Raw genomic sequence first — 72089 nt, 5'->3', positions numbered from 1 at the left:
CGCAGGACCGCAACAACGAACCTCCCAAGGGTGATCTGGCCTGGTGGCCCACCCCCTATACAGGGAGCATCAGGGGCAGGCCCAAGGGAGACTATTGCCACGGAAGCTGATACCTGGGGACAGAAGGTAGGAGTCACAGGAATAGGCGGACGAGGAAAAGAGTAGCAGAAACTGGGGACTACAGGAAAGGGCTACTAATGGTCCAACAAGGGAAGAGGGTAGTAGGACATGCAGGGGACACAAGACTGATAAGGAGCTGACGGAGACGAAAGAATGGTGCTAAGAGGGCAAACAGGGAGGTAACGGGGTAGATGTCACAAGAAACAAAGCAGGACAAGGTACAGGACTAACTAGCAGGTAGACAGAGAAACGCAGGAAAGCGAGGGACCTGAATCAAGCGAGAAACACAATTGACAATCAGGCAAGGAACAGGGGGAGAGTAAACCTGATATAGGAGGAGTACCACAGGACTTCCGGGTCAGGAACCTCCAGGATCAAGGAAAGGAGGAACGGAGCGACCGAGAACCAGCCTGTGGAGGTGCACATGTGCCACAGAAGCCAGAAGGCGAAGTGCGCATGTGCAACTGACGGGATTCAGGAGACGGCAAAGAGACCGGAAAAGAGGAGGACGGGCGATGCGCACACACGCTGGGTGCACGCAGGGAGGAATGCCAGGAGCCGGAGGAAGACCCGGAAGACGCGGCAGCAGCAGCAGGAGCATGCAAGGCCGAGTAAGTATGTCGGCGGTCAGGAGGAGAAACAACAGGCGCGACACTCTGCATCGGACTCCTCAGTGTCGCTATCTTCTGGCTCTCTGCACTGTGACTGTTCAGAGCTGAGAGTGTGCTACAGTGCACCCTCTGACCTCAAACGTCACAGTCAGAAGCCGGAAGACACCGCAGCTGAGGAACGCTGAAAGGTAAGTATTGCAAGTACCGGGGACCAGAGCATGGTGCTGACACCGGGCCCTCATAGCACACCGATGTCCGCGACAGCGAGTGGGCCCCACCCCGCCTGCTCAGGGCCCCAGCACTTGCCCAGGTGCGCTGGGTGCTGACACCGGCCCTGCACCCACCATTAATATAAATTAGCCATTGTGCAACCCACCTACCAAAATATTAATTGATAAGTCACCATTGTGCCTCCCATTAGCTATAATTAGCCACTTTTTCCTCTGCCAATAAATATGTAAATTAAGTAATAAACCTCTGTACTCTACCCCAGTTCATTACCAGTCACTCTCCTGTGTCCTCATTGCCCCACCACTGTGCTCCTCCCACTCACCCTATTCACTATACTTACATGTTCTCCCTCCAATTCATTATACAATGTACTCTTTAACACCCCCAGTCCCAATTGATTACAATACTCTGTACTCTTTCTCCCACTCACCTACCTTATATCCCCAATTCCTTATCATACTCTGTGCTCTTTCTCTAACCCCCCAATTCATTATCATGCTCTGTGTTCTTTCACCCACCACCCCTCCCCAATTCAGTATCATGCTATTTGCTCTCTCCCCCACTATGTATTTCTCCACCACCATTCATTCACTCATTAAAAAAAAAAAAAACCTTATCTATCCTGGTGTTTAACTGTGGCTCTGCATCCTTCCTCTTCTTGCCCGTATGTAGATGCTGAACAATGTACCAACGTGATTATGTCATTGCACCAACTATGTCATAGAGAAAGCGACAGACAGGAAGCCAACAGCTTGCCTTCCTGCATGCAATTAAACTCTGCATCTATTGCTGGCAGTGGAGCAACAGGAACAATCCCTTTCAGCGAATGGTAGCGCAAACAATATTATGATTATTTGAACAAAGAAGACCCAGGAAAACATACTCAGAAGGGAGGTAAGAACATTTCTAAAACAATCCACAGCGAGGAGATTGGAAAAAACAAAATCCTCTAAACTGCATGCTCGCAAACGCCAGAAGCCTGACAAACAAGATGGAAGAACTAGAAGCAGAAATATCTACAGGTAACTTTGACATAGTGGGAATAACCGAGACATGGTTAGATGAAAGCTATGTCTGGGCAGTTAACTTACAGGGTTACAGTCTGTTTAGAAAGGATCATAAAAATCGGAGAGGAGGAGGGGTTTGTCTCTATGTAAAGTCTTGTCTAAAGTCCACTTTAAGGGAGGATATTAGCGAAGGAAATGAGGATGTCGAGTCCATATGGGTCGAAATTCATGGAGGGAAAAATGGTAACAAAATTCTCATTGGGGTCTGTTACAAACCCCCAAATATAACAGAAACCATGGAAAGTCTACTTCTAAAGCAGATAGATGAAGCTGCAACCCATAATGAGGTCCTGGTTATGGGGGACTTTAACTACCCGGATATTAACTGGGAAACAGAAACCTGTGAAACCCATAAAGGCAACAGGTTTCTGCTAATAACCAAGAAAAATTATCTTTCACAATTGGTGCAGACTCCAACCAGAGGAGCAGCACTTTTAGACCTAATACTATCTAATAGACCTGACAGAATAACAAATCTACAGGTGGTCGGGCATCTAGGAAATAGCGACCACAATATTGTACAGTTTCACCTGTCTTTCACTAGGGGGACTTGTCAGGGAGTCACAAAAACACTGAACTTTAGGAAGGCAAAGTTTGACCAGCTTAGAGATGCCCTTAATCTGGTAGACTGGGACAATATCCTCAGAAATAAGAATACAGATAATAAATGGGAAATGTTTAAGAACATCCTAAATAGGCAGTGTAAGCGGTTTATACCTTGTGGGAATAAAAGGACTAGAAATAGGAAAAACCCAATGTGGCTAAACAAAGACAGGCAATTAACAGTAAAAAGAAAGCATTTGCACTCCTAAAGCAGGATGGCACCATTGAAGCTCTAAAAAACTATAGGGAGAAAAATACTTTATCTAAAAAACTAATTAAAGCTGCCAAAAAGGAAACAGAGAAGCACATTGCTAAGGAGAGTAAAACTAATCCCAAACTGTTCTTCAACTATATCAATAGTAAAAGAATAAAAACTGAAAATGTAGGCCCCTTAAAAAATAGTGAGGAAAGAATGGTTGTAGATGACGAGGAAAAAGCTAACATATTAAACACCTTCTTCTCCACGGTATTCACGGTGGAAAATGAAATGCTAGGTGAAATCCCAAGAAACAATGAAAACCCTATATTAAGGGTCACCAATCTAACCCAAGAAGAGGTGCGAAACCGGCTAAATAAGATTAAAATAGATAAATCTCCGGGTCCGGAAGGCATATACCCACGAGTACTAAGAGAACTAAGTAATGTAATAGATAAACCATTATTTCTTATTTTTAGGGACTCTATAGCAACAGGGTCTGTTCCGCAGGACTGGCGCATAGCAAATGTGGTGCCAATATTCAAAAAGGGCTCTAAAAGTGAACCTGGAAATTATAGGCCAGTAAGTCTAACCTCTATTGTTGGTAAAATATTTGAAGGGTTTCTGAGGGATGTTATTCTGGATTATCTCAATGAGAATAACTGTTTAACTCCATATCAGCATGGGTTTATGAGAAATCGCTCCTGTCAAACCAATCTAATCAGTTTTTATGAAGAGGTAAGCTATAGGCTGGACCACGGTGAGTCATTGGACGTGGTATATCTCGATTTTTCCAAAGCGTTTGATACCGTGCCGCACAAGAGGTTGGTACACAAAATGAGAATGCTTGGTCTGGGGGAAAATGTGTGTAAATGGGTTAGTAACTGGCTTAGTGATAGGAAGCAGAGGGTGGTTATAAATGGTATAGTCTCTAACTGGATCGCTGTGACCAGTGGGGTACCGCTGGGGTCAGTATTGGGACCTGTTCTCTTCAACATATTCATTAATGATCTGGTAGAAGGTTTACACAGTAAAATATCGATATTTGCAGATGATACAAAACTATGTAAAGCAGTTAATACAAGAGAAGATAGTATTCTGCTACAGATGGATCTGGATAAGTTGGAAACTTGGGCTGAAAGGTGGCAGATGAGGTTTAACAATGATAAATGTAAGGTTATACACATGGGAAGAAGGAATCAATATCACCATTACCCACTGAATGGGAAACCACTGGGTAAATCTGACAGGGAGAAGGACTTGGGGATCCTAGTTAATGATAAACTTACCTGGAGCAGCCAGTGCCAGGCAGCAGCTGCCAAGGCAAACAGGATCATGGGGTGCATTAAAAGAGGTCTGGATACACATGATGAGAGCATTATACTGCCTCTGTACAAATCCCTAGTTAGACCGCACATGGAGTACTGTGTCCAGTTTTGGGCACCGGTGCTCAGGAAGGATATAATGGAACTAGAGAGAGTACAAAGGAGGGCAACAAAATTAATAAAGGGGATGGGAGAACTACAATACCCAGATAGATTAGCGAAATTAGGATTATTTAGTCTAGAAAAAAGACGACTGAGGGGCGATCTAATAACCATGTATAAGTATATAAGGGGACAATACAAATATCTCGCTGAGGATCTGTTTATACCAAGGAAGGTGACGGGCACAAGGGGGCATTCTTTGCGTCTGGAGGAGAGAAGGTTTTTCCACCAACATAGAAGAGGATTCTTTACTGTTAGGGCAGTGAGAATCTGGAATTGCTTGCCTGAGGAGGTGGTGATGGCGAACTCAGTCGAGGGGTTCAAGAGAGGCCTGGATGTCTTCCTGGAGCAGAACAATATTGTATCATACAATTATTAGGTTCTGTAGAAGGACGTAGATCTGGGGATTTATTATGATGGAATATAGGCTGAACTGGATGGACAAATGTCTTTTTTCGGCCTTACTAACTATGTTACTATGTTACTATGTTATGTATGATGAGGGCTGTCAGGCCATGGGCCCCTCCGGTGGCTTGGACCCCAGGTAGGAGCCCAGTTTGCCTTCATTTTAATTCACTTATTTTCAAAATTACACTTCAAAATTATGGATGAGGGGGCAGGAGCTTTTTGTCTAGACTTGATGGCCAATCCTTATCTCCAGTTAGTGAATGCTCAACTCCAGACAATGAGATGAACTAAACAGACATAAATGGGACTGAAGTGCAGAAAAGATGATGTTTGGGGAGATGAGAGTCAGTTTGAATTCCGATTCCTGAACCTTTTATTCTCCCAGGAGATGAGTGGTTGCCATATGTTGGTAGGACAGCTTTAAAGGCTACCAACATCCATCTGGCATAGGCTCATCTGGTACTTGAATAGTGATGGCCTTTTCCGTAGTATAGGTCATGAATATCAGATTGATGGGGCGTGGGGAGATTTGGAGCGCCCCCAAGGGCAGTGGGGTACTCGGTACCGGGTCCTTCAGTTCTCAAGGGGGATGTCACAGTGGCTGACCCGGTCCATGGCCCTCGGGACGTCCGTTGTAAAAGGGGAAAGGTCTTTAAAGGGATAATGTTTGTGATGCCACTTGTGGTATTCGGTCAGTGTGACCGCCGCTGCTTTAAGGGGTCCACTGGGGTGATGTTATGGCAGCTAGATGGTATACCTTCCCACAGGTGAAGTTTGTCCCCAGGGCTTCCCAGTGTGTAAGATGGTGGATGGTGTGAGGCGCAGTGAAGAACGAGGAGACAAGGTTGCAGTCTCTTTACCTTTTACTGAAGGCTCCAGCATCCACATTTCAGAGCATCAGATCACAGGGCAGGCAGAGTCCGGCCGGTTTGGAGGCAAATCCAGAGTCCCCTTATCCAGGTGGAAATCAGTAGCCTTCCTCTAGCGCCTGGGTGTTGTAGTACCTTATTGCTGAGCCTCTCATAAGGTCCTCACAACTGTTGTAGATGTTCTTGATGTTATGTCTCTCTCTGTCCCCTAGATGGATAGGACAACCCATATGACCGGTGGCCTGAGGCTTTTTACAGGGACTCTAGCACGCCCCGGCCTCTCGTGGGTGCCACCTTGCCTCCTGGGTATGGGACGGATCAGTGACTTGCAATTAGCTGTCCTGCCGGTCTCTGGAGCAAGACATAAAGGACTGTTGCTCCCTCGGTGATCCGGCTACCGGGATCCTGCGCCTCAGAAGGAGGCAGCCTGTGCAGGGCAGAACTCCTTCAGGTTTCAACTCCTTTTGCTATGACTTCTTTCTCACTCTCTACAATACAGGTCTCTGTTTGTGTCCTTTCTTAGGAACTGCTGCACATTGGGCAGGCGCAGCTCCATGACCTTCTGTCTGGGCCTCTGACAGAATCCCACCTCTGTCAGGGACCAACTACCTGAGCCGAAGCTCAGCCAGCAACTGCCTGAGCGAAGCCCAGCCAGCAACTGCCTGAGCGAAGCCCAGTCAGCATCTGCCTAACTTCCTCTCCAGGCCACCAGTTTTTACCTAAGTGTGAAGAGTGCCCTAATAAATAGGATCATAGCTCTCCCTGGTGGACTGGAGTATGAAATGTGTTGTATGCTTGTGGTACCTGGTAAAAAGATCTCTTTTATTGCCTCCAAATGTAACATCACTCCCCCCTAGAGGAAAATGACATTACTGCAACGACCAGGACCCTGGGGTGGTGCAGGTGCACCCAAAGTGCCCCTGCCTATCAGCTGTTCTTGGATGTGATCAGAAGTGGAGATGCCCAGCAAAGATCTGCCATCTGGATAGTGTTAACAGAGTGGTACTGCAGATTCAGTCCTATTCATTTGAATGGGGCAGATGTGCAATACCACATCGTTGCCACTACACAGTTGATGGAGTTGTTCTGGGCATCTCCACAACTCATCACATCCAACCACTGCTGGTCAGGGGACAGGAGAGATGCTGGGTGTCGCACCACCGATCTGGTATTGATAACCTATCCTAGGGATAGTCCATCAATTTTAAAGTACAAGACAACACATTTAAGCCCCTGATACACATTACATGGCTGTCAGCTGAACAATGCATCCTGTCTCTCCCACATACAGTAACGCTTGTTCGGCCGAGTGCTCCTGTGTTTTGTATGAGAAAGCTGCATATAGACATTTCTGCTAGAATCTTATCTCGGGGAGAAGAAAGAAATAGTCAGCACGAACTCAGGCTTTCCTGAACAACATTTCCCCCGACAATCAGTTGGTCAGCGTTGCCATACGCTTTAGAGTGTTGGCCGAACTCGATATTCGCAGGTTTGGCAGACATTAGTCTAAGGCTAGGTTCCTACGTGCAGTCCGTTCAACATATCCGTTAAACGGACTGCACTAACGCAAGTGCCAACGCTTGCACAGCGCTAGCGCAGATGGAGCTTCTGCTAGCTCCATCTGCGCTAGCAGTGACGGACCCAGAAACGCTGCAGCCCTCGTCTCGGATCCGTCACTCAAATGACGGCACATCGATAGCGCACGCCCAGTGTGGGCGTGCGCTAGAGATGCATCCGAAATTGCAGTCTATGGCGGCGTTAACGGACTATGTTATACCGCGTTATGCCGCTGTGTAACATAGTCCGTTAAACGTAGAGCCATAGCGCAATGTGAACCAAGCCTAATGTGTATGGTGGCTTTACTCTGAAAACACTTGCATGCTGAGCCAAACTGGAGTCAGGAGTGATCACTGTCAGCCAACTGCTATCTGGTGCATAAGCACCTTTGGGTCAATTTCAATATTAACCTATCAGTAAGTTTTTTTTGTCTCTGACCAAATTGGAATACTTGGAGAAAACCTATAAAAACACTCCAAGAACATACAAACAATGCAGATGTTGATCTCTTGATAAAATGTGAAACAAGGACCCCAGCGCTCATAAACAACAAAGTTAACCATTGAGCCATTTTCCAGTTCATTCTGGACACAAGCCCAATATATTGTATATATGTAATATTGTAAATGAAAATAATATACTGTACATGTGTAAAATAGTAAACTAAAATAATATACACATATAACACAGTAAATAATATTAATCTTTATTTTTATATAGCGCTAACATATTCCGCAGCGTTTTACAGTTTGCACACATTATCATTGCTGTCCCCGATGGGGCTCACAATCTAAATTCCCTATCAGTATGTCTTTGGAATGTGGGAGGAAACCGGAGTGCCCGGAGGAAACCCACGCAAACACGGAGAGAACATACAAACTCTTTGCAGATGTTAAGTAATATACAGTGGGGCAAAAAAGTATTTAGTCAGTCAGCAATAGTGCAAGTTCCACCACTTAAAAAGATGAGAGGCGTCTGTAATTTACATCATAGGTAGACCTCAGCTATGGGAGACAAACTGAGAAAAAAAAATCCAGAAAATCACATTGTCTGTTTTTTTTAACAATTTATTTGCATATTATGGTGGAAAATAAGTATTTGGTCAGAAACAAAATTTCATCTCAATACTTTGTAATATATCCTTTGTTGGCAATGACAGAGGTCAAACGTTTTCTGTAAGTCTTCACAAGGTTGCCACACACTGTTGTTGGTATGTTGGCCCATTCCTCCATGCAGATCTCCTCTAGAGCAGTGATGTTTTTGGCTTTTCGCTTGGCAACACGGACTTTCAACTCCCTCCAAAGGTTTTCTATAGGGTTGAGATCTGGAGACTGGCTAGGCCACTCCAGGACCTTGAAATGCTTCTTACGAAGCCACTCCTTCGTTGCCCTGGCGGTGTGCTTTGGATCATTGTTATGTTGAAAGACCCAGCCACGTTTCATCTTCAATGCCCTTGCTGATGGAAGGAGGTTTGCACTCAAAATCTCACGATACATGGCCCCATTCATTCTTTCATGTACCCGGATCAGTCGTCCTGGCCCCTTTGCAGAGAAACAGCCCCAAAGCATGATGTTTCCACCACCATGCTTTACAGTAGGTATGGTGTTTGATGGATGCAACTCAGTATTCTTTTTCCTCCAAACACGACAAGTTGTGTTTCTACCAAACAGTTCCAGTTTGGTTTCAATAGACCATAGGACATTCTCCCAAAACTCCTCTGGATCATCCAAATGCTCTCTAGCAAACTTCAGACGGGCCTGGACATGTACTGGCTTAAGCAGTGGGACACGTCTGGCACTGCAGGATCTGAGTCCATGGTGGCGTAGTGTGTTACTTATGGTAGGCCTTGTTACATTGGTCCCAGCTCTCTGCAGTTCATTCACTAGGTCCCCCCGCGTGGTTCTGGGATTTTTGCTCACCGTTCTTGTGATCATTCTGACCCCACGGGGTGGGATTTTGCGTGGAGCCCCAGATCGAGGGAGATTATCAGTGGTCTTGTATGTCTTCCATTTTCTAATTATTGCTCCCACTGTTGATTTCTTCACTCAAGCTGGTTGGCTATTGCAGATTCAGTCTTCCCAGCCTGGTGCAGGGATACAATTTTGTTTCTGGTGTCCTTTGACAGCTCTTTGGTCTTCACCATAGTGGAGTTTGGAGTCAGACTGTTTGAGGGTGTGCACAGGTGTCTTTTTATACTGATAACAAGTTTAAACAGGTGCCATTACTACAGGTAATGAGTGGAGGAAAGAGGAGACTCTTAAAGAAGAAGTTACAGGTCTGTGAGAGCCAGAAATCTTGATTGTTTGTTTCTGACCAAATACTTATTTTCCACCATAATATGCAAAAAAAATGATAAAAAAACAGACAATGTGATTTTCTGGATTTTTTTTTCTCAGTTTGTCTCCCATAGTTGAGGTCTACCTATGATGTAAATTACAGACGCCTCTCATCTTTTTAAGTGGTGGAACTTGCACTATTGCTGACTGACTAAATACTTTTTTGCCCCACTGTATAACATAGCAAAAGCCAAAACAGAAACACATATAATGAATAAACACAAACACACAAGGAAACAAATTAATTAATACATTTAATACATATTATATACGGTAATTCCTTTTAAAAGATAAGAAAAAGCAGTAAAATATTAATACTATCTATAAGAGAAGCAAATACTTTGAGGAGCGGAAGAAGGAGAGTTGTCAGACTACTTTCATGGAAAGAGTTAAGAACCTGAGACAATAAAAGAGTTAATGGGAGCTCAGTAGGAGACCTGCTGTAATCTCTCACATAAGAGGGATGTGATTGTGTAATTTAGTCACCTCCATCTTGGTTTACTGTACAACAGAGGACCCCTGATTCAGTTCTGGAGAATGGCAAATGTCAGGAAGTATTCATTCCAGTTGTCCCTGTGTAAAATCCATGTACAATGGGGAAATAAGTATTTGATCCCTTGCTGATTTTGTAAGTTTGTCCACTGACAAATACATGAACTGTCTATAATTTTAAACGTAGGTTAATTTTAACATTAAGAGATAGAATATCAAAAATAAAATCCAGAAAATCACATTGTATAAATTATATAAATTTATTTGCATTTTCCCCACTGTAAATCCTATTTGGTGCATCAGGGGACGACATAGACAGAAGAGACCCCACTACAAAAAGAGTATATTGGTCCTACTCCCTTGCAGTTCAAAAATTCATCATAATGCAGTACTTAATGTGTCTTTGACAGAAGCTGCTTGCTGCTTTGCAGGTGGATATGGACCCCCTTATCTCTTGGGCCCCGTTGCACCAATGGTATCATAGAATCATAGAATGTTAGAGTTGGAAGGGGCCTCCTGTGTCATCTGGTCCAACCACCTGCTCAAAGCAGGATTCACTAAACCATCCCAGACAGATGTCTGTCCAGCCTCTATTTGAAGACTTCCATTGGAGGAGAGCTCACCACCTCTCATGGCAGCCTGTTCCACTCATTAATCACCCTGTCAAAAAGTTATTTTATAATATCTAATCTGTGTCTTCCTTTCAGTTTTATCCCATTGCTTCTGTACTGGATATAGTAAATTATGGGTCCGATTCATAAAATTCTGAATTCTGGTATAAAAGCATTGAAAACTCTCAACATTTTGCAACTTCAGGCGTCTTCACACCAGTTTCTCCAAGCTCTGCCCGTGGCATGGGGAGGTGTGGTGTCCGCTGGTCCTCAGATTTATCATACCACAAATGTTACACCAGCTGGGGCTTTAGTAGGATTTGTGGTGAGGCCTACACAAAGGTGCACGCCACTCTTCTGGCGCTCCTGATTCATGAAGAAGCCTACGCATTCATGAATCAGGAGCATCTGACTCCAGGACATCTCCCCATCAAGACTAACGTGCTCAACACTGGACTTTATGAATTGGGCCCATTGGCCAGGTCAGTTTTCCCAGGTCAGTTTTAACATATAGTTAACACGGTAATTAAGAAATCCCCAAACTATTGTGAAATTGCACTTTTTTTTCAATTTCAATTCACTTGACATTTTTTTCTGCTTTCTTGTGCGTCACAAGATAAAAGCAACAGTGTCATTCAAAAGTACAGCTCGTCCCGCAAAAGACAAACTCTCACATGGCTAAGTGGATGGGGAAATAAAAAAGTTATGGCTCTTGGATAGAGGGGAGAAAAAAATATATATTGAAAATCACCCAGTTATGAAAGGGTAATTCTGGGGTCTCATTATGGTTTTTACTGTGTACTCTCTCTTGTCTATATCCATCCCTATTCATGATATTTCCCAATAATTGAGCTGCTTCTATCATGCTTTTGTTTGACAAACCTGTATCTTTTTAGATAACCAGAAGGCATTTACCTCTTTTAGTGAAGACATATATATAGCGGTAGTTCCTAAATGACCATAACACCATAGCCCTCTCTAGTGGGATCCGAGAAATACACGTCTCCCTGAATTACCATATCTACTTGTGAATTCTTTGCATATCTTGACATTTCTTCATTAGGCAAAATATACATATCTAATGAGTGGGAGATTAGGGCAGAAAAGAAATTACCATAATTAACCTTGTGCTGATTGCTTACAAACCTAGTAAAAAGGCTATTAGCGATGCAGCCTGCACCTTAAGATGGGTCATTGAATTATTACAATACACTTGGCTGCATCCAAACAGAAATCTGCCAGTCTGTCAGTCTGTAGGCGTCTCTTCACCCCCTACATAGGAAGAAAATCTGTTACCATCAGCACCGACAGGCCGTGCACATGGAGTAGGATGGGAAGGATCGGCTGCAGTCTGTTAGGATTCACAATGATCCTTCCTAAGGCTTATAATCAATGCCGTAGTAACATACAGGCTTACATTCCTCAATGAGCACTTCAGACAAGGTGACCTTTCCAAATGCAGTTTATCAAATTACAAAAGAAATGAGGTTAAGTTTGAAAACAAAATAAAATCATGTATGTAAAAAGTTGATAGCAAAACTCCTCATTTGGAGCTATCTTACCCCTAAGGCCGGGGTCACACTGCAAGAAAATCAGGCTGATTATGATAATGACACTCAACTCAAGCATCCAAGTGCAATCTGATGTTTTACATGCACCCATAGACTTGTATGGGTGTGCGGGTTCGGAATTGCAAAGCCACTCGCAGCAGGCTGCGATTGTTTCTACAGATCGATTCAGCATAAGGAAAAAAACATTGATCTGCACTGCCCCATGGTATAACATTGATCCGAGCGCTATCTGATCGTCAGAGTTATACGCTCGTCTTATTATTATTATTATTTATTTATATAGCACCATTGATTCCATGGTGCTGTACATGAGAAGGGGTTACATACAAGTTACAAATATCACATACAGTAAACAAACTAACAATGACGGACTGATACAGAGGGGCGAGGACCCTGCCCTTGCGGGCTTACATTCTTCAGGATTATGGGGAAGGAGACAGTAGGTTGAGGGTTGCAGGAGCTCCGGTGTTGGTGAGGCGGTAGCTCCGGTGTTGGTGAGGCGGTAGCTCCGGTGTTGGTGAGGCGGTAGCTTCGATAGTGATGAGGCAGCAGCGGTGTCAGTGCAGGCTGTAGGCTTTCCTGAAGAGATGAGTTTTCAGGTTCCGTCTGAAGGATCCGACTGTGGTTGATAGTCGGACGTGTTGGGGCAGAGAGTTCCAGAGGATGGGGGATATTCGGGAGAAGTCTTGGAGGCGATTGGATGAGGAGCGAATAAGTGTGGAGGAGAGAAGGAGGTCTTGGGAGGACCGGAGATCACGTGAGGGAAGATATCGAGAGATTAGTTCAGAGATATATGGAGGAGACAGGTTGTAGATGGCTTTGTAGGTCAGTATGTAGGTCAGTCTTAAGCTGCTTTCACACATCAGTGTTTTGTCATCAGTCACAATCCGTCGAATGTTGAAAAAAACGGGTTTGTTGCAGATTGTGAAAAACTGATGTGATGGATCCATTTTTTTGACGGATTCAACTAGCTTATCCAGCTAATTGGATCCTAAAAAAATCGGAGCATGCTCAGTTAAAAAAAACGGAATCCATCGCCGGATTCCGTCATTTGATGGATTCGGCGCCATAGGGTTCCATTCTAGCAAACGACGGTCAGCGATGGATCCGTCGCTCTCCGTTTTTTCAACGGACACAAAAAGCATTACTATGTCCATTTTTTCCAGCCGCCAGACAAACTATTTTTTTTACGGATCCGGCAAAAAACAGATGAAACGTGAGGCCATCCGTCACAATCCGTCGCTAATACAAGTCTATGAGAAAAAAAGGATAGGGCGGCAACTTTTGCCGGATCCGTTTTTTCAAAATTTGCTGAATTGTGACTGATGGCCAAAAACTGATGCGTGAAAGCAGCTTTAGTGAGCCTTAAAGGGGGTATCCGGGACTTTACAAAAAACAAAAAATGTACCTAAGCACTAACAGGCAGGTAATTGCAGCTTACAAATTGCAGTTTGTGTCCGACGCCGTTCTTCCCTGGCACAGAGCAGTCACAGACCGCTCCTGCCGGTGATTCAGAAGCCTCTGCTGATGCAGTGGGGTGGGACTTCTGGCGTTATTCTGATTGACTGCTGGCTCCCTCAGCGAAAATCCAACTGTGAATCAGAATGACCTTGGATGTCCTGCTCCATCGAAAGTGAGAGGACCGGAAAGCCTCTGCTCTGTAGACGTGACATCAGCAGAGTCCTCTGAAACCCGAGGAGAAGCGTCTATAACCGCTCTGTGGAGGGGAAGAACGGCGACAGACACAATAGGCAGGTATGTTGCAATTATCTGCCTGTTAGTGCTTAATACATTTAATAATAATAATAATAATCTTTATTTTTTATAGGGCAGCACGGTGGCGCAGTGGTTAGCACTGCAGCCTTGCAGTGCTGGGGTCCTGGGTTCTAATCCCACCCAGGACAACATCTGCAAAGAGTTTGTATGTTCTCTCCGTGTTTGCGTGGGTTTCCTCCAGGCACTCCGGTTTCCTCCCACATTCCAAAGACATACTGATAGGGATTCTAGATTGTGAGCTCCAACGGGGACAGTGATGATAATGTGTGCAAAACTGTAAAGAGCTGCAGAATATGTTAGCGCTATATAAAAATAAAGATTATTTAATACATTTTTTGCTTTTTATAAAGTCCTGGATACCCCATTTAAGGATCAAAATCCTCTTCTTTTTATAGAGGATTTCTGGATATACTGTACGTTAATAATGTTGAAAGAGGACCTTTCACCAAATTTTTCATGTTGAACTGTTGATATGATGTAATAGTGGCTGCTGAACAGAATAAAACATTTTCTTTTTTTCTTTTTAAATTTTGCATCTTTGTTGTGGAGATATTAGCAAAGTATTTGGCACCTAATGAGTTAACTTTTATTAAAGGTAATCTGTCAGAAGGGTGAACCCTCCTAAGCCATCTCTATGGGCATGCAGGTCATAGGAAGTTGAATAAAATGATACCTTGATATCTGTAATCTGATGAATTTTTCCAGAGTAATCCACATTTTCTTAATATGTAAATGAGCTGTTAAAATCTATAGGCCGGACACAGACCTGTTATGTTTGCTAATGACAGGTGTTATGAAGGCAATCCAGAAACACAGTGTGCTTAGCGATCAGAGCGCACACAGTGATCTGACAAATACCCAAAAATACAAGAACGAGCTCTGAGACGTGGAAACTCTGTAGACTGCACACCTGATCCTATCCTAAACACAACTAAAAGCGGCTGTGGATTGCGCCTAACAACTACCTAGGCAACTCGGCACAGCCTAAGAAACTAGCTAGCCTGAAGATAGAAAAATAGGCCTGACTTGCCCCAGAGAAATTCCCCAAAGGAAAAGGCAGCCCCCCACATATAATGACTGTGAGTAAGATGAAAAGACAAAACGTAGGGATGAAATAGATTCAGCAAAGTGGGGCCCGATATTCTAGGACAGAGCGAGGACAGTAAAGCGAACTTTGCAGTCTACAAAAAACCCTAAAGCAAAACCACGCAAAGGGGGCAAAAAAACCCCCACCGTGCCGAACTAACGGCACGGCGGTACACCCTTTGCGTCTCAGAGCTTCCAGCAAAACAAAAGACAAGCTGGACAGAAAAAAAGCAACAAAAAAGCAAAAGGCACTTAGCTATACAGAGCAGCAGGTCACAGGAACAATCAGGAGAAGCTCAGATCCAACACTGAAACATTGACAAGGAGCAAGGATAGCAGCATCAGGCGGAGTTAAGTAATGAAGCAGTTAACGAGCTCACCAGAACACCTGAGGGAGGAAGCTCAGAAGCTGCAGTACCACTTGTGACCACAGGAGTGAATTCAGCCACAGAATTCACAACAGTACCCCCCCCCCTTGAGGAGGGGTCACCGAACCCTCACCAGAGCCCCCAGGCCGACCAGGATGAGCCGCATGAAAGGCACGAACAAGATCGGAAGCATGAACATCAGAGGCAAAAACCCAGGAATTATCTTCCTGAGCATAACCCTTCCATTTAACCAGATACTGGAGTTTCCGTCTAGAAACACGAGAATCCAAAATCTTCTCCACAATATACTCCAATTCCCCCTCCACCAAAACCGGGGCAGGAGGCTCAACAGATGGAACCATAGGTGCCACGTATCTCCGCAACAACGACCTATGGAATACATTATGTATGGAAAAGGAGTCTGGGAGGGTCAAACGAAAAGACACAGGATTGAGAACCTCAGAAATCCTATACGGACCAATAAAATGAGGTTTAAATTTAGGAGAGGAAACCTTCATAGGAATATGACGAGAAGATAACCAAACCAGATCCCCAACACGAAGTCGGGGACCCACACGGCGTCTGCGATTAGCGAAAAGTTGAGCTTTCTCCTGGGACAAGATTAAATTGTCCACTACCTGAGTCCAGATCTGCTGCAACCTATCCACCACAGAATCCACACCAGGACAGTCCGAAGACTCAACCTGTCCTGAAGAGAAACGAGGATGGAACCCAGAATTGCAAAAAAATGGAGAAACCAAGGTAGCCGAGCTGGCCCGATTATTAAGGGCGAACTCAGCCAACGGCAAAAAGGACACCCAATCATCCTGGTCTGCAGAAACAAAACATCTCAGATATGTTTCCAAGGTCTGATTGGTTCGTTCGGTCTGGCCATTAGTCTGAGGATGGAAAGCCGAGGAAAAGGATAGGTCAATGCCCATCCTACCACAAAAGGCTCGCCAGAACCTTGAAACAAACTGGGAACCTCTGTCAGAAACAATATTCTCAGGAATGCCATGCAACCGAACCACATGCTGAAAGAACAAAGGTACCAAATCAGAGGAGGAAGGCAATTTAGCCAAGGGCACCAGATGGACCATTTTAGAAAAGCGATCACAGACCACCCAAATGACTGACATCTTTTGAGAAACGGGAAGGTCAGAAATGAAATCCATCGAAATATGTGTCCAAGGCCTCTTTGGGACCGGCAAGGGCAAAAGCAACCCACTGGCACGAGAACAGCAGGGCTTAGCCCTAGCACAAATCCCACAGGACTGCACAAAAGTACGTACATCCCGTGACAGAGATGGCCACCAGAAGGATCTAGCCACTAACTCTCTGGTACCAAAGATTCCAGGATGACCAGCCAACACCGAACAATGAAGTTCAGAGATAAGTTTATTAGTCCACCTATCAGGGACGAACAGTTTCTCTGCTGGACAACGATCAGGTTTATTCGCCTGAAATTTTTGCAGCACCCGCCGCAAATCAGGGGAGATGGCAGACACAATGACTCCTTCCTTGAGGATACCCGCTGGCTCAGATAAACCCGGAGAGTCGGGCACAAAACTCCTAGACAGAGCATCCGCCTTCACATTTTTAGAGCCCGGAAGGTACGAAATCACAAAGTCGAAGCGGGCAAAAAATAACGACCAACGGGCCTGTCTAGGATTCAAGCGCTTGGCAGACTCGAGATAAGTCAAGTTCTTATGATCAGTCAATACCACCACGCGATGCTTAGCTCCTTCAAGCCAATGACGCCACTCCTCGAATGCCCACTTCATGGCCAGCAACTCTCGATTGCCCACATCATAATTACGCTCAGCGGGCGAAAACTTCCTGGAAAAGAAAGCACATGGTTTCATCACTGAGCAATCAGAACCTCTCTGTGACAAAACCGCCCCTGCTCCAATCTCAGGAGCATCAACCTCGACCTGGAACGGAAGAGAAACATCTGGCTGACACAACACAGGGGCAGAACAAAAACGACGCTTCAACTCCTGAAAAGCTTCCACAGCAGCAGAAGACCAATTAACCAAATCAGCACCCTTCTTGGTCAAATCGGTCAATGGTTTGGCAATGCTAGAAAAATTACAGATGAAGCGACGATAAAAATTAGCAAAGCCCAGGAACTTTTGCAGACTTTTCAGAGATGTCGGCTGAATCCAATCCTGGATGGCTTGGACCTTAACTGGATCCATCTCGATAGTAGAAGGGGTAAAGATAAACCCCAAAAATGAAACTTTCTGCACACCGAAGAGACACTTTGATCCCTTCACAAACAAAGAGTTAGCACGCAGGACCTGAAAAACCATTCTGACCTGCTTCACATGAGACTCCCAATCATCTGAGAAGATCAAAATGTCATCAAAGTAAACAATCAGGAATTTATCCAGATACTCATGGAAGATGTCATGCATAAAAGACTGAAACACAGATGGAGCATTGGCAAGTCCGAACGGCATCACTAGATACTCAAAATGACCCTCGGGCGTATTGAATGCAGTTTTCCATTCATCTCCTTGCCTGATTCTCACCAGATTATACGCACCACGAAGATCTATCTTAGTGAACCAACTAGCCCCCTTAATCCGAGCAAACAAGTCAGATAACAATGGCAAGGGATACTGAAATTTAACAGTGATCTTATTAAGAAGGCGGTAATCAATACACGGTCTCAGCGAACCATCCTTCTTGGCTACAAAGAAGAACCCTGCTCCCAGTGGTGATGACGATGGGCGAATATGTCCCTTCTCCAGGGATTCCTTCACATAACTGCGCATAGCGGAGTGTTCGGGCACGGATAAATTAAATAATCGACCTTTAGGGAATTTACTACCAGGAATCAAATTGATAGCACAATCACAATCCCTATGCGGAGGTAGAGCATCGGACTTGGGCTCTTCAAATACATCCTGATAATCAGACAAGAACTCTGGGACCTCAGAAGGGGTGGATGACGAAATCGACAAAAATGGAACATCACCATGTACCCCCTGACAACCCCAGCTGGATACCGACATGGAATTCCAATCCAATACTGGATTATGGGTTTGTAGCCATGGCAACCCCAACACGACCACATCATGCAGATTATGCAACACCAGAAAGCGAATAACTTCCTGATGTGCAGGAGCCATGCACATGGTCAGCTGGGCCCAGTATTGAGGTTTATTCTTGGCCAAAGGTGTAGCATCAATTCCTCTCAATGGAATAGGACACCGCAAAGGCTCCAAGAAAAACCCACAACGTTTAGCATAATCCAAATCCATCAGATTCAGGGCAGCGCCCGAATCCACAAACGCCATGACAGAAAATGACGACAAAGAGCATATCAAGGTAATGGACAGAAGGAATTTGGACTGTACAGTACCAATGACGGCAGACCTAGCGGACCGCTTAGTGCGCTTAGGACAATCAGAAATAGCATGAGTGGAATCACCACAGTAGAAACACAGACCATTCAGACGTCTGTATTCCTGCCGTTCAACTCTAGTCATAGTCCTATCGCACTGCATAGGCTCAGGTTTAACCTCAGGCAGTACCGCCAAATGGTGCACAGATTTACGCTCGCGCAAGCGTCGACCGATCTGAATGGCCAAAGACAAAGACTCATTCAAACCAGCAGGCATAGGAAATCCCACCATGACATCCTTAAGAGCCTCAGAGAGACCCTTTCTGAACAAAGCTGCCAGCGCAGATTCATTCCACTGAGTGAGTACAGACCATTTCCTAAATTTCTGACAATATACTTCTATATCATCCTGACCCTGGCACAAAGCCAGCAAATTTTTCTCAGCCTGATCCACTGAATTAGGCTCATCGTACAGCAATCCGAGCGCCAGGAAAAACGCATCGACACTACTCAATGCAGGGTCTCCTGGCGCAAGAGAAAATGCCCAGTCTTGAGGGTCGCCGCGCAAAAATGAAATAATAATCAAAACCTGTTGAATAGGATTACCAGAAGAATGAGGTTTCAAGGCCAGAAATAGCTTACAATTATTTTTGAAACTTAGAAACTTAGTTCTATCTCCAAAAAACAAATCAGGAATAGGAATTCTTGGTTCTAACATAGATTTCTGATCAATAGTATCTTGAATTTTTTGTACATTTATAACAAGATTATCCATTGAAGAGCACAGACCCTGAATATCCATGTCCACACCTGTGTCCAGAATCACCCAAATGTCTAGGGGAAAAAAAAAAGTGAACACAGAGCAGAAAAAAAAAAAAAATGATGTCAGAACTTTTTCTTTCCCTCTATTGAGAATCATTAGTTAGGCTCCTTGTACTGTTATGTTTGCTAATGACAGGTGTTATGAAGGCAATCCAGAAACACAGTGTGCTTAGCGATCAGAGCGCACACAGTGATCTGACAAATACCCAAAAATACAAGAACGAGCTCTGAGACGTGGAAACTCTGTAGACTGCACACCTGATCCTATCCTAAACACAACTAAAAGCGGCTGTGGATTGCGCCTAACAACTACCTAGGCAACTCGGCACAGCCTAAGAAACTAGCTAGCCTGAAGATTGAAAAATAGGCCTGACTTGCCCCAGAGAAATTCCCCAAAGGAAAAGGCAGCCCCCCACATATAATGACCGTGAGTAAGATGAAAAGACAAAACGTAGGGATGAAATAGATTCAGCAAAGTGGGGCCCGATATTCTAGGACAGAGCGAGGACAGTAAAGCGAACTTTGCAGTCTACAAAAAACCCTAAAGCAAAACCACGCAAAGGGGGCAAAAAAAAACCCACCGTGCCGAACTAACGGCACGGCGGTACACCCTTTGCGTCTCAGAGCTTCCAGCAAAACAAAAGACAAGCTGGACAGAAAAAAAGCAACAAAAAAGCAAAAGGCACTTAGCTATACAGAGCAGCAGGTCACAGGAACAATCAGGAGAAGCTCAGATCCAACACTGAAACATTGACAAGGAGCAAGGATAGCAGCATCAGGCGGAGTTAAGTAATGAAGCAGTTAACGAGCTCACCAGAACACCTGAGGGAGGAAGCTCAGAAGCTGCAGTACCACTTGTGACCACAGGAGTGAATTCAGCCACAGAATTCACAACACAGACCTACCTGAGAATCTGCCTCCAGAGCCTATTTTAAATAAAAGTGAGGTAGCTGAAGCTTGGGTATCACTTGACATTAGGGTATCCGTGTGTCAAAGTAGCTTAGATGTTATTTACCCTTCTCCCCAACCAACCACCTTAAGGTACCGTCACATTTAGCGATGCTGCAGCGATCTAGACAACGATGCCGATCGCTGCAGCATTGCTGTGTGGTCGCTGGAGAGCTGTCACACAGACAGCTCTCCAGCGACCAACTATGCGAAGTCCCCTGGTAACCAGGGTAAACATCTGGTTACTAAGCGCAGGGCCGCGCTTAGTAACCCGATGTTTACCCTGGTTACCAGTGTAAATGTAAAAAAAAACACTACATACTTACATTCCGGTGTCTGTCCCCCGGCGCTCTGCTTCCCTGCACTGACTGTGAGCGCCGGCTGGCCGTAAAGCAGAGCGGCCCTGCGCTTAGTAACCTGATGTTTACCCTGATTACCAGTGAAGACATCGCTGAATCGGCATCACACACGCCGATTCAGCGATGTCTGCGGGAGATCCAGCGACGAAATAAAGTTCTGGCCTTTCTGCTCCGACCAAGGATGTCACAGCAGGATCCAGATCGCTGCTGCGTGTCAAACACAACGATATCGCTATCCAGGATCGCTAGCGATATCATTGTTAAATTGTTCAGTGTGAAGGTACCTTTACTCTAACCCTTTCCCAGATACTTGTTGCGGTGACCATTGTTGAATAAAAAACTTAACACTGAAATTGGATTAAATGGCCACAGCAGCCTTTTATTAACATATAATAAAACGATTTTACAATAAAGTCCAAAAGGGGGTGTGGTCCTCGAAGCCCCAAAACGCCTAATCGCAAATATCCTACAGCCCACCATGGCCCCTGGTCAAGTCTTACCCCCAGCCGCTAAGCACCAGCTCGGGGGCAGATCATAACCAACCTGTCCGAACCACTAAACAATTAACGGGTCCCTTGATAAACCCTTCCATAGGATTGAACAGACCCCATCCAACCGAAATTCCTTAGGGGAGTCCAGGACCTCGTGAGATCCCCCCCTACAATACCCAGATAGATTAGCGAAATTAGGATTATTTAGTCTAGAAAAAAGACGACTGAGGGGCGATCTAATAACCATGTATAAGTATATAAGGGGACAATACAAATATCTCGCTGAGGATCTGTTTATACCAAGGAAGGTGACGGGCACAAGGGGGCATTCTTTGCGTCTGGAGGAGAGAAGGTTTTTCCACCAACATAGAAGAGGATTCTTTACTGTTAGGGCAGTGAGAATCTGGAATTGCTTGCCTGAGGAGGTGGTGATGGCGAACTCAGTCGAGGGGTTCAAGAGAGGCCTGGATGTCTTCCTGGAGCAGAACAATATTGTATCATACAATTAGGTTCTGTAGAAGGACGTAGATCTGGGGATATATTATGATGGAATATAGGCTGAACTGGATGGACAAATGTCTTTTTTCGGCCTTACTTACTAACTATGTTACTATGTTACCAATCCACCATTTCCATTTCCACCAACTTCGAGGACCTTCCCCCCACACTCCGCTGCCATGACATGATATAAACATTTACTAGCAATGTGTAAATAACCGACCAAATGAACTCTAGACATCTCGACCCCAAATGAGCATGACATAAACGTTGACTAAAAAAAAATAATACAGGGAGAGTGGGTGGGAGCTGTTTTTGACCGGTGAGTACCTGACTGGCTGACTCACCAATATGGCTCCCTCCGTTTATAAACCCGCCTTTTTCAAATCCCTCTATCCCCTCCCAATCAGTGACCTCATCACCCCTGCATTCCCATTAACCCCTTATTTATCTTCTAACTAAGCGCTCCTTATTATCCCACGTCTCCTTGTCATGCCGGCCTCCCTTAACCCCTTCAAGTCGCGGCCCTTTTTCGTTTTTGCATTTTCATTTTTCACTTCCCTCCTTCCCAGAGCCATAACTTTTTTATTTTTCAGTCAATATGGTCATGTGAGGGCTTATTTTTTGCGGGACAAGTTGTACTTTTGAACGACACCATTGGTTTTACCATGTCTTTTACTAGAAAACGGGAAAAAAATTCCAAGTGCGGTGAAATTGCAAAAAAAGTGCAATCCCACACTTGTTTTTTGTTTGGCTTTTTTGCTAGGTTCATTAAATGGTAAAACTAACCTGCCATTGTGATTCTCTAGGTCATTACGAGTTCATAAACATCTAACATGTCTAGGTTATTTTTTATCCAAAAGTGGTGAAAAAAAATTCAAAACTTTGCTTTAAAAAAAAAAAAAAAAAGTGCCATTTTTCGTGATCTGGGGTCGGGTGAGGGCTTATTTTTTGCGTGCCGAGCTGACATTTTTAATGATACCATTTCGGTGCAGATACGTTCTTTTTATCGCCCGTTATTGCATTTTAATGCAATGTCACGGCGACCAAAAAAACGTAATTCTGGCGTTTCGGATTTTTTTCTCGCTACGCTGTTTAGCGATCAGGTTAATGCTTTTTTTTTTATTGATAGATTGGGCGATTCTGAACGTGGTGATACCAAATACGTGTAGTTTTTTTTTAATTTTAATTGTTTTATTTAGGATGGGGCGAAAGGGGGGTGATTTAAAATTTTATATTTTTTTCATATTTTTAAAAACATTTTTTTTTTACTTGTGCCATGCTTCAATAGCCTCCATGGGAGGCTAGAAGCTGGCATAGCCTGATCGGCTCTGCTACATAGCAGCGATCATCAGATCGCTGCTATGTAGCTGAAATGCAGGTGTGCTGTGAGCGCCGACCACAGGGGCGGTCACAGCAGACCTGCATCAGTAACCATAGAGGTCTCAAGGACCTCTATGGTTACCTTCCTGATGCATCGCCAACCCCCGATCATGTGACGGGGTTGGCGATGACATCATTTCCGGCCGCCCGGCCGGAAGCGCCGGTTGAATGCCGCTGTCTGCGTTTGACAGCGGCATTTAACAGGTTAATAGCGGCGGGTGAATAGCTATTGCGCGCACATGTCAGCTGTACAAAACAGCTGACATGTCGTGACTTTGATGTGGGCTCACTGCCAGAGCCCACATCAAAGGGGGAGACATGACATGCGCCGTTCTAGTACTGGTCATGTCGTGAAGGGGTTAAAGGGCCGGTGGCCCAGTACGGCCTCACTGGACCTCCCAACAGGTGAAGAATGTCAACCAGTCCTAAGTCAACTAAGACTTAAATGGACACTGTCAGCTGAATTTGGAGGGAACAATCTTCAGTCATGGAGGTGGGGTTTTTGGGTTTTTGATTCACCCTTTCCTTACCCGCTGGCTGCATGCTGGCTGCAATATTGGATTGAAGTTCATTCTCTGTCCTCCGTAGTACATGTCTGCACTAGGTGCAATCTTGCCTTACGCAGGCGTGTACCATGGAGGACAGAGAATGAACTTCAATCCAATATTGCAGCCAGCATGCAGCCAGCGGGTAAGGAAAGGGTGAATCAAAAACCCAAAAACCCCGCCTCCATGGTTGAAGATTGTTCCCTCCAAATTCAGGTGACAGTGTCCCTTTAAGATTCAGAAAACGTTCTGGATAGTGATGAGCGAATATACTCGTTACTCGAGATTTCTCGAGCACGCTCGGGTGACCTCCGAGTATTTTTTAGTGCTCGGAGATTTAGTTTTTATTGCCGCAGCTGAATGATTTACATCTGTTAGCCAGATTGATTACATGTGCGGATTCCCTTGCAACCAGGCAACCCCCACATGTACTCAGCCTGGGTAGTAGCTGTAAATCATGCAGCTGTGTCAACAAAAACTAAATCTCCGAGCAGTTACAAATACTCGGAGACCCCCCGAGCATGCTCGGGAAATCTCGAGCAACGAGTATACTCGCTCATCACTAGTTCCGGAATTTCTGAAAAGGCTGTCATATTCATTGGATGCCATTGCCCACAAGGAATGGGCTAAGGTTCCTCGGAAACACTGCCACTGTCGGGTGTCTGACTATATGTCATGTTTGCGTCAGGTCATAACAGCCAAAGGTCCTATATTAAGAATTAAATACGCTTATCATGAAGGGGATGAATAATTCTGAGACTGAAGTTCTAAGTAAAAGTTGTATTTTGTGCTGAATTTGGACATCCCGATATAGGTACATCCTGACAGTGGGATGGCTTTTAAGCTTTTTTTTAATTTTTTTTTTTTTTATAAAAAACGATGTTTACTAGGTACCCTATATTATTTATATGCACAATCGCCTTTACTTACAGCAGGGCAGATAGCTTAGCTTTTTCACTCGTTATGTTAGTTGTGCTTAGGTATGAAATATGTGTCATTGGTCTAATGCAAACAGCAGAAAGTCTGTAAATTTTGCTAATAAGCCTAATTTACAATGAAGGTAAGATAAAAGTTTTCAATGTAAGTTATCTAGACATTGTGGTAAACCTAGCAATTAGATTTACGCCTCTGCTAGTGGCCACGAATAGTTAGAATCCCCCCACCATAGCACCCTATAAGACAACGTAACATGATACTATATATACAGGGCTATATTCACCTTATATGCTTCAGTCTCCACTTTGCCATGGGAACATATAATTAATCACCTCTTGCCAGCTGGGTTTTCGGTACTTCAATGGCTGCAGAAAGGGCTGGAATCTTACCTGGGAATAGCTTCTGGCCATATTATTGATATGTAGAATGGAGGGGACAGTCTACAGGCATTACTGTACCTTCATAAGTCTCTGATTTCATACAGTTTCACAGCGATAAGGCCTTATTCTATTTTTATGTGATAGGGAAATGAGATTATGTTCCCTCCTCCTCCCCCCCCCCCCCCCAAGGAAAAATACAGAGATGAGCACTTTCCGCACTCAGCGCAATAATTATAGTTCAAGTAGTGGATACGTCTTTTTTTTTTTATATGAAAATCTTTTTGTGTGATAATGTAGTGTTCAGAGAATCAGGAACTTCATATTTCTGTATACACAGCCCCATTTTAAGGCTGATAATGTTATTAAGGCAAAACATTAAATCCTTTAAGGTCACCTTTAAGGCTGCGATCAGACAGCCATATGTTCTCTCATGCGATTGGTCAATTATGCTAATGACACTCGACTCAAACTCTGTCAGAGGTTAATCCAAGTGTCAGCTTAGGCTACGTTCACATTTGCGTTGTTGGGCGCAGCGTCGGCGACGGATATCTTTAACATGGGGGGCGCATGGACATGCGCCGGTATGCGTTGTCATGCGTTGTATGACGCATGCATTTTTTTGGCGCACCAGACAGGGTGTGGACGACGCTACAGGTTGCAGTTTTGATGCTTCACATTTCCAAAGAAAAACGCATGCAACGCACCTGCGTCGTAAATGCGTAAAAAAAAACACATTAGTGTCTATGAAAAACGCATAGGGCGCAGGTGCCTGCGTTGAGCCACGTTTTTTGACACATGCGACTTTTGACTTAATGTATTTTTGGGGGGCGTTTTTGATCTTCAATTGTATAGGACAACGCATGCATCAAAAAACGCTGCGTAGTGTATGCTTTTGACATGCGTTGTGCATTACGTCGACGATGCTGTGCCCAACAACGCAAATGTGAACATAGCCTATGTGAGATCAGATTCTCTCCCATGCAAGAATTGGAGCACAGGTGCAGAGAAGATGGAGAACTTAATTCCTCCATCTTCTCCATTGTCTATAGCTGTGGATGTTGGACTGCACTCAGAGGACATCCAAGTGCAATCCGATGTTTCACATGCACCCATAGACTTGTATGGATGCGCATGGTCTGATCGGATGTACCCACAGCATGCTGCGATTTTTTTCTCATGCCGAACGGGCATGAGAAAAGAAATCACAGACCTGCACTGCCCCATAGTATAACATTGGTCAGAGCGCTATCAGATCTGGGCCGTGTTATACGCTCATGTGAGTGAGCCCTTAAAAAAGAGGAAACAATTCATAAGGAATTATATATCCACTCCCTAGCAACTTCTGAAATAAAAAGTCTTTCAATTATTGGTGTGGTAATACATGAAATGCATAAATATAGGCCAGAGACAGGTGATATGGAGCAATGAGATTAACCTGGGGCAAAATCGTAATATGTTGAATGTGGATGAGCTGCAGGCTGGGGAGGTGATATCGTCACAAAGCCGAGACACAGCGGCTGACCGTCCACTTCCGACACCACTTGTAATAAGGTTTAGTGTGACCACAAGTTAGTGAAACGTACAAACAAGAATAAAAATGTTTGTTTGCTCCTATTGGAATTAACGAATGTTATCTGTAGCTCCAGGGGACAATCCTGTTCTGTTTGATGAATCCTGTCATAAATCACATATAACATATTGCTACAAATCCTTGTCAAAATTGTCAGCGGCTTCCCATAAATGTAAGAAGAAATAGACTTGAATCTTTTACATATCATACATGATGCTGTTTTACCCCAAGGGCTGACACTTCATGGACTGCACAATATTGCTGTTTGCTGCTTGAATCCTACATAATAGTAGCAAATATAGGAATATCTGTGTAGTGTACAGAGTATACAGAGAAACTAAATGATGGTTGCATATATTGTTTTTACATTGCAAACAATTTACTGCTCTATTTAGAGGGATTAATACTTGACTTGTTTATTTTTTGTTACTATGTACCTAGGAACTAACCGGTAAGTTGTTGCTAACTACTTGCCTGTTCTAGCAGTCCGCTCCTGCCGGCAATTCTGCTGCTCTTTCTCTCCTGGTTTGCTCTGTCGCAGTTAGGAAGCAGGGAGCCGGATGCCAATCAGCATGACAGCGGCAGTGACACTCTGCCAACACAGCAGAACTGAAGATAAGCGTCTGCTCTGCCAACGTGGCGTCAGCGGAAAACGCAGAATCACCGTCAGGAGTGGTTTGTGACCATCCTGAGTCGGCAGAGATCGGCAGCAGGCAGAATGGGCAGCTAGTTAGCAACTTAACAACTACCTGTCTGTTAATCCTTAGACCCATAGTAAAAATAAATAGTTCCGGTTAATCCAGGTAAGTAGTTAGCACTGCAGCTTGCAGCACTGGGGTCCTGGGTTCAAATCCCACCAAGGACAACATCTGCAAAGAGCATGTTCTCCCTGGGTTGCATTGGCTTATCCTGGGTGCTCTGGTTTCCTCCCACACACCAAAGTAAAGTGCTGTGATATAAGTGGCGCTATATCAATGAGTAAAATAAATACATTCCATTTGTATGGAATTATTAAAACATATTTAAAAATTTTAATTTAATAATTTTGAGAAAAAAATGGCAAACATGAGTTTACTGTTTACCTGTTACTAGTATTATTGTTGGCCTTTCCATTATACTGTACAATCCTCCACAGAAACCCAATTGGTGGCTTTAAGAAAATGGACAAAAGGCCTTGGCTGAGAGTTGTGCCCTTTTGGCCCTGATTGGAAGGGTCAGGTAAGCAACGTTTGGGCCATAGACTTTCTTAGAGCCGTGTATCTCCCCTGATCAGAAATGAGTGCTTTTGCTCTTTCATTCAAACAGATAGTGGGCTTCTGAGACCCCACTATCTCAATTTAATGTGAAAAGTTTTTGGTTATACATTAAGGCAGAAAGCTTTGGTATCGGATAGACATTTAGAATTTTTCATTGACCAATTTTAATTGTCATGATAAATAAAGTAACTCATTTTAAAACTTCTTTGTGTACTTTAGTTGTGTTAAATATGGCTTTACTGTGTCATAAAAATGAAAGAGCCCTCTACATTCAATGCTGGACTGAAAATTGCATTTGTGTATATTAAATTCTTAATATTTAAGAATAGTCTTGTCTGCCCTCCCCAGAACAATGGCATTTACTACTTAAGTCATTCAGACGTAAACTCTTCTTGGAAATTAAGTAACTGAAGACAGTCCTTGTGCTGAACAAGTGCCAGCATCAGTAAGATACATGGGTACTAACTACTAAAGAGAGTGGCCTGTAGCGCCCGTCAGGATTTACTTTGGATGTGTCTAAAAGTCAAAAGTGTTTGACTCCGCAATGAACTCCAAACTGCAGACACTTGTGACGACTCTATTATTTACTTTTGGTCTTATACCTGTGACCTAGTAACCTATTTTGTGAAGTATTTGAAGGACATCTTTTTGTCTCATTGCCACAGCTAGTACAAACATGATGGCATCTGTACTTGGTAGACCTAGTTGGTTGGTGGTACCTCCTCCCTAATAACTATGTGCTGAGAATGTTGTCAATGTTCGAAGATGGGATAAAACAAGCATCAACATATTGGACTGCAGTATGTGTGATCTTTCAGGATATGCGTGGGGGAGACGTTAGATAAGATAATTAGGGAAAATACAGTGGGGAAAATAAGAAGTATTTAAGGCACTGCTGATTTTGCAAGTTTGACCTTTTTTCCCTCCCCCGGCTGCTGCTAGACTTTCTCCTGCTGTGGATTGTTGGACAAAATTTTGCTTCTGCGGAGAAAAATCGCGGCTTGTGCCTGCACGCTATGCTGTGCCCTACTGCGGGCAGAACCGAAAGCATAAGTGTGCATGTGCGCAGCAGGGCAGGGTGTCATCCACATCGATCACAGCTGGAGGATGGCGAGCAACTGCCAGAGGGGGGAGGGATAGAGAGCACAGAAAGGATGCCTGTAGGATAGCGCGAGAGAACTTCAAAAGGTTTTTGGGGAATATACAGGTGGAGTCAGGGGGTTATGTAACCGTTTATGGAATAGAGCACAGGCGCTGAATAACGTGATCGTTTTAGTTCATATATGACAAAACTGTGTTTGTCCTTGGTGCGCGGTGCTGGTGAGATTGGAGTGGAACTATCATTGAAACTAGGGTATTGAAAAGATAATAATGATGCTACAATGTTTACTATGGATTTAAAACTTCCTTTACCTACTGTTTTATCCTCTTGTTGTCACTGTATTGTCTTTCCCCATGTCAGTTATATGTTTCTTATGATAAGCCAAAAAGTCTCCTGTGAGGGAATATGTTTCCAATGTGTATTGTTTTTTTACAGTTAAAAATTCTAATAAAAACATGTTGAAATTAAAACTGAGGATGTTATCTGAATATAATGAATGGTGGAAATAGAAACATCACTGATTCTTAGCAAGTGGCTTGGTACATAAGTATTTTTAAGAAGTGACCTGCAAGGAAAATTGACACCTTGTTTCCCCACTACTATCAATTGATGAGGGGGCTCCCGGCTGTACAAGCCTCAGCAGCCTGAGCAGACTAAAGGTACCGTCACATTTAGCGATGCTGCAGCGATCTAGACAACGATGCCGATCGCTGCAGCGTTGCTGTGTGGTCGCTGGAGAGCTGTCACACAGACAGCTCTCCAGCGACCAACTATGCGAAGTCCCCTGGTAACCAGGGTAAACATCGGGTTACTAAGCGCAGGGCCACACTTAGTAACCTGATGTTTACCCTGGTTACCAGCGTAAACGTAAAAAAAAAAACAGACACTACTACTACATTCCAGTGTCTGTCCTCCGGCGCTCTGCTTCTCTGCACTGTGTAAGCGCCGGCCGGAAAGCACAGCAGTGATGTCACCGCTGTGCTCTGCTTTACGGCCGGCCGGCGCTAGTGCAGAGAAGCAGAGCGCCGGAGGACAGACACCGGAATGTAAGTATGTAGTGTTTGGTTTTTTTTACGTTTACGCTGGTAACCAGGGTAAACATCGGGTTACTAAGCGCGGCCCTGTGCTTAGTAACCCAATGTTTACCCTGGTTACCAGTGAAGACATCGCTGAATCGGTGTCACACACGCCGATTCAGCGATGTCTGCGGGAGATCCAGCGACGAAATAAAGTTCTGGACTTTCTGCTCCGACCAACGATGTCACAGCAGGATCCAGATCGCTGCTGCGTGTCAAACACAATGATATCGCTAGCCAGGACGCTGCAACGTCACGGATCGCTAGCGATATCGTTGTTAAGTTGGCCAGTGTGAAGGTACCTTTAGTAGTAGAAGATATTGTGTGAATGAGATACTTTGCAGTTGTTGTATCTTTCGAGTTGGATAAAAGCAGTCAAATGTCTCAACGATATTATAGCACTCCTACACCAAGGGTCTACTCATTCATAGTCATTCTAGTCAACTGCAAACAAATATCTCTTGTGCAACATTTGGAGCTTCAGATTGTTAGCAGTCTTCAAAATATTCTCCCAATTATTGGCGTACTTGGTGGTTTTAATTAGGTTCAAGCATTACATCTTATTAGACCCGAGGCTGGTGCAAAGAGTAAATTAACTGCAAAAGCAAGCAGCATCTCTGTTAACGTCCTAATGACAACGTGCTAATATACTGTATGACAACAGCAGTGGGGCTGCAGAACTGTGACATTTAACATAACATTGGCATGAGATTATGTTCACACACTCACAGCACAGGTGTCAGACTGAAGGAAATGACTTTGAAGTGGTAACAGCCCTTTGATATGGTGGAAGCCCAGGCGCTCTCCTCTTCTCTGACTGTCATTACATTGGGTCATGATGTAATTGCTGATGATAGTCTACATAACTAATTAGTTAAGATAAGGCATTTGATGAAAACATCTGACTGATGTTCTTTGAGATGATAATATCAAAGGAATTCTTATAATAATATAATAATCTGCTCATTTAATTAAGTCTACAAATCAGGGCTGATTGGGCTGAATTATTAGCTTTTATTAGTTCCAAAACATATCACTATATCTATTAACATTTGCTGGCAGATATTTTGAATATTGTAAGACTATTTGTAAGACTTTGCTCTTAGTCGTTCTTGGATGTTTTTAGTTGTGCTTTGGGTCACTGTCCTATGGAGGACCCAAGACCTGGAAAGTACAGGTCGCTCAAGAATTCCTTGATAGTGTTGAGGTTTCATTGTACCCTGCACAGATGCAAGACACCATGTGCCAGATGATTTAGCCTTTTCCATATTTCACACTAGATACAATGTTCTTTTCTATGTATGCTTCATTTTTCCATCTGTGAACATAGAGCTGAAGTAACTTGCCAAAACGCTCCAATTTATTCCTCATCTATGCAATAGAAAAAATTCCCAAAGGATCTGTGGCTTGTGAGCATACATTTTGGCAAACTTCAGTCTTGCTTTTTATGATTTGCTTTCAATAGTGGTTTCCTCCTCAGCCATCTTCCATAAAGTCCAATTTCGTCAAGATGGGGACAGATAGTGTGATTTGAAACTGATGTTATAGTTCAGCTCTAATCTCTTTGAAAAGTGTTCTGGACTCTATAGTTATCATTTGAATTATCTGTCTTTTCAATTTGTCATCAGTTTTTCTCTTGTGGCCACATCCAGGAAGGTTGACTACAGCACCATGCACCTTAAATTTCTGATTAATATGTACAACTTGTAGTGATAGGAACATCAAGCTGTTTGGAGATCTTCTTATAGCCTTTACCTTTAACATATTTTTTAAAAATTTATTTTCTAATTTCCTGAGACAACTCTCTCCTTAGCTCTTAGCTTTCTTTGGTCCATGTTAAAGGGAACCTGTCACCCCGAAAATCGCGAGTAAGGTAAGCCCACCGGCATCAGGGGCTTATCTACAGCATTTTGTAATGCTGTAGATAAGTGTCATGATTCCAATGGCAGGGAATCACAAAAGGACAAGCACCAACGAGCTCTAGGGTGATGGAACCTGAGCTGACCGCGACCCTAAACCTGAACACACAAATAACAATAGCCGGGGAACGTGCCTACGTTGATCCTAGACGTCTCGCACCAGCCGAAGATCTAACTTCCCCTATTAGAAGAAACACAGACCTCTCTTGCCTCCAGAGAAATACCCCACAGAAATAGCAGCCCCCCACATATAATGACGGTGAAATGAGAGGAAGGCACATACACAGCATGAAATCAGATTCAGCAAAATGAGGCCCGCTAAAACTAGACAGCAGAGGATACAAAAGTAAACTGCGCGGTCAGCAAAAAACCCTTCAAAAAACCATCCTGTAATTACTTGAACTCATGTTCCAACTCATGGAACATGAGGAGCAATTACAGCCCGCTAGAGCAACCAGCAGCAAAGAAACAATTAAATGCAAGCTGGACAAGACAAAAATAAATCAAAACGTGGAACAAGAAAATCAAAAACTTAGCTTGTCCTGAAGATTACTGAAGCCAGAAGCTGAGGTAACAAAACACTCTGATAACCTTGATAGCCGGCGGGGAAATGACAAGAAAGCCCGGTTAAATAGGAAACTCCCAAATCCTAATAGAACAGGTGGACACCAGAGACAGCAGAACACAAATCACCCAGTACCATCAGTAACCACCAGAGGGAGCCCAAAAACAGAACTCACAACAGAACCCCCCCCCTTGAGGAGGGGTCACCGAACCCTCACGAGAACCACCAGGGTGACCAGGATGAGCCCTATGAAAAGCGCGGACCAAATCATCAGCATGAACATCAGAGGCAACCACCCAAGAATTATCCTCCTGACCATAACCCTTCCACTTGACCAAATATTGGAGTTTCCGTCTGGAAACACGAGAATCCAAGATCTTCTCCACAACATACTCCAATTCTCCCTCCACCAGCACCGGAGCAGGAGGCTCAGGCGAAGGAACAACAGGTACCTCATACCTCCGCAACAACGACCGATGGAACACATTATGAATAGCAAACGATGCCGGGAGATCCAAACGAAACGACAGAGGGTTAAGAATTTCCAAGATCCTATAAGGACCGATGAACCGAGGCTTGAACTTAGGAGAAGAAACCTTCATAGGAACAAAACGAGAAGACAACCACACCAAGTCCCCAACACGAAGTCGAGGACCCACGCGGTGACGGCGATTAGCAAACTGCTGAGCCTTCTCCTGGGACAACTTCAAATTGTCCACCACATGACTCCAAATCTGATGCAACCTATCCACCACCATGTCCACTCCAGGACAATCAGAAGGCTCCACCTGACCAGAGGAAAAACGAGGATGAAACCCCGAATTACAAAAGAAAGGAGAAACCAAGGTAGCAGAACTAGCCCGATTATTAAGGGCAAACTCGGTCAGCGACAAAAAGGTAACCCAGTCATCCTGATCAGCAGAAACAAAACACCTTAAATAAGTTTCCAAGGTCTGATTAGTTCGCTCCGTCTGGCCATTCGTCTGAGGGTGGAATGCAGACGAAAAGGACAAATCAATGCCCATCTTAGCACAGAACGTCCGCCAAAATCTAGACACAAACTGGGATCCCCTGTCAGAAACGATGTTCTCCGGAATCCCATGCAAACGAACCACGTTCTGGAAAAACAGAGGGACCAACTCAGAGGAGGAAGGCAACTTAGGCAAGGGTACAAGATGAACCATTTTAGAAAAGCGGTCACACACAACCCAGATGACGGACATTTTTTGAGAGACAGGGAGATCCGAAATAAAGTCCATGGAAATGTGCGTCCAAGGCCTCTTCGGGATAGGCAAAGGTGACAACAATCCACTGGCTCGAGAACAGCAAGGCTTAGCCCGAGCACAAACCTCACAAGACTGCACAAAAGAACGCACATCCCTAGACAAGGAAGGCCACCAAAAAGACCTGGCCACCAAGTCTCTAGTACCAAATATTCCAGGATGACCTGCCAACGCAGAAGAATGGACCTCAGAGATGACTCTACTGGTCCAGCTACCCGGAACAAACAGTCTCTCAGGTGGACAACGATCAGGTTTACCCGCCTGAAACTCCTGCAAAGCACGTCATAAGTCTGGGAAGACGGCCGACAAAATCACCCCATCCCTAAGGATACCAGTGGGCTCAGAATTTCCAGGGGAGTCAGGCACAAAACTCCTAGAAAGAGCATCCGCCTTCACATTCTTTGAACCTGGCAGGTATGAAACCACAAAATTGAAACGAGAGAAAAACAGTGACCAACGAGCCAGTCTAGGATTCAGACGCCTGGCAGACTCAAGGTAAATCAGATTTTTGTGATCAGTCAAGACCACCACACGATGTCTAGCACCTTCCAGCCAATGACGCCACTCCTCAAATGCCCACTTCATGGCCAAAAGTTCCCGATTACCCACATCATAATTCCGCTCAGCGGGCGAAAATTTTCTAGAAAAGAACGCACATGGCTTCATCACCGAGCAATCGGAGCTTCTCTGTGACAAAACCGCCCCCGCTCCAATCTCGGAAGCATCAACCTCAACTTGGAAAGGAAGCAAAACATCAGGCTGACGCAACACAGGAGCAGAAGAAAACCGGCGTTTAAGTTCCTGAAAGGCCTCCACAGCCGCAGGAGACCAATCAGCAACATCAGCACCCTTCTTAGTCAAATCCGTCAAAGGCTTAACAACACTAGAAAAATTAGTTATAAAACGACGATAGAAATTAGCAAAGCCCAAGAACTTCTGCAAACTCTTAAGAGATGCAGGCTGCGTCCAGTCACAAATAGCCCGAACCTTGACGGGATCCATCTCAATAGTAGAAGGGGAAAAAATATACCCCAAGAAAGAAATCTTCTGGACTCCAAAGAGACACTTTGAGCCCTTTACAAACAAGGAATTAGCCCGCAGGACCTGAAACACCTTCCTGACCTGCTGAACATGAGACTCCCAGTCATCAGAAAAAAACAAAATATCATCCAAATACACAATCATAAATTTATCCAGATATTCACGGAAAATATCGTGCATAAAGGACTGGAAGACTGAAGGAGCATTAGAAAGTCCGAAAGGCATTACCAAATACTCAAAATGGCCCTCAGGCGTATTAAATGCGGTTTTCCACTCATCACCTTACTTTATTCGTATAAGATTATACGCACCCCGGAGATCAATCTTAGTGAACCATTTAGCCCCCTTAATGCGAGCAAACAAATCAGTCAACAAAGGCAAAGGATACTGATATTTTACGGTAATCTTATTCAAAAGACGATAATCTATACAAGGTCTCAAGGACCCATCCTTCTTGGCCACGAAAAAAAAACCTGCTCCCAAAGGGGACGAAGATGGACGGATATGTCCCTTTTCCAAGGACTCCTTAACATAATCCCGCATAGCAGTATGCTCTGGCACTGACAGATTGAACAAACGACCTTTAGGAAATTTACTACCAGGAATTAAATCTATAGCACAATCGCAATCCCTGTGAGGAGGAAGCGAACTGAGCTTAGGCTCCTCAAAAACATCCCGATAATCCGACAAAAATACAGGAACCTCAGAAGGAGTAGATGAAGCGATAGAAATCGGAGGTGCATCATCATGAACCCCCTGACATCCCCAGCTTAACACAGACATTGTTTTCCAGTCAAGGACTGGATTATGAGTTTGTAACCATGGCAGACCAAGTACTAGAACATCATGTAAATTATACAATACCAGGAAGCGAATCACCTCCTGATGAACGGGAGTCATACGCATGGTCACTTGTGTCCAGTACTGAGGTTTATTCATAGCCAAAGGTGTAGAGTCAATTCCCTTCAAAGGAATAGGGACTTCCAGAGGCTCAAGACTAAACCCACATCGCTTGGCAAATGACCAATCCATAAGACTCAGGGCAGCGCCTGAATCTACATAGGCATCGACGGAAATGGATGATAATGAGCAAATCAGAGTCACAGACAGAATGAACTTAGACTGTAAAGTACCAATGGCAACAGACTTATCAACCTTTTTTGTGCGTTTAGAGCATGCTGATATAACATGAGCTGAATCACCACAATAAAAGCACAACCCATTTTTCCGCCTATAGTTTTGCCGTTCACTTCTAGACTGAACTCTATCACATTGCATTGTCTCAAGTGCCTGTTCAGAAGACACCGCCAAATGGTGCACAGGTTTGCGCTCCCGTAAACGCCGATCAATCTCAATAGCCATAGTCATAGACTCATTCAGACCCGTAGGCGCAGGGAACCCCACCATAACATCTTTAATGGCCTCAGAAAGGCCATCTCTGAACTTTGCAGCCAGGGCGCACTCATTCCACTGAGTAAGCACTGACCATTTCTGAAATTTTTGACAATATATTTCTGCTTCATCTTGCCCCTGAGAGAGAGCTAATAAAGCTTTTTCAGCCTGAATCTCTTGGTTAGGTTCCTCATAGAGCAAACCCAATGCCAGAAAAAACGCATCCACATTAAGCAACGCAGGATCCCCTGGTGCCAATGCAAATGCCCCATTTTGAGGGTCACCCCGCAGGAAAGATATAATAATCTTAACCTGCTGAGCAGGGTCTCCAGAAGAGCGAGATTTCAAAGAAAGGAACAGCTTGCAATTGTTCCTAAAATTCAGAAAACTAGATCTATCTCCAGCAAAGAACTCTGGAATAGGAATTCTAGGTTCAGACATAGGAGCATGTACAACAAAATCTTGTATATTTTGAACCTTAGCAGCAAGATTATTCAAGCTGGAAGCTAAACTCTGGACGTCCATGATAAACAGCTAAGGTCAGAGCCATTCAAGGATTAAGAGGAGGAAAAAAAAAAAATCAGCCAGGCTGCAATTAGGGCTAGGCAGCAACCTCAGAGGAGAAAAAAAAACTTCCTCAGACTACTTTTCCTCCTACTTCAGCCCAAACATTTTGTGGCCGGCTATACTGTCATGATTCCAATGGCAGGGAATCACAAAAGGACAAGCACCAACGAGCTCTAGGGTGATGGAACCTGAGCTGACCGCGACCCTAAACCTGAACACACAAATAACAATAGCCGGGGAACGTGCCTACGTTGATCCTAGACGTCTCGCACCAGCCGAAGATCTAACTTCCCCTATTAGAAGAAACACAGACCTCTCTTGCCTCCAGAGAAATACCCCACAGAAATAGCAGCCCCCCACATATAATGACGGTGAAATGAGAGGAAGGCACATACACAGCATGAAATCAGATTCAGCAAAATGAGGCCCGCTAAAACTAGACAGCAGAGGATACAAAAGTAAACTGCGCGGTCAGCAAAAAACCCTTCAAAAAACCATCCTGTAATTACTTGAACTCATGTTCCAACTCATGGAACATGAGGAGCAATTACAGCCCGCTAGAGCAACCAGCAGCAAAGAAACAATTAAATGCAAGCTGGACAAGACAAAAATAAATCAAAACGTGGAACAAGAAAATCAAAAACTTAGCTTGTCCTGAAGATTACTGAAGCCAGAAGCTGAGGTAACAAAACACTCTGACAACCTTGATAGCCGGCGGGGAAATGACAAGAAAGCCCGGTTAAATAGGAAGCTCCCAAATCCTAATAGAACAGGTGGACACCAGAGACAGCAGAACACAAATCACCCAGTACCATCAGTAACCACCAGAGGGAGCCCAAAAACAGAACTCACAACAGATAAGCCCCCAATGTTACCTGAAAGAGGAGAAAAAGACGTTAGATTATACTCACCCAGGGGCGGTCCCACTGCTGGTCAGGTCGGATGGGCGTCTCTGGTCCGCTGCGGCGCATCCCATCTTCATTACAAGACGTCCTCTTCTGATCTTCAGCCACGGCTCCGGCGCAGGCGTACTTTGCTCTGCCCTCTTGAGGGCAGAGGATAGTACTGCAGTGCGCACGCGCCGGAAAGGTCAGAGGCCCGGCGCCTGCGCACTGCAGTACTTTGTCTGCCCTCAACAGGGCAGAGCAAAGTACGCCTGCGCCGGAGCCGTGGCTGAAGACGTCACCGCTCTGCTTTCCAGCCGCTGCGCTTACACAGGGCAGAGAAGCAGAGCACCGAGGGACAGACAGCGGAAGGTAAGTATGAAGTGTTTTTTTTTTTTTTACTTTTACGCTGGTAACCAGGGTAAACATTGGGTTACTAAGCGCGGCCCTGTGCTTAGTAACCCGATGTTTACCCTGGTTACCGGCATCGTTGGTTGCTGGAGAGCTGTCTGTGTGACAGCTCTCCAGCGACCAAACAGCGATGCTGCAGCGATCGGGATCGTTGTCTGGATCGCTGCAGCGTCGCTCAGTGTGAAGGTACCTTTAGTTTCTCCAGTCAAGTAAAATGAGTGTCCTTGGATAAGCATACAAGAATGAATGGTAAACTTAAAGAAAGATAAAGAAATGTAAAGCTATAATCCTACCCCTAGCACCCAGGACCTGGATCCCATTGCCCCCTCCCCCATATCTCAAGTATCTTCTTCAAGTATTCAAGTATTTTCTTTTCCCATTCTAGGGTCAACCATGAGGACAGGTAAAGTTCTTTGTACAAATATAAAAAGAAACAAAGGACTGATTCATTATTGTATTTGCATAGTTTCAATTGTGCCTAATTCTTCTTTAACAGTAATTTGCACCTTTCTTTAGGTTCACAATTGTGGGCAAAGTTTGGGAATTCCAGATGTTTTGGGCTGTTTCATCATTTGTGACTGTTTGAAAAGTTGTAATATTTTTTTTGTAAATTTACTCATACCCCCTCCTGGAGTGATTTTATGTAAGTTAATTCATTTGACACTAATTTTGCACCATTTTGTGAAACATGTAACTCTTCAAAACAAAATTTTTTACTTAGTTTCAAATTCATGAATCACATTTGCCATTTTGAAGAATTTGGCATAAAAAGCTACAACGAATAACACAAGACAAAAGCGAAAGTTATTTAAAAAAACACGAATAATAAATCAAGGTCTCTGTTTTAAATATAATAAAATATTATGTTCTGAATAGAAAGAGGAGACAAATAAGAAAGATACAAAATAGCGACAATATGATATTGAATGATCTTGTTTTAACAATTACTGTAAGTGTGGTTAGCATGTAGATAAGAATATTCTGTAACGGACTCTTCCTTCCTTGCACTTTATTAATAATGTATCCACCCTTTCTCGTCCAAATGAACTTTTATATGGTTGACTGGTTTTCATCGAATTTTAACAATGTTTGTCTGGCACATTCCTGGGATGTTTGTGGAAGGTCTCAATCTCATCTTTATTTAATTTCTTAAAATTCCCTGCTGGCCGCATATCACATCTGCCTTCTTATTTAAACTTGCATTATCTTTGTGGCTTCCACTTTTATGAATTACTCATGCATCACTGAATTTCCTTATTTATTCTTTACTTATGGCCATTACAGTGGCGTGTCAAGGATTCAGCGCTGACCAATCAGATTTCCCTGTCCTAAAATGATCTTATATTATAGGCACAGACCCTTTGACCAATGCTGACTGCGTAGCTTTTAGTGGGGCTTACTAAAGCAGTTGGAAGATGATGAATGCAAGCCAATATGTATTCTTCACCTCTAAGATTTATGACCTTGGAGTCCAAGATGTGGTATATTGGAGGAGAACTGACATAGTCATTATGGATGCAGGGAGACATCTGTCCATTAAGGTAAACCAGATTTTTCCCTTATTGATCTAGAAGACAATAAAAATCCACATGACACAAGCAAGTCTGTGATAAATTGGAAAGAAAAACCTTCCTGAACCCACAAAGCAAATAGTCTGCAAAACGTATAAAACCACTGATAGACCCTTCAGAAACAGACAGTAGCAAAGAGCAGTACCTTAGGCTACGTTCACATTTGCGCCACTCCCGGCTGCGTCGGGCACAGCCGCGGCGACGCATGCGCCCCTATATTTAACATGGGGGCGCATGGACATGCGTTGCATTTGGGTTTTGCGACGCATGCGTCGCTGCAGCGCATGCGTCAGGGCGCAGGGAACGCTGCATGATGCAGTTTTTCCTGCACCCAAAACCATGCAAAAAGCGACGCATGTGTCGCAAAACGCAGCGTTTGTGCATGCGTTCATATTTGCGTTGTGTGTTGTGTCGCTGACGCAGCGCCGCACAACGCAAATGTGAACGTAGCCTTAGCTGTAAGTAATAGTTATTTTCACAAATTCTAGGTAACCACATTTTGTGAATGAAGATTGTGGTGGACTAAAAGTTCCCATACGCTCTAATCGGTCAACAGCTATCTTTTGTGACCAACCCATACAAATACGTTTATTTTCGGTAGGTAGAGGGGAGTTAGCCAATGTCAGGCATCTCTGGCAGTGTCTTATAGCCAAGGAGAACAAAAAAGATTAGTTTTAGTTGTTGAACTTCAACATGCCTGATCCATGTTTCCTCAAGCATCATGTCTTGGGTGAGAGTTGAAAGGTCCCAATACACATTGAATGGTCAGGCGGTTTAGCCAACAGCAGCAAGTTGTTCCAACTTTTCTTTAACATCTATTAAAGCCCTTCAATCCAAAATTAAGTTATTTATTCTGTCAAAAAAGAAAAGTCAAGAAAGACAAGGAATATTCTGTCAAGAAAGTCGATGTATCCATAAAGAAAAAGAAATGTCAAAGCTTTATAACTTGCATATCAATATTTGAAAACTCAAGAGTAGGGTTGAGCAAAATGGGTCGGCCAGATTCAGAAGTCGCCGACTTTTGGCAAAGTCGGGTTTCATGAAACCCGACCCGACCCCTGTGTGGGGTCGGCCATGAGGTCGGCGATCTTCTGATCTGGAATCGGAATTCCGATATCGAGTTCCGATATGTTTAAGATATCGGGAATCGGTATCGGAATTCATATTTAAGTGTAAAATAAAGAATAAAAATAAAAAAATATTGATATACTCACCCTCGGACGCGCCCTGGTTCTCACCGGCAGCCTTCCTTCCTAAGAATGAGTGCCTGAAGGGCCTTCGATGACGTCGCGGCTTGTGATTGGTCGCGTGAGCGGTCACATGGGCGGTCACGCGACCATTCACAAGCCGCGACGTCATCTAAGGTCCTTCAGGCGCTAATTCTTAGGAAGGAAGCATCCGAGGGCGCGTCCGAGGGTGAGTATATTCCTAATAGACCCCCTGACGAAGGACTTAGCTCCGAAACGCGCGTCGGGGTGCGCACAACGGGATCTGGCTGACCCTCTTATAAAGGTATATTGTGGGCATACCCCTTTTTGTCGTATACTGTGCACCGCTTTGCCTATCTTGCTGCGGGACTCCTGTTGCATCTTCTGTGGAGCACGCTACATATTGTGGTGCACAGCACAATTAAGGCACTCGTGGACATCAGGTGTTGCGGTATTGGCATCACATCTTGGCACTTTTTGCGATATTTGCACAATATATGTGGAACTTGGCGTTGAGGTATCGTTATTAGACCTAGATTTTCCCCATATATATTGGCAGCCTTCATTTGCTATATTTGCACAGTATAGGTTTTTGCACTAGTGTATATTCAGCCTTGTGGTATTGGCTCTATATTTAGGACATATATATTAGCAGCTTTTAATTTTGCCATATTTGCACAGTATTGGTTTTAGTGTTCTGTTATTTTACACTAGTTCCTAATATTTGGTATTTTGCACAGTGCACCTTTTATTGGTTTATTATAAATTTAAACATTTAATTGTTGCACAATTTTTTTTGGCTTATATACAATAGCATTTTCTTGCCTCTTGACACTTTGAACTTTAGTTTTTACTTTATATATTACTTATACCACAGATTGAGGCATATGTGAGGCATAATACGACCTACATTATATGAGGTTGATATACATACCTTTAAATACCTGAGATCCCGCACTTTACATATCGCAATTGCACATTTTTTCCATCTTGTAGATGAATATTGCCAAGTCTTCTCCAATTTTTATAACTATATAGTCTTTATATATTTTTTGGGGGGCTCCACTAACCTAGATTTTGAATCTCTATATATATAATTGGGTCAGTCTTTATATATTTTTTAAAAAAAATTATAATTAATTTTGTAACTATATTCTCGTTTTTATGTGCACAATTGTTGTATTATTTTATTTGCCAATCAGATATAATAAAGGCATTTTTTTATATCCTTGTCGTGGTCACTTTCTCTGGGTGTGTCCATATATTGGTTGTGTTTGTTTTATCCTATATTCCTAATAGGTATATACTCACCCTCGGAAGCGCCCTGGTTCTAACCCGCAGCCTTCCTTCTTAGGCCGGCGTCACACACAGCGTAAAACAATACGGTCCGTATATTACGGCCGTAATACGCTGAAAAGTCCCGAAAAAAGTGGTCCGTAGCTCCTCCGTAGGCAGGGTGTGTCAGCGTTTTTTGCGCATGGCATCCTCCGTATGTAATCCGTATGGCATCCGTACTGCGTGGTTTTCTCGCAGGCTAGCAAAACCAACATACCGCTATAGAAGTGATCCATGTGTCCCAAAAAGAAAAGAAAATATATATATACTGTCTATTTATATATATATATATATATATATATATATATATGTCAGTAGACACATATATTAGAGAGAAAAGCCGGTAATTCAGTGCGGTGTACAGTAAAATCACACTGACAGCTTACAGTAGAATAGGTAGAATAAATGTGTACACACAGAATAGGTATATATATATATATATATATGTCAGTGAGACACATATATGTATATATATTAATATTTATTCCAGCGCTATACAGCTTGAAAGCCGGTAATTCAATTACCGGCTTTTTCTTTCTCCTTCCTAAAACCCGACATGATTTGAGACATGGTTTACATACAGTAAACCATGTCTTCTCTCCATTTTTTTTGCAGATTCCACACTACTAATGTCAGTAGTGTGTATCTGCAAAATTTGGCCGTTCTAGCTCTTAAAATAAAGGGTTAAATGGCGGAAAAAATTGGCGTGGGCTCCCGCGCAATTTTCTCCGCCAGAGTAGTAAAGCCAGTGACTGAGGGCAGATATTAATAGCCTGGAGAGGGTCCACGGTTATTGGCCCCCCCCTGGCTAAAAATATCTGCCCCCAGCCACCCCAGAAAAGGCACATCTGGAAGATGCGCCTATTCTGGCACTTGGCCACTCTCTTCCCATTCCCGTGTAGCGGTGGGATATGGGGTAATGAAGGGTTAATGCCACCTTGCTATTGTAAGGTGACATTAAGCCTAATTAATAATGGAGAGGCGTCAATTATGACACCTATCCATTATTAATCCAATTGTAGTGAAGGGTTAAATAAAACACAAACACATTATTTAAAATTATTTTAATGAAATAAAAACAATGGTTGTTGCAGTATTTTATTCAACGCCCAATCCAGTCACTGAAGACCCTCGTTCTGTGAGTAAAAAAACATAATAAACCAACAATATACTTACCCTCCGCAGATCTGTAACGTCCAACGATGTAAATCCTTCTGAAGGGGTTAAAACATTTTGCAGCAAGGAGCTGTGCTAATGCAGGCTGCTCCTCGCTGCAAAACCCCAGGGAATGAGGCTAAAAATAGATCAATGATCTATATTTAGCTTCATTTGCGGTGAGGCGCCCTCTGCTGGCTGTTCTTAGATCGTGGGAAATTACCTAGAAAGCTCCCTGGCTCCCTGGCGGAGAAAATTGCGCGGGAGCCCACGCCAATTTTTTCCGCCATTTAACCCTTTATTTTAAGAGCTAGAACGGCCAAATTTTGCAGATACACACTACTGACATTAGTAGTGTGGAATCTGCAAAAAAAATGGAGAGAAGACATGGTTTACTGTATGTAAACCATGTCTCAAATCATGTCGGGTTTTAGGAAGGAGAAAGAAAAAGCCGGTAATTGAATTACCGGCTTTCAAGCTGTATAGCGCTGGAATAAATATTAATATATATACATATATGTGTCTCACTGACATATATATATATATATACCTATTCTATGTGTACACATTTATTCTACCTATTGGACTGTAAGCTGTCAGTGTGATTTTACTGTACACCGCACTGAATTGCCGGCTTTTCTCTCTAACAGCGCTGCGTATTTCTCGCAAGTCACACTGCTTGTCCGTGTGTAATCCGTATTTTTCACGCTTCCATAGACTTTCATTGGCGTATTTCTTGCGCAGTACGGTGACAAACGCAGCATGCTGCGATTTTGTACGGCCGTAGAAAGCCGTATAATACTGATCAGTAAAATACGGCAAATAGGAGCAGGGGCATAGAGAATAATTGTGCCGTATTTTTTGCGAGTTTTACGGACGTAGATTCTGCGCTCTTACGTCCGTAAAACTCGCAAGTGTGACGCCGGCCTCAAGAATCAGCGCTTGAAGGACCTTAGATGACGTCGTGGCTTGTGATTGGTCGCGTGACGCCCATGTGACCGCTCACGCGACCAATCACAAGCCGCGACGTCATCGAAGGTCCTTCAGGCGCTCATTCTTAGGAAGGAAGGCTGCCGGTGAGAACCATGGCGCGTCCGAGGGTAAGTATATCAATATTTTTTATATTGATTCTTTATTTTACACTTAAATATGGATCCCAGGGCCTGAAGGAGAGTTTCCTCTCCTTCAGACCCTGGGAACCATTAGAAACCCAATGCACTGCATTGGGTTTCGTGTTTCGGCCGACCCCGACCCCGACTTTTCTATAGGATCGGCCGATTTCACTCGACCTGACTTTTGAAAAAGTCGGGTTTCGTGAAACCTGACCCGATCCTAATAAAAAGAAAAGTCGCTCAACCCTACTCAAGAGATTTTCATAGCGTATGTCTGCATGCAAACAGCCTGATAGTGGCCATTAAATACATCCAATCTGCTTCATATCAGGTGGTCATTTAATAGCCTGTGTATACCAGTCCACCACACTTCCATGATCCATAATAGATCTATTATAATAATTCATGAAGCAAAATATCTGTAGATCATATCCTGTTTACACAGGACAATGTGCTGTCGATAACGGATTCTAAGCAAGTTTACAAATCATTTTGCTCATTCATCGAGTAAATGCCAACCCATTTTGGAAGCCGATTTGGAAATGATAACTTCTAGGAACAACAAGGTAAATGGGACCTGAGTCTACATGTTTCATCTTAGTTGTTTAGTGTTTGGACACACTGTTTTCTCAGAGTTGATGCACATCTTTACATGGTACACTATTGCTGGATTTTTGCATGGTGTCACTTCCACTTGAGCATTTTTATTGAGCTACGGTAAATTCATTCCAGTTGGGATACTCCAAAGAAGCCCTCACAAACACGTCCTAAAACTTAACTTTATTACGGATTAAAATAATGAATAGACCATTATACAGGTGCTTCTCACAAAATTAGTAAATAATCAAAAAGTTAATCAATAAAAAAGTGAAGCTCATATATATTATATAGAGTCATTACAAACAGAGTGATCTATTTCAAGTGTTTATCTCTGTTAATTAATGTTGATGTTCGTGGCTTACAGCTGTTAAGGTACCGTCACACTAAGCGACGCTGCAGCGATACCGACAACGATCCGGATCGCTGTAGCGTCGCTGTTTGGTCGCTGGAGAGCTGTCACACAGACAGCTCTCCAGCGACCAACGCGCAGGGCCGCGCTTAGTAACCCGATGTTTACCCTGGTTACCATCGTTAAAGTGAAAAAAACAACCACTACATACTTACCTACCGCTGTCTGTCCTCGGCGCTGTGCTTCTCTGGTCTGGCTCAATGCTTACTTACAGATCGCTGCTATGTAGCAGAGCCGATCGTGTTGTGCCTGCTTCTAGCCTCCCATGGAGGCTATTGAAGCATGGCAAAAGTAAAAAAAAAAAGTTAAAAAAATGTGAAAAAAAAAAAAAAAATAAAAGTTTAAATCACCCCCCTTTCGCCCCAATCAAAATAAATCAATAAAAAAAAAATCAAATCTACACATATTTGGTATCGCCGCGCTCAGAATCGCCCGATCTATCAACTAAAAAAAAGCATTAACCTGATCGCTAAACGGCGTAGCGAGAAAAAAATTTGAAACGCCAGAATTACGTTTTTTAGGTCGCCGCGACATTGCATTAAAATGGAATAACGGGCGATCAAAAGAACGTATCTGCACCAAAATGCTATCATTAAAAACGTCATCTCGGCACGCAAAAAATAAGCCCTCAACCGACCCCAGATCATGAAATATGGAGACGCTACGAGTATCGGAAAATGGCGCAATTTTTTTTTTTTTTTTTTTTTTTTTTAGCAAACTTTGGAATTTAATGGAAATTTAATTTAATGGAAAAAATAACCTAGTCATGTTAGGTGTCTATGAACTCGTACTGACCTGGAGAATCATAATGTCAAGTTAGTTTTAGCATTTAGTGAACCTAGCAAAAAAGCCAAACAAAAAACAAGTGTGGGATTGCACTTTTTTTGCAACTTCACCACACTTGGAATTTTTTTCCTGTTTTCTAGTACACGACATGCTAAAACCAATGATGTCGTTCAAAAGCACAACTCGTCCCGCAAAAAATAAGCCCTCACGTGGCCAAATTCACGGAAAAATAAAAAAGTTATGGCTCTGGGAAGGAGGGGAGTGAAAAACGAACACGGAAAAATGAAAAATCCCAAGGTCATGAAGGGGTTAATATATATAGAGCCTCAAAGAGTGTATACCATGCCTAGATCCATGGCACTTCCAAACATTACATAAATAAAAAAAATAGCTATATGCCATAAAATTACATGAAAGTTTTCACTGATACAATGTTAAAAGATTCAACATAAAACCAGTTAGTATGGGGACAGCAATATGCAAAAAAACACAGCCAAAAAAAGGTACACAAATTACAGGTGAATCATCATCTTTATGAATGGAGCTGCTATTTAGAATTGGAGTGAAGATTAAATATTTATAAATTTGTGGAGCAATGAAGCTTCCAAAAATCTTTTTTATATATCATACAAAGCGAAGTAGTCCAAATATAACAAGCCCCATGACAGTGTTTGTAATATCCTTAGATATATTTCATTGTCAATCCCTATAATGGTAACTGCCTCCACGTGATTCAGCCACAGAAAAAGTATGAAAAAGTATTCAATTAGTGCCTAATTATGGTGTATACGGCAAAAAAAGGGGACATGATAGTAAGGAACAGGGATGGAAGTAAAGATAGTGAGTACTGTACCTTTAAATGACTGACTAGCACCACTGAGGCACGTTTCGCGTTTAAGCTTTTTCCAAGGGAGTGTGCATGTTTTTTTTTTTGCATATTGCTGTCCCCATACTAACTGGTTGTACGTTGAATCTTTTAACATTGTATCAATAAAATTTTTAATATATATAGACTCTGTTCTATATATTTAGTACGGTATATATCTCTCCCAAGCATATTACATAGTCTCCACAATTTGCACTATTTTTTGATGAGCATCACATAGAAATAACTAGATTCTAATGTTTAGTTGGGGTTGAAATCTTCTCATTTGAAAAGGTATGCTCTATGAACATCTCTAGTCCAATCCTATTATTTTTTCTTGAGATAAAAAAAATGCTGCAATATCATTACTATTTTTTATCATTAGCTATGAATATCATTTTTATCGCCAATATCCAAAATATCATCTACCAATGGTCTTCCTCAAAATTGTTATTGGGCTGATTCCTTGTTCTGCAAATCTTTCTCCAGTATTAAAAAAGACATTAATTTTTTAGATACTGGAAAAGCTTTAAAAACACAAACTGAACTCACCTACTTCCTCATCAGTTGCTAACATGTACTTTTGATGTATAGTGAAGTGAGGTATAAGAAGGATGTTGACATGGCTACCATTTACGATCTCCTGTAAGCGCTGCCTGCAGGGAGGGTGTATGTGAGACTGCTATTCACTGAAATATAATGAATTCTTTGTGCATTATTCAGGCAGGTCCAAACAAAGATATTTTTTTCCTGTGCCCAAGAGAGAAGTAGCATGGGTCTTGTTTCAGAGACCTACAAGTAGAGTGCCGGCCTGAGGGACAGCACTTCCAGGAGTTCCCTTTGTTGTGACAGTGATGTCATGAAATCCAGTGCTTCCAGCTAAGATCTCAAGATGTGTTGACCATGATGGAAAAAGACTTTGTTTACAGGGGGTAACATCATATGACTTCAAAAGCTAGCGATTGCCTACAAGGTCCAGGGAGACAGTAAATCTGAAATGCCTTATGTATTTAAAGGGAACCTGTCACCTGAATTTGGCGGGCTCTGTTAATGGTCCGATGGGCGGTGTTTTTTCTTCTTTCATGCACCCCTTCCTTTCCCGCTGGCCGCAATATTGTCTTAAATTTGATTTGATTTCCTCCATTGTACACACGTTTTCAATGCAATCTCGCCTTGTGCACGCACAGTATGCTTTGCCCAACTGCGGGCAAAGCCGATAAGCATTAGTGCGCATGCGCCGACGCACTATGTCCCGGAAGTATTTCCCTGTGTTCCGGGACATCGTGCGCCGGCGCATGCGCACTAATGCTTTTCGGCTTTGCCCGCAGTTGGGCAAAGCATACTGCGCGTGCACAAGGCGAGATTACATTGCGCACGCGTGTACTATGAAGGAAACCTAATCAAATTCAAGACAATCTTGCGGACAGTGGGAAAGGAAGGGGTGCATGAAAGAACAGAAAACACCGCCCATCGGACCGTTAACAGAGCCCGCCAAATTCAGGTGACAGAGTCCCTTTAATTGTTCATTTTTACGGATTATATCTTAACAATCTTAACTACTCCAGGGATTCCAACATTACTTCAACAATGCAAGAACTGTAGAAAAAAGACATGGGCTGCACATCCAAAAATCATTCATTGATCTAATACTGCTGGGCAAAAATATACAAAACCGAACATAAGGTTCGTCATTTAACATTCTGATCAGACTGTATAAAGTATGAAACCCGCTTCCACGTTATGGCAAACATCACAGTGATCCCTAATTTTAAATAGTCTTAAAGGTGAGGTGCTATGTATCAATTACAGTGCAAAATATGCCCAGAATAACAGAATCTGAGTTCTGTCATAAAACGCCTTAATAAGTCACATTTTTGTGCAATTAGGAAGTTGAACAAAAATATTGCAACTTTTGGCATTTCACGCAAATATTAGCCACCTTCATTAATATGGGTAGAGTAAAGGTTGGACAGAGTGAGGCTAAGCCCGACTGTCAAATTCATGAAAAGTTACACCACTTTAGAGGCATAAATTATTCCAGAAATGTCCCTGAACCTCAACCTCTAAAACTAGACTCTAGTCCAGTTGTCATTCAATAGAAAGATTTCTAGTAATAATGCTGAATTTGTTCTATGCGGAGTTAAAACAGATGCACACCTTGGTTTCCATTTTGCATTCATTTTGTTTTCTTCGTAACGGATCCAATTTCATAAAGGTGCACAATACTTAAAAAACTGATCTGCTAACAAACAGCATAATAAATGACCATTCGATTTGAACCATTTCCCATGGACTCAATTGTAATAAGAAAATGAATTCAAAATAAATAAATAAATAAAATAAATGAAATGACACTTTCCCCTGTCCCCAAAATCCGCTGCCTTGGAGTAACCCTTGACTCTGCCCTGTCCTTAAAACTGCACATCCAAGCTCTCACCACCTCCTGTCGCCTCCAGCTCAAAAATATTTCCAAAATCCGTCCTTTCCTCAACCCACACTCTACCAAAATGCTCGTGCATGCCCTAATCATATCCCGCCTCGACTACTGCAACATACTCCTCTGTGGCCTACCTTCTAACACTCTCGCACCCCTCCAGTCCATCCTTAACTCTGCTGCCCGACTAATTAATCTCTCTCCTCGCTACACTCCTGCTTCACCTCTTTGCAAATCCCTTCACTGGCTCCCAATTTCCCAGCGTATCCAGTTTAAATTACTAACACTGACCTACAAAGCCATCCATAACCTTTCTCCTCCGTATATTTCCACACTAATCTCTCTATATCTTCCCTCGCGTAATCTCCGGTCCTCCCAAGACCTCCTCCTCTCCTCCACGCTTATTCGCTCCTCACTCAATCGCCTCCTAGACTTCTCCCGAATATCACCCATCCTCTGGAATTCAGTGCCCTGTTATGAAAGGTAATTCAGTACCACAATGGACATAGAGGTCAGCGCACATACAGTGACCTGGCAATAACCCAAAAAACAAGAACGAGCTCTGAGACGTGGGAACTCTGTTGACCACAATCCCTAATCCTCTCCAACCACACTAAAGGCAGCCGTGGATTGCGCCTAACGCTCCCTATGCAACTCGGCACGGCCTGAGAAACTAGCTAGCCTGAAGATAGAAAATAAGCCTACCTTGCCTCAGAGAAATACCCCAAAGGAAAAGGCAGCCCCCACATATAATGACTGTGAGTTAAGATGAAAAGACAAACATAGAGATGAAATAGATTTAGCAAAGTGAGGCCCAACTTTCTGAACAGAGCGAGGATAGGAAAGGTAACTTTGCGGTCAACACAAAACCCTACAAAAACCACGCAAAGGGGGCAAAAAGACCCTCCGTACCGAACTAACGGCACGGAGGTACACCCTCTGCGTCCCAGAGCTTCCAGCAAGCAGTAAAAAACAAATTGACAAGCTGGACAGAAAAAAACAGCAAACAAATAGCAAAGAGAAACTTAGCTATGCAGAGCAGCAGGCCACAGGAACGATCCAGGAGGAAACAGGTCCAATACTAGAACATTGACTGGAGGCCAGGGTCAAAGCACTAGGTGGAGTTAAATAGAGCAGCACCTAACGACTTCACCACATCACCTGAGGGAGGAAACTCAGAAGCCGCAGTACCACTTTCCTCCACCAACGGAAGCTCACAGAGAGAACCAACCGAAGTACCACTTGTGACCACAGGAGGGAGCTCTGCCACAGAATTCAGAACAGTACCCCCCTCTTGAGGAGGGGTCACCGAACCCTCACCAGAGCTCCCAGGACGACCAGGATGAGCCATATGAAAGGCACGAACAAGATCGGGAGCATGGACATCAGAGGCAAAGACCCAGGAATTATCTTCCTGAGCATAACCCTTCCACTTAACCAGATACTGGAGTTTCCGCCTTGAAACACGAGAATCCAAAATCTTCTCCACAATATACTCCAACTCCCCCTCCACCAAAACCGGGGCAGGAGGATCAACAGATGGAACCATAGGTGCCACGCATCTCCGCAACAATGACCTATGGAATACGTTATGTATGGAAAAAGAATCTGGAAGGGTCAGATGAAAAGACACAGGATTAAGAACCTCAGAAATCCTATATGGACCAATAAAACGAGGTTTAAACTTAGGAGAGGAAACCTTCATAGGAATATGACGAGAAGATAACCAAACCAAGTCCCCAACCCGAAGTCGGGGACCCACACAGTGTCTGCGATTAGCGAAACGTTGAGCCTTCTCCTGGGACAAAGTCAAATTGTCCACTACATGAGTCCAAATCTGCTGCAACCTGTCCACCACAGTATCCACACCAGGACAGTCCGAAGACTCAACCTGCCCTGAAGAGAAACGAGGATGGAACCCAGAGTTGCAGAAAAACGGTGAAACCAAGGTAGCCGAGCTGGCCCGATTATTAAGGGCGAACTCAGCCAAAGGCAAAAAGGACACTCAGTCATCCTGATCAGCAGAAACAAAGCATCTCAGATATGTTTCCAAGGTCTGATTGGTTCGTTCGGTCTGGCCATTAGTCTGAGGATGGAAAGCCGAGGAAAAAGACAAGTCAATGCCCATCCTACCACAAAAGGCTCGCCAAAACCTCGAAACAAACTGGGAACCTCTGTCAGAAACGATATTCTCTGGAATGCCATGTAAACGAACCACATGCTGGAAAAACAATGGCACCAAATCAGAGGAGGAAGGCAATTTAGACAAGGGTACCAAATGGACCATCTTAGAGAAGCGATCACAGACCACCCAAATGACTGACATCTTTTGAGAGACGGGAAGATCTGAAATAAAATCCATAGAGATATGTGTCCAAGGCCTCTTCGGGACCGGCAAGGGCAAAACCAACCCACTGGCACGAGAACAGCAGGGCTTAGCCCGAGCACAAATCCCACAGGACTACACAAAAGTACGCACATCCCGCGACAGAGATGGCCACCAAAAGGATCTAGCCACTAACTCTCTGGTACCAAAGATTCCAGGATGAGCAGCCAACACCGAACAATGAACCTCAGAGATAACTTTATTCGTCCACCTATCAGGGACAAACAGTTTCTCCACTGGGCAACGATCAGGTTTATTAGCCTGAAATTTTTGCAGCACCCGCCGCAAATCAGGGGAGATGGCAGACACAATTACTCCCTCTTTGAGGATACCCGCCGGCTCAGATACACCCGGAGAGTAGGGCACAAAACTCCTAGACAGAGCATCCGCCTTCACATTTTTAGAGCCCGGAAGGTATGAAATCACAAAGTCAAAATGGGCAAAAAACAATGACCAACGAGCTTGTCTAGGATTCAACCGCTTGGCGGACTCGAGATAAGTCAAGTTCTTATGATCAGTCAAGACAACCACGCGATGCTTAGCTCCTTCAAGCCAATGACGCCACTCCTCGAATGCCCACTTCATGGCCAGCAACTCTCGATTGCCCACATCATAATTTCGCTCAGCAGGCGAAAACTTCCTGGAAAAGAAGGCGCATGGTTTCATCACCGAGCAATCAGAACTTCTCTGCGACAAAACAGCCCCTGCTCCAATCTCAGAAGCATCAACCTCGACCTGGAACGGAAGCGAAACATCTGGTTGACACAACACAGGGGCAGAAGAAAAACGACGCTTCAACTCTTGAAAAGCTTCCACCGCAGCAGAAGACCAATTGACCACATCAGCACCTTTCTTGGTCAAATCGGTCAATGGTTTAGCAATACTAGAAAAATTGCAGATGAAGCGACGATAAAAATTAGCAAAGCCCAGGAACTTTTGCAGACTTTTCAGAGATGTCGGCTGAGTCCAATTATGGATGGCTTGGACCTTAACAGGGTCCATCTCGATAGTAGAAGGGGAAAAGATGAACCCCAAAAATAAAACCTTCTGAACACCAAAGAGACACTTTGATCCCTTCACAAACAAAGAATTAGCACGCAGGACCTGAAACACCGTTCTGACCTGCTTCACATGAGACTCCCAATCATCCGAGAAGATCAAAATGTCATCTAAGTACACAATCAGGAATTTATCCAGGTACTCTCGGAAGATGTCATGCATAAAGGACTGAAACACTGATGGAGCATTGGCAAGTCCGAACGGCATTACTAGATACTCAAAATGGCCCTCGGGCGTATTAAATGCAGTTTTCCACTCATCGCCTCGCTTAATACGCACAAGATTATACGCACCACGAAGATCTATCTTGGTGAACCAACTAGCCCCCTTAATCCGAGCAAACAAATCAGATAACAATGGCAAGGGGTACTGAAATTTAACCGTGATCTTATTTAGAAGGCGATAATCTATACAAGGTCTCAGTGAACCATCCTTCTTGGCTACAAAAAATAACCCTGCTCCTAATGGCAACGATGATGGGCGAATATGCCCCTTCTCTAAAGACTCCTTCACATAACTCCGCATAGCGGCGTGCTCAGGCACAGATAAATTAAACAGTCGACCTTTTGGGAATTTACTACCAGGAATCAAATCGATAGCACAATCACAATCCCTATGCGGAGGTAGGGTATCGGACTTGGGCTCATCAAATAAATCCCGGTAATCAAACAAGAACTCAGGAACCTCAGAAGGGGTGGATGACGAAATAGTCAGAAATGGGACATCACCATGTACCCCCTGACAACCCCAGCTGGACACAGACATGGATTTCCAATCTAATACTGGATTATTGACTTGTAGCCATGGCAACCCCAACACGACCACATCATGCAGATTATGCAACACCAGAAAGCGAATAACCTCCTTACCTACCGCTGTCTGTCCTCGGCGCTGTGCTTTTCTGCTCTGGCTGTGAGCGCCGGGCAGCCGGAAAGCAGAGCGGTGACGTCACCGCTCTGCTTTCCGGCCGCTGTGCTCACAGCCAGACCAGAGAAGCAGAGCGCCGGGGACAGACAGCGGTAGGTAAGTATGTAGTGGTTGTTTTTTTTACTTTAACGATGGTAACCAGGGTAAACATCGGGTTACTAAGCGCGGCCCTGCGCTTAGTAACCCGATGTTTACCCTGGTTACCGGCATCGTTGGTCGCTGGAGAGCTGTCTGTGTGACAGCTCTCCAGCGACCAAACAGCGACGCTGCAGCGATCCGGATCGTTGTCGGTATCGCTGCAGCGTCGCTTAGTGTGACGGTACCTTTAGAAGCCCAAATTTTGAATCCAAGGCTATCTTCACACGTCCAATAGTTATTTCCATTTCTGGATCCATTTAGGATGATAAAAAAACAAAATAAAACAACCCATACAGGCTTCATTTATTTGAATGCGGATGGAAATGCCCTAAAATTACTTTAGATTTACTGTAACCTAGCACTAATTCATTTGTGGCTGGGTGAAAAAACATAGTCTGCAAAACTTTTTTGTCCTGGGAAAAATGAATGGATTACAACTGAATTATTATTATTATTATTATTATTATTATTATTTATTTATTTATTTATTTTTATTATTATTATTATTATTATTATTATTTATTTATATAGCACCATTAATTCCATGGTGCTGTAGATGAGACAGGGTTACATCAAAATAAAATATCACTTACAGTAAACAAAACTAACAATGACAGACTGGTACAGAGGGAAGAGGACCCTGCCCTTGCGGGCTTACATTCTACAGGATTATTGGGAAGGAGACAGAAGGTTGAGGGTTGCAGTAGCTCCGATGGTGTTGAGGTGGCCGTGTGGTCTTTACAGGCTGTAAGCTTCCTTGAAGAGGTGGGTTTTCAGGTTTCTTTTGAAGGATCCAAAAGTAGTGGATAACCGGATGTGTTGGGGCACTGTTGTGAATTCTGTGGCAGAGCTCCCTCCTGTGGTCACAAGTGGTACTTCGGCTGGTTCTCTCTGTGAGCTTCCGTTGGTGGAGGAAAGTGGTACTGCGGCTTCTGAGTTTCCTTCCTCAGGTGATGTGGTGAAGTCGTTAGGTGCTGCTCTATTTAACTCCACCTAGTGCTTTGATCCTGGCCTCCAGTCAATGTTCTAGTATTGGACCTGTTTCCTCCTGGATCATTCCTGTGGCCTGCTGCTCTGCATAGCTAAGTTTCTCTTTGCTATTTGTTTGCTGTTTTTTTCTGTCCAGCTTGTCAATTTGTTTTTTACTGCTTGCTGGAAGCTCTGGGACGCAGAGGGTGTACCTCCGTGCCTTTAGTTCGGTACGGAGGGTCTTTTTGCCCCCTTTGCGTGGTTTTTGTAGGGTTTTGTGTTGACCGCAAAGTTACCTTTCCTATCCTCGCTCTGTTCAGAAAGTTGGGCCTCACTTTGCTAAATCTATTTCATCTCTACGTTTGTCTTTTTATCTTAACTCACAGTCATTATATGTGGGGGCTGCCTTTTCCTTTGGGGTATTTCTCTGAGGCAAGGTAGGCTTATTTTCTATCTTCAGGCTAGCTAGTTTCTCAGGCCGTGCCGAGTTGCATAGGGAGCGTTAGGCGCAATCCACGGCTGCCTTTAGTGTGGTTGGAGAGGATTAGGGATTGCGGTCAACAGAGTTCCCACGTCTCAGAGCTCGTTCTTGTTTTTTGGGTTATTGCCAGGTCACTGTATGTGCGCTGACCTCTATGTCCATTGTGGTACTGAATTACCTTTCATAACAGTACTGGAGGCCAAAAGTACTAATGATTCTCAATAGAGGGAAAAAAGAAGTTCTGAGACCATTTTTTTTTCTTTGCACTGTGTTTTGCCTTTTTTTCCCCCTAGACATTTGGGTGGTTCAGGACACAGGTGTAGCAATGGACATTAAAGGTCTGTCTTCATGTGTGGATCAGCTCACGGCAAGAGTACAAAGTATTCAAGACTTTGTGGTTCAGAATTCTATGTTAGAACCGAGAATTCCTATTCCTGATTTGTTTTTTGGAGATAGAACTAAATTTCTTAGTTTCAAAAATAATTGTAAACTATTTCTGGCTTTGAAACCTCGCTCCTCTGGTGACCCAGTTCAACAAGTTAGGATCATTATTTCTTTTTTGCGTGGCGACCCTTAGGACTGGGCATTTTCTCTTGCGTCAGGAGATCCTGCATTAAGTAATATCGATGCATTTTTCCTGGCGCTCGGATTGCTGTACGATGAGCCTAATTCTGTGGATCAGGCAGAGAAGAATTTGCTGGCTCTGTGTCAGGGTCAGGATGAAATAGAGGTATATTGTCAGAAATTTAGAATGTGGTCCGTACGCGAGGTGCGCTCGCAGCTATTTTCAGAAAAGGTCTCTCTGAAGCCCTTAAGGATGTCATGGTGGGATTTCCTATGCCTGCTGGTCTGAATGAGTCTATGTCTTTGGCCATTCAGATCGGTCGACGCTTGCGCGAGCGTAAATCTGTGCACCATTTGGCGGTATTACCTGAGCTTAAACCTGAGCCTATGCAGTGCGATAGGACTTTGACCAGAGTTGAACGGCAAGAACACAGACGTCTGAATGGGCTGTGTTTCTACTGTGGTGATTCCACTCATGCTATCTCTGATTGTCCTAAGCGCACTAAGCGGTTCGCTAGGTCTGCCACCATTGGTACGGTACAGTCAAAATTTCTTCTGTCTGTTACCTTGATCTGCTTTTTGTCATCATATACTGTCATGGCATTTGTGGATTCAGGCGCTGCTCTGAATTTGATGGACTTGGAGTATGCTAGGCGTTGTGGGTTTTTCTTGGAGCCCTTGCAGTGTCCTATTCCATTGAGAGGAATTGATGCTACGCCTTTGGCCAAGAATAAGCCTCAGTACTGGATCCAGCTGACCATGTGCATGGCTCCTGCACATCAGGAGGTTATTCGCAAATAAAATGATAAAAAAGCAGACAATGTGGTTTTCTGGATTTTTTTTTCTCAGTTTGTCTCCCATAGTTGAGGTCTACCTATGATGTAAATTACAGACGCCTCTCATCTTTTTAAGTGGTGGAACTTGCACTATTGCTGACTGACTAAATACTTTTTTGCCCCACTGTATGTAGTGGTTGTTTTTTTACTTTAACGATGGTAACCAGTGACCGAGTTCAGTATCTCGTTAGGTCAGCGCAACGTTCTAAATTTCCACTATTCTCAATTACTAATCGAATTTGCCAATTTGAAATGTAAATGTGGATCCTAAGTGTCCTAACCCAGTAGAACTAAATGGAAGACCAGTTGGAATCAAGTTAACATCTGGTAAGCTCCATGTATTAATCTTATTAATGATTAGTCCCACAGCTACTGAAATCCTTCTCCATATCCTGGCTGTCCATGGTAGGCAGATAAAGTCTCCTTTTACAAATCTTAATTAGCAGATACCACATCTTCAATCACTGAAGCAAAAGAAGGATAGTTGAAAAACTGCAAGCAGCAATGCTTTATCTGGGATACTTGTAAGGTCCCACTTCAATTTGTTTTTTCCCTAAGGTGTAATGTTAATGAGGTCTCTGTTTAGTGGAGTATAAAGAGGTTAAAGACATTTTTTTGAAAATTGAAAACTGCATGGGGGTCTGTGATTTATGGGTTTTCCATGCTATTGTTTAGAGATGGGTCTGTCTTAATTACTTGAATGGCACACCATGCACCTTCTGGACGAAGAACATTTTCATATGACCTTTTGGTTTTCTTCCTGAACACTTTTTTTTATCCAATAGGTTATTTTCTAGTCCTGCCACTAAAGGTAACATTTGTAGGTACTATTTGAAATAGCAAAATCAAGTAACTATATTTGAATATACAAAAAAAAACTCTTCCCATTGGAGGAAATACATCTGTGGGCAAGGTCATATCTTCAAGCATAGGATAAATTATCTTGCTGGACTGAGCATTGAAAATATCCAACTAGTAATTTACCATTGTCTGTGATATTTAACAAATGTAAAGTTAAAATAATATTAAACTCTCATCCATACAACTTAACCCCTTCATGCAGCGGCCCTTTTTCATTTTTGCCTTTTCGTTTTTCACTCCCCTTCTTCCCAGAGCTATAACTTTTTTATTTTTCCGTCAATATGGTCATGTGAGGGCTTATTTTTTGTGAGACGAGTTGTACTTTTGAAGACACCATTGGTTTTACCATGTCTTGCACTAGAAAATGGGAAAAAAATTCCAAGTGTGGTGAAATTTGAAAAAAGTGCAATCCCACACTTGTTTTTTGTTTGGCTTTTTTGCTAGCTTCACTAAATGCTAAAACTGACCATTATGATTCTCCAGGTGATTACAAGTTCATAGACACCTAACATGACTAGGTTATTTTTTATCTAACTGGTGAAAAAAAAATTCAAAACTTTGCTAAAAAAAAAAGCGTCATTTCCGATACCCGTAGCGTTTCCATTTTTCATGATCTGGGGTCAGGTGAGGGCTTATTTTTTTGCGTGCCGAGCTGATGTTTTTAATTATATCACTTTTGTGCGGATACGTTCTTTTGATCGCCCGTTATTGCATTTTAATGCAATGTCGCGGCGACCAAAAAAACGTAATTCTGGCGTTTCAAATTTTTTTCTCGCTATGCCATTTAGCGATCAGGTTAATGCTTTTTTAGTGATAGATCAGGCGACTCTGAACGCGGCGATACCAAATATGTGTAGGTTTGATTTTTTTTTTATTGTTTTATTTTGGATGGGGCGAAAGGGGGATGATTTAAACTTTCATATTTTTTTTATTTTTTACATATTTTTAAAACATTTTTTTTTTAACTTTTGCCATGCTTCAATAGCCTCCATGGGAGGCTAGAAGCTGGCACCACTCAATCGACTCTGCTACATAGTAGCGATCATCAGATCGCCAGGGTGGCGATTATCAGATGCCAGGGTGGCGCTCTCAGCAAGCCAGCATCAGTAACCATAGAGGTCTCAAGCACCTCTATGGTTACCATCCTCATTCATCGCTGACCCCCGATCATGTGATGGGGTCGGTGATGCACTCATTTCCGGCCGCGCGGCCGGCAGCAGTAGTTAAATGCCGCTGTCAGCGCTTGACAGCGGCATTTAACAGGTTAATAGCGGCGGGTGAATCGTGATTTCACCCGCCGCTATAGCGTGCACATGTCAGCTGTACAAAACAGCTGACATGTCGCAACTTTGATGTGGGCTCACTGCCGAAGCCCACATTAAAGGGGGAGACACGATAATAATAATAATAATCTTTATTTTTATATAGCGCTAACATATTCCGCAGCGCTTTACAGTTTTGCACACATTATCATCACTGTCCCCATTGGGGCTCACAATCTAAATTCCCTATCAGTATGTCTTTGGAATGTGGGATGAAACCGGAAAACCCAGAGGAAACCCACACAAACACGGGGAGAACATACAAACTCTTTGCAGATGTTGTCCTTGGTGGGGTTTGAACCCAGGACCCCAGGATGATCCCTCTACACTGTGACAGCCCGTCAGATATTTGTGGACAGCTATAAAGCCTCCTGTTAGCCTTCTTTTTTGCAGGCTAAACATTCCCAGATCCTTTAACCGTTCCTCGGAGGACATAGTCTGCAGTCCTCTCACCATCCTGGTAGCTCTTCTCTGACCATGCTCCAGTTTTTCAATGTCTTTTTTAAAATGTGATGCCCAGAACTGGACACAGTGTTCCAGATGAAGTCTGACAAAGGAGAAATAGAGGGAAATAATTACTTCTTCACTATTGGGGTTCTTCTATATTACACACATATATGGAAAACTATTTGAAGCAATCAGAATTAATTTTCAAGCAGCAAAATATTAGAATTTTTGCAAATATCTGTCATGTTTCGTACTACACATGTACAGTACATCCCCATTCTATAATTCAGGAGCAAACATACCATTTTGGCAATCTGTGTTGTCATACATGGACCCAAGAAGTAAGGGTATCGACTTTCACCTTCAAAACAGGTGGAATTGTGCATTATAATGAGCTATTGGACAGCAAAGGTTCCACATATTGTCCTTGTACAAGGGCACAAGCCTCTTCTGTCTGTGTCCGCCCCAGTTATAATTGGAGCATTTATCGCCAACAATTGGTTCTGCAGAAAATAAGCCCATTTGAAGTTGATTTTGGGTCCAGTTTTTTGCTCTCTAGGCCTAGTTGGTTGATTCAATAATAAACTGATAAATCTTATCGATGATATGTCTTGTGTTTGCTAAGGTAACTGCAAAGACTATGATGTTGTTTGATTCAATGTGAACATATTCTGAATAGATGGATCATAAATCATTTCCTCTGGTTGGACTAACGAACTTCCCTCCAAATTTGTGCCTATATCCGTTCTTTGTAATTGAAATAGTTGATGATCTGTCCTCAAAGCTTGTTTGCTCTCTAAATTACTAAGTGGGTAGATTGGAGCCACAGACTGTTTTGACACTTAATTGCCAAAATTGCTCATATTAAAATATTTCACAGATTCAGTCGTGTCTGGATGTGGAGCATCCTGTTCCTTACTGGCATTCCCAGAATCCTTTAACACTTCTTACCGTTCAAGAAAAGTTGGCAATTCTTAATTCCTCACTGATTATGTTATGTAAGAAGCAATCTGCCTTATTAAATTAATACCAAGCTCCTCACATCTCCTGGAATTACAGTTCATTGTGCTGGAGACTCCTAATTCCGGTATGCTAAACCTGCCTCATTTCACAAGTTCTTGACATACTGGTTTGAGTTGAATGATAAAATCCTAACTTGACATTTAACACAGTGACCCACCCAAACAAATATTTTATTCTGTATTATCATGAAACTTAAGTATTCTAAGAATTTTGTGCAACTGCAGCAGATAATAACCAGGAGGAGTGGGTTTGGAATATATATATATTTTTTTATAATAAAAAGAATTACAATTGTTTCACAAAGTAGAAGTTGTTGTCCACCAATTCCATCTGCTGTACACTCAGCAACTAATTAATTTGGTGAGGGACATGGCAGTTTTCAATTCTTCTGCAGCACCTCCACAGGCAAAATGGAGTATTACGCAATGACTAAATAAAGTTATTGGATGTCCAAGTAATGCATGGGTGTGTCAGGTCCTCCATGGAGAAAAGACAATCATTTTAGCCACTCTTTACTTTGTCTTATATATGAGTGGGCTAAATTTAGGATCCTTCACCCTGCATTAACTCAGTTTCCACCCCTTTAATTTATCCTCCAGACTTTCCATTTCACTGCATTTTCTCCATTCTGCAATTGCAATAACACTAATCTGTCTTCCTCTTGGCTTCACTGAATATTTTCCTTGCTCAATGCTTACAATTGTGTGTTGTGCATGTCATCTGAGCCTAAATCCATTAGTCTTCAAAACATTGCGTATGAATTACACATCTGTCCTATTCATTTCTGGATTAGGTGAATCAAAAAAGGTATTATGTTTGTCTGTGCATAACACAATTTCACCCCACTAGAGACTAATTCACACACAAATCTCAGTTAAATCACAAAGTAAAAGTACAACAGCGTTGAAATGAAGAGATAAAAGACAAAAACAGCCACTGTATTCATACAGACTACAAAACTCTCATTGTGTGTCCCTAATCTGAGAGCATGTAATTGAATACACACCTTGCCTGGTACTATGGATTCACTACACAGAAAATCACCATGACCACACGAGTCTCCTCCCTTTCCCTCTTGGCAGTCAAAATCGCTAAGCTTACCATAGACAAGACTGCAGGACATCCGTTGTTCAGCTTCAGTTTGATGTATTTTCCTTAATAAATACTTTCGACTTAATAAAATGCTCGTGGGTATTCCATGGAGGTGGGTTAGATCAATTACTACTGGAGACTTATTTTGGAAGATGGAGGGAGAATCTGGTCCAACACTGACAATTTATTTTACCCAAGAAGGATCATCATTGTCTATTTTGCACTTTTTTTAAAAAATCAGGGCAACATAATTGGTGAGGTCTAAAGAATGGCTAATGTTTATGAGATGTCTGTGTGTGTATAATCAGCTTATGTTCTTCTTGCATACATTTTTTGAATATTAGATTGGTATGTGGATACCTTCAAAACTGCTATTTTGTCTAACAATAGTAAACTTATAATTTGTTGGGGTAGCCAATGAACTGGTTGGTAAATGAGGTGAGAAAATGAACATTGATGGTCTGCATGGGCATTTTGAGAATGGCAATCTTCAACTGATGCATACTATCTATCCTTCCTTAAGCCCCCTGTACATTTTAGATAGCTATCTCGCTGGACACTCCCATGCACAGGAGCACTTGCTTTGCCGATCGCTGCTGTGTTCTCTGTGAGAAAATCACTGTCAGACTTCTCTGGCGGTGGCTTATCTCTAAAAGAACCAAAGAATCGGTAGTCTGAAATCGGAAATGGTGAATCCTTGTCTTCTTTGACATTATCTGTTCTGGGAGTCGGAGGCACATTGGACTGTTGGCCAAAACTGTCGATATTGGCTAGTTTTGCCTTCATTTGTCTAATGTGTATGAAGGCCTTTACTTTTACTTTTGGCTTGAGATATCCTTAGGTGAGTTGAGAAGATGTTTTATATCAGCATTGTTAACACACATTTTGTATTTGTTTTCAAAAGCATAGCACTCATCTTGAAATATCTCAGGCTAGAGAAAAGTTGCTTGTCCTTACACAGTTTGTATCAGCCCTTCTAAAACAGCATCTAAATGAGCACAGACTGACTTGTCATTTGACTGATTGGCACTCGTTTTGGGCAGGAAATTAGTCTTCTTTAGCCTAATCAACTAGCTAGATTTTTTTTCTATGTATTAGTGCACCCTATATCTAAAAACTTTTACACGGAGCAAATTAGATATAATAACTTTATGTTAACATACGTACATAGAAAAAAAGGTTTCAAAATATGTGTATGTATAAAACGAGAAGGCACAGGTGAGACTACTCGTGGGTGCACCTGGAAGTAGAGTATGGATTTCCTATATATACATAATATTGTATTCTGCAAATTCTGCAATTCAGTAGTGCATATGATAATCCATGACCACAATCCTGTGAAGAACAAGTATACATCTCTCACAAAGTGGCATAATATAATTGATCATATATGAATATGTAATGTGATAAAATGAGAAGTATAGCAGATAGACAAAATCAAGTATGCCACTCATTAAACACTTTAACACCCAAAAATGTATGTAATTACATGTCTTTTATGACAAAATCATGCATATGAGGTCATCCAATATATAAAATTCATACCTATGTATGTATAGCATTAATTGATCATAGGTAAATAGAGGCAGTACCCATTACCTAAAGAATATTTGTCCAGGGACCCACCACACCCGGGATGCGTTTCACATTGAAATGTTTCATCAAAGGGGATGTGAAATGGTTGGTACATTTGGCTTGTGTCGAGAACCAGTAAGTCACTGTGTATGAAGTATGAAGACTTAGTGTTAGGTGTCGAGTTCCCACCGCTGCACAGGGGGCATCTTGAACCACCTCTGTTGCGGTCTCCCATTCTCCTCCAGCTGCAGTGTAGTCTGCTCAGCGGAGATGTCGGTCCCAGCATCTGGCTCAGGCAGATACTCTGCGTTTGGTTGCTGCTGCGCTTCCAGGCTCAGCTATTGTAGCCAGTACTGGTCAGCGGCGGGCAGACGCCTCTGGGACTAAGTCCTGCTTTTCCCCTTCTGAGCATGCCCAAAGGAAAACTTCTCATTGGAGGTTGGGGTCACACGCTCAGGTCCTGTAGCAACTCCCATTGGTCCTCTAGGAAGGTCCTGAAGTTGCTGCAACTATAAAAGGTTTGCATGGCAGCACGGCCATGCGCTAGTATCATTTGTGTATGTGCTTGTCGCCAGTTTATACACTACCAATCTCTCTACATGTGGTGTGTGTTCGTCTAGCTTTGGGAATACTCTCAGGCAGGCAGTTAGCGTCAGTGGGGGCAATTAGCTGCTTGGCTTAGCATCAGGTTCCTTCCTGTGTGCGGTTAGCACGGAAGAGTTCCTAAGCAAGCACAACCCTATTTAGGGTTTTATTCCCACGTGGAATCTTACAACTCTGTGTAGCAACAGGGTTCGTTCATATTCAGACCGAGTGACAGAACTCGTGCCTATGCCGTCAAATAGTGCCGCCATCTATTAGCAGCAGGTATCACTCCTGCACGGTGGACCCCGGGCTGCGAACGCACCTATGCTACTCTACTAATTACTCGGTGCGTTCCGCCAGCCCTAACACTTAGTGCCAGTGAATTTGGTGCCAGTAGAGGTAACAACAGTATACCAAAATGTACCAGGGAAGGAATCAGCAAAGGGTTTGCATTCTATCAAGGATTATTGGCAGAAAATAAAAACCCCTGTTTATTCTAGCTTACACAGTTTATTCTTGCAATATTTTTATAGGAAAAGTAAAATAAATCCTGACGAACTTGCACCATTACATACACATGGTACATAAATTATCAATGATTGAAGGATCGTGGCTGTGGGCCTAAGTTTAGTCTAGGCCTCGCAATCAGACAGCAGATGGGCTGATAAGACACCGAGTTACAAGCACATTTCCAAAACATGAAAATGATGGAAGAATTACAGTTATTATGTAAATGGAGGGCTGTCTGTGGGTCAATTATTTTTATTATCAGTTGTTAACCATAATTTATGTGTATTGTCAGGTACAAATGCATACTGTAACTAATTCAGGTGAACCCTGTTAAGGTTACTATAATTTAAAAAAATGTTAAATATATTACTATTATCTGATGCAAAAGTACACGAATATTAATTTTTCACCACCACGACCCTATTTTCATTCCTAAAAATATACATTGACAGGATGCAATGCGGGATGTTAAGAAAGCTATTGCTATTATATTATAAACTATGAATCCAGCTTTAATCCAGATCAGTTTTTAGCCCCTCTGACCCAATTTAGGGGAGATGAACATGAATGCAATTCTATCATTAAAAACAAATATTCACAAATAGTAGAGGGCATTGAGGCAGGAACAGTGTGTGGGTCCCTTGCTCTCGAATGTTAATTCATTGAGCACCTCCTTATATTGCTGTAACAATCCGCTAGTAACCTTGAACTATAAAATCAATTGACTCATTCACATACATGGTACATAAGCAACAGGAAGGGTATATACATATGGCATCTTTCAGAGGCTGGCATACTCGCATCATTTTTGAAGCAGAAGGTGCTTCAGGGATACGTCGACGGTGGTTTTCCTGATGAGTCTTTTCTGATGTAATAAGCTTTGAAAAGTTGCATTATTTTGACGCAACTGGAGACTTTGCTAACATTCTGTGACTTTTGGCATTCTCATTACATTTTTGCTCAGCTCTGACAAAGTGGGCATACTGGGGGTGAGTAATGGCAATCACTATGCCACAAATCTTACTCCAGCAGAGACTAGAATAGGATTTGTGGCGAGGCACACACAGGAGTGCACGCCACTTGTGCAGAGCTCCTGATTCATGAAGAGGTGTAAGAACATTTAATCAAGACCGTCATGAACAATGCTTGTTTTGATGAATCAGGCCCATTTTGTGCACACACCCTATGATACTGCTTATAAAGCAACAGAGAGCCCTCTTACTTCATAGACCCGAGCAGTTGCACATATAATATGCCCTTCCCTGATTATAGAGGGGAATGATTGAAGATACACATTTTATACAGATATGTACTATACACAGTATAACACTTTTACATACATTGGATTAGACCTGGCTTAAGACCACAGCATATTGCTTCCAAGTGAAATGTAATGATATCATTTACTAACGCAGAATTATTAAACTATAATAAATATCACTGTTATTTTTAAAGTGCCAAGGAGGTAGAATAACCTGCTTAAAAATATATGCTTTGGGTGCTTGCTTACAAGTGTGATTGTTGGGAATTAACCTTATCTCTTGGGGTAATACATTCCAGAGAACTTATGCAGAACAATTAAAATGGAGGAAATGGTAAAAAATGAGATGGGAGTGGAAGGTTTGGATAATGGATAAAGTTAGATTTACTGTAGATCTCTGATAGATTGGGGAGCATGCGTAGGGTGAATGTGTAAGATGCCCTAGCAAGGTAGTCGTGGATGAGCTTGTGCTCACTCTGTCACCGTACAGACAAAACGTGTCTCAGTCCCGGTGTGCTGGTGTGGGGTGTATCACACTTACTTGTGGCCCATAGGCTTCCACTGGCTCCAGGCTTCCATCTTCCAGAACCTTTGCAGCAAAAATTCCAGGGGGCATGGAATTCGTTAAAACAGTCAAACTTTTACTTGGCAGCTTTTGGTCATTACAATCGGGCATATAAAATAAGGCTCAATGGGTTACAAGTCTTCACCCCAGACTTAATTTCAGCCCTGATTCTCGGTATGGGTAGACCATCTCTCTTGCTATTTCTTCTAGCACTAGGAATTCTTCTCCACCACTAGCACTGCACCCGGATGTCATCATTTCAAGCCTCTGAGGGTTTAAGTCCATCTTTCCCTCTAGCTGTGCAGGCTTAGAGTGCCCAAGGGCCCTGACGTCTATCTTGAGGTTCCCAGGTCAACAGACAGACTTGCACAGAAGGGTTCTTTGGCAATCCACTGCCCCGAGTAACCGACTTACGCTGTCAATATCAGCCTATTGCCTGTGACCAATGCTGTCACTTCATTAACCCTTCTCTAACTGCACTTGGCACTTTCTGAACTTGGCATTAACTTTTAGCTCCCACTCCCTAATCTGGGCAGGCCGTTACAGTTAACCCTATCTAGGCTAGACTGTAGCTCCAGATGGTTTTACTCTCAAATAACATTGTAGATTGTGAGCCCTCGCAGGCAGGGTCCTCTCTCCTACTGTACCAGTCGTGACTTGTATTGTTTAAGATTATTGTACTTGTTTTTATTATGTATCCCCCTCCTCACAAGTAAAGCGCCATGGATTAAATGGCGCTATAATATTAAACAATTAATATAATCAATATAAAATACATTTAACCACATTAAACCATTTGGGGTGTCAATTAGTAGAACATTACCTCCACGTCTCCTACGAATGCAGAACTTTTTCTTCTTTTCTGAATTTAAGCAGCTAACAGAAACCACACAGACCCCATATAAATTAATGGAGCCCATCTTCTGTTTGAAATCAGAATACACAGGTGCCAATTCCCTTTCTAAGTTCCATTTGTCTGTTCTAAATGTAGAAGATAAACAGACAAGTGGAAAGATCCTTAAAGTGCATTTTGTCAGGAATGGTAGCTCTGTACCCGTGCTGGCCCTTGGCGCTTCTGGGTCAGCTCCGGCCTATAGAAAGCTCAGAGACCAATTTTCCCTCATTCCCATGGGCCCTGTCCTGGTGGATAGTCAGGAGGAGTATGAAGTCAAAAAAGGTTGTTGATTCCAGAAAAGTGTGGAATTTTGTTCAATATTTGATTCATTGGAAAGGGTATGGATTGGAAGAGAGGTTGTGGGTCCCCAAGGAGGCACATTCATGTCAATGAGTTGATTGCCGAATTCCATGCCAAGTTTCCTGGCAAATTAGGTGCTGAAAGTCCAGAGATCTCTCCTCAAGAGGGAGATACTGTTAGGAATGGTAGCTCCGTACCTGAGCGGGCCCATCTATCTGGGCAGGTCATCCATCACCATTCCTTGTACATGAGGGGAAGGGTGTCAACTCTGGGGGACAGAGCTTGCGTGAGTGCTTGCTCTGTCCGGATATCGCATTCTAGGAGATGCACTCCTAATATAGCTGGGAGATGGGACACCACTGTTCCCAGCCATTATTATGACTCCTTAAGTTAGTTGCTGCCAGTGGGTGAGGGATGCCATACCTGCTGGTGCAGTCAGATGGTGGGAGATTCCCTCCAGTATTCTCTCCAATCCTCCAGTGTCTCTGGGCGTTGCCACAGCATGGCCAGGTGACTGCTGGGAGGCAGATTTCAACCTGCCATTTTCTCCTTTTATTGTTGATTATTTTCAGTTCTGGCGGGTGGTTAAGGTCAGTGTTGCTGTGCTTCTGACGCGGTTCATGCTTTGGTGTCTGCACTTGGTTTGTAATTTTTCACCTTAGTTTATGCACTTGCACTGCTGTTTTTTGGTTCTGTTGTGAAGAGTATACCCATTGTTCAAAGGTGCCCGTCAGTGCGACGGCTAGCACCAAGTGTGACCAACTCACTGCTCTTGCTGGCTAGAAGTTGGTCATTTCACCATCACTCAGCAAACACATTTACAATATCTGATTATTGAGAACAAGTGTTCCTAGGAACACAAAGTTCACAATAATCAGGCAGTATAAAAAGGCTGCAAATACCCCAGTAAATGAGCAAAGTACTTTATTGTCAGGTGTAATAATTTTTAGACTTGTTTAAAAATCCTCTCTCTTGTTAGCACTGTGTAACCTGGACATATACTGTCAAGAATAATGAGTCTTTTAGCACAGAACTACATATTAATGAACATTCTGTACACATATATGTGTGGTTGGCCTGTCTAAATAGGCTATTAGACAACCTGCCTATCGGCAAACATGTTGTTTAACAGTCGCCATCCGCTAGCGTAAACTAAGTCTAAGGCTGCCGTCACACTCGCAGTATTTGGTCAGTATTTTACATCAGTATTTGTAAGCCAAACCAGGAGTGGGTGATAAATGCAGAAGTGGTGCATATGTTTCTATTATACTTTTCCTCTAATTGTTTCACTCCTGGTTTTGGCTTACAAATACTGATGTAAAATACTTTTTGGAAGAGAGAAGCCATGTTTTACAAATCTTGTAAACCACTTTAACTTGAAAGTCAATACAAGCAACTAGATCCAAATATATTTAAAACAGAAAAATAGAACAGGGAAAATTATAACAATGATCTATCTTTATCACGAATTGAAGCTTGTCATACACGTTCCCCTGACAATGTGAACGCTTGTAAAAAAAAAACGACACAATAGAAAATCAGTTGACAGGGGAAGCCTCTGATTAAGGCAATTACCTTTTTCATAGCTGTTCTAAGTGCAGATATTGTAACGTGAGATTCATGCCTTTCCAGAAAGAGGACGTGAAATTACCACAATCATGTTTAATAGTAGTCAATTACAATGGGGTCTTTTCAAATATGAAACAATGCCGAAGATTTGTCAGTGAATATGCTGGCAAGTGTTGAGTGTTCAAAAACTCCCAAATACTGGGTTTCAAGTATTGATACAAATATAAAAAACTAAATTCTGTGCTGCTTCCAATATGCTATACTGTGTCCAAGGGGGTTCATTGGACTCAGCAAAAAAAAATAAGGCCCACCCTCCATCTATACAGTACATGTGCACATTCACTTTTAACGTAATCTTTTTTTTGCTATCACTGTGTGGCACCCCAGGAGTCCGGTTACCACAGTGGCATTGCCTCACTCACATGGAGTGATGTCATGCCTGGAAGCAAGGAGGGGTCCCCTTACCAGGTGATACCAGCATCCGACACCTTCCGGACTCCAGACCAGAAGGGGGAGCTCTAACACCCAGTTTCAGGGGAGCTTCCCTATAAGTTCTGGCCTGGAGGCAGGGTTAGTAAGTGAGTATTCTGAGTCTGAGAGAGAGGAGGCAAGGCAAGGAGAACCTGGGGAGTGGAGCTGAACCAAGCTCACCCCAGATCAGAGCGCTGACTAAGAGGACGCCAGAGTCCTTGGCTGTGTGGGTGCTGTACGCCCCGACAGCCGAATCTGGAGGGCAGGGAACTGCAAGCTCCCTGGCCACATTGAACACCCGAAGGCAACACAGCAAATCAAGAGCCCATAGCTGCCAGTGAAAAGGTAGTGCTCGTGATAGGCTCACGCTATCTGCCATAGAGGTTAGAAGCAGCACACAGGAGAGGAACTTGAGTAGAGCTTAAAGCAGCAAGGACCTAAGAGAATAGTGCAGAAGGAAGGCCTCCAAACCCACCTGGCTAGGTGGATCCTAATTTGCTTCCAGGCTGCCTGGACTCCATCATCACCTGTTACCCGTGCCCCGGATTGCACCTGCAACTAAAAAGTAAAGGTAAAGGAAACTGCAGTCCTTGTGTCCTCCAGTTATTTCCCGCACCCTCAGTCCTGCACCCCATCGTCTACGATCCCATATCAAGTATACCGGTAGCCCTGGGGCCCTGCTCCACCTGTGGGGAGCAGAACCATCCCAGCTGCGTCACCATCAGTCCCAGCGGTCCCCTTAAGCAGCATCGGCCATCCATTGCCGAACACCACAGGTGGCATCACAAACTAACTCTCTATAGACTTTATTTCCCCCTCATTTCATTAATTTTATTGGATGCCCAGGGCCACTCACTGGGTCACTCCTGCCGTGACAACCCCCTGAAGAACTGTCGGACCCGGCCCGAGTACCCAACAGCACTAGCGGGCGCTCCAACTGCATATGCTAAAAATGTCATGAATAAAGTATTTGTAAATTTTTCACCCAAAATTGACCCTAGTAGCACATGGTTGGCATAAACATCAGCCTAAAATAGAGCTGTTCCATGTTGGACCTTCTGTATGGGTACCATATGTTTTTCCCAAATTCCCTGCTTCAAAATTAGAATTCCCGGCTAAGATCTAGAGACTGGAAAGGCCAAGAAAGCAATTAAAACTCGCATTACCCAGAACCAATCTTCAACTACAGTACAGAGCAAAAGTTTGGACACACCTTCTCATTTAAAGATTTGTCTGTATTTTCATGACTATGAAAATTGTAAATTCACACTGAAGACATCAAAACTATAAATTAACACATGTGGAATTATATAGTTAACAAAAAAGTATGAAACAACTGAAAATATGTCTTATATTCTAGGTTCTTCAAAGTAGCCACCTTTTGCTTTGATGACTGCTTTGCACACTCCTGGCATTCTCTTGATGAACTTCAAGAGTTAGTCACCGGAAATGGTTTTCACTTCACAGGTGTGCCCTGTCAGGTTTAATAAGTGGGATTTCTTGCTTTATAAATGGAGTTGTGACCATCAGTTGTGTCGAGCAGAAGTCTGGTGGATACACAGCTGATAGTCCTACTGTATAGACTGTTAGAATTTGTATTATGGCAAGAAAAAAAAGCAGCTAAGTAAAGAAAAACGAGTGGCCATCATAACTTTAAGAAATGAAGGTCAGTCAGTCCGAAAAATTGGGAAAACTTTGAAAGTGTCCCCAAGTGCAGTTGCAAAAACCATCAAGCGCTACAAAGAAACTGGCTCACATGAGGACCGCCCCAGGAAAGGAAGACCAAGAGTCACCTCTGCTTCTGAGGATAAGTTTACACCAGTCACCACACCAGCCTCAGAAATCGCAGGTTAACAGCAGCTCGGATTAGAGACCAGGTCAATGCCACACAGAGTTCTAGCAGCAGACACATCTCTACAACAACTGTTAAGAGGAGACTTTGTGCAGCAGGCCTTCATGGTAAAATAGCTGCTAGGAAACCACTGCTAAGGACAGGCAACAAGCAGAAGAGACTTGTTTGGGCTAAAGAACACAAGGACCACAACATTAAACACAAGGACACAAGGACACAACATTAGACCAGTGGAAATCTGTGCTTTGATCTGATGAGTCCAAATTTGAGATATTTGGTTCCAACCACTGTGTCTTTGTGCGATGCAGAAAAGGTGAACGGATGGACTCTACATGCCTGGTTCCACCGTGAAGCATGGAGGAGGAGGTGTGATGGTGTGGGGGTGCTTTGCTGGTGACACTGTTGGGGATTTATTCAAAATTGAAGGCGTACTGAACCAGCAAGGCTACCACAGCATCTTGCAGCAGCATGCTATTCCATCTGGTTTGGGTTTAGTTGGACCATCATTTATTTTTCAACAGGACAATGACCCCAAACACACCTCCAGGCTGCGTAAGGGCTATTTGACCAAGAAGGAGAGTGATGGGGTGCTACGCCAGATGACCTGGCCTCCACAGTCACCAGACCTGAACCCAATCAAGATGGTTTGGGGTGAGCTGGACTGCAGAGTGAAGGCAAAAGGGCCAACAAGTGCTAAGCATCTCTGGGAACTCCTTCAAGATTGTTGGAAGACCATTTCCGGTGACTACCTCTT

The sequence above is a fragment of the Ranitomeya imitator genome, chromosome 2, assembly GCF_032444005.1.
Source record: "Ranitomeya imitator isolate aRanImi1 chromosome 2, aRanImi1.pri, whole genome shotgun sequence".
Classification (NCBI taxonomy): Eukaryota; Metazoa; Chordata; class Amphibia; order Anura; family Dendrobatidae; genus Ranitomeya; species Ranitomeya imitator.
The sequence above is the reverse complement of the archived record's forward strand: the minus strand, read 5'-3'. Positions refer to the sequence as shown.